The sequence below is a fragment of the Acipenser ruthenus genome, chromosome 28 (genome assembly GCF_902713425.1).
Source record: "Acipenser ruthenus chromosome 28, fAciRut3.2 maternal haplotype, whole genome shotgun sequence".
Classification (NCBI taxonomy): domain Eukaryota; kingdom Metazoa; phylum Chordata; class Actinopteri; order Acipenseriformes; family Acipenseridae; genus Acipenser; species Acipenser ruthenus.
Window position 1 is genome coordinate 3,402,262 of NC_081216.1, and position 69,899 is coordinate 3,472,160.

Genomic DNA, 69,899 nt, shown 5'->3' on the forward strand with positions numbered 1-69,899 from the left:
TTAAGAGCTGAAATAGTATGTGAAATTGTAAATACACAGAGCACAAAAAAGTACTTGCAGACCCCACTGATCTACCCCTCTGATCTCACTGATCACACTGATCTACCCCTCTGATCTCACTGATCACACCGATCTACCCCTCTGATCTCACTGATCTACCCCTCTGATCTCACTGATCACACCGATCTACCCCTCTGATCTCACTGATCACACTGATGTACCCCTCTGATCTCACTCTACACACTGATCTACCCCTCTGATCTCACTGATCACACTGATCACACTGATCTACCCCTCTGATCTCACTGATCACACTTATCTACCCCTCTGATCTCACTGATCCACCCCTCTGATCTCACTGATCTCACTGATTTACAGCAGCCTGGATCAGGCACCAGCTATACCCCGCCACCCCACTGGACTGATGCACTCTGCAAACTTATTATTAGAATACTGCTTTTCTATTCATTTATTGTAATTCTACCATATTTGCTTTATTTATTGTATTTGTCACTTACTGCATAGTAAAACTATAAGTCACCTTGGATAAAGACTTGTGCTGTATGAATAAATAAGAAGAAGAAGAAGAAGAAGATGGAAATCCATCATGATCTTTCCATAGATGTTATCACGAGATTATATGAGGTGATTGAAACAGGTTTTCTAACAGTAAGCTGCAAAGTTATTGGGTGAAGCAGTTTTGCTCGAGATTCTCATTGGTTGCGATTTTAGTACCTGCTCCAATTGGCTAGAAGTGGTTACTCCTTTCTGGCACAGTGCGAGATTGACAGCTGACAATTCATCTTTCAATTCATTCATTCGCAGGTCAATCGTGGAGCAATGGAAGCCCTTCACGCCTTTCGTATGGATGAATTGATGGACGAATTGACAAATTAATTGATGGATTAATTTAAGAATTGATGGATGAATTGATGAATGAATTGAAGAATTGATTAATAGTTTTAGGTAAATGCTGACCTATGTCAGTGCAGATATTCAGTAATACTGGGTTTGTTGCTCCAGCCCATGTGGGAGTTGTTATCAGATGTGTGAAAAAAAAATGAACTGAAAAAAGAGACTGAACTGGTCTTGTTGGTCCTGCAGGTCCAGAGCGAGGACAGCGCAGCTCAGAGTATCAGGGAGCCACGGTAACGCTGTCTGTCAGTCTGTCTGTCTGCACGCATCTGTATCTCTGTGTGTCTGTCTGTCTGTGTCTGTGTGTCTGTCAATATCTGTGACTGTCTATCTGTCTCCCTGTATATCTGTGTCTCTATCGGTCTCTCAGCTTCCCTTTCTCTGTGGACTAACAACATCCTGCTTTTCCTCCCTCCCTCTCTCCACTCCCCTCTCCCCCTCTCTCCACTCCTCTCTCCCCCACTACCCCGCTCTCCCCTTCTCTCCACTCCCCTCTCCCCCTCTCTCCCCCTCTCTCCACTCCTCTCTCCCACTCTCCTCCTCTCTCCCCCGCTCTCTCCCTCTCCCCCTCTCCCTCTCTCCCCCCTCTCTCCACTCCTCTCCCCTGCTCTCTCCCCCTCTCCCCTCTCTCCACTCCCCTCTCCCCCGCTCTCTCCCCCGCTCTCTCCCCCTCTCCCCTTCTCCCCCGCTCTCCCCCTCTCTCCACTCCCCTCTCCCCCTCTCTCCACTCCCCTCTCCCCTTCTCTCCCCCTCTCTCCACTCCCCTCTCCCCCTCTCTCTCCCCTGCTCTCTCCCCCTCTCCCCCTCTCCCCCGCTCTCCCCCTCTCTCCACTCCCCTCTCCCCCTCTCTCCACTCCCCTCTCCCCTTCTCTCCCCCTCTCTCCACTCCCCTCTCCCCCTCTCTCTCCCCTGCTCTCTCCCCCTCTCCCCCTCTCCCCCTCTCTCAGCTGCAGAGCTGGATGTTCTCCTCTGTGTCTGAGATGCGTGGCTCTGCCTCCTTGGTGCCACAGGGCAGTGTTGTGTTCGTGAGGCAGGAGGAAGCCGTCTTCATCCGAGTGCAAAGCGGCTGGAGCCGGCTCAAGGTAACACAGCCAGGCTTCTAGTACTAACTACTGCTACTACACTACAACTACTACCAATACAACCTACTGCTACGACACTACAACTACTACCAATACAACCTAATGCTACTACACTACAACTACTACCAATACAACCTACTAATAGTAATACTAGTGCAGCTGCTGCTGATACTGTAACCACCATAACTGCTACAGCAGCTCCAGCTCACCTCGTCTGTGTCTCTCTGTGTTTTTCAGCAAGAGGATTTCCTGAGCTCATCGGACCCTGCAGACGAGTTGTCAGTGCAGGTGTGAAAAACACACTCCCTCACACCCACACTCACACTCACACTCACACTCACACTCACACGCACAATCACACACACTCCCCCACACTCACACTCACACTCACACTCACACTCACACACTCCCACTCCCTCACACTCACACTCACACACACACTCCCACTCCCTCACACTCACACTCACACTCACACTCACACACTCCCACTCCCTCACACTCACACTCACACACACACACCCACTCCCTCACACTCACAATCACTCACACCCACTCACTCACACTCACACTCACACTCACACTCACACTCACACTCACACTCACTCACACTCACACTCACACACACACTCCCTCACACTCACACACTCCCTCACACTCACAATCACTCACACCCACTCACTCACACTCACACTCACACTCACACTCACACTCACACTCACACTCACTCACACTCACACTCACACTCAGTCACACTCACACACACACTCTCTCACACTCACACTTACATTCACACTCACACTCACACTCCCTCACACTCACAATCACTCACACCCACTCACTCACACTCACACTCACACTCACACTCACACTCACACTCACACTCACAGTCACACTCACACACACACTCTCTCACACTCACACTTACATTCACACTCACACTCACACTCCCTCACACTCACACTCATACTCCCTCGCACTCACACGTAATCACACTCACACAATCAGTCTTTCTGCCTGTGTCTGTCGCACACTCACACTAACACACAACCACACAAACAGACACACACACTCACTCACACTCGGACACACACACTCACTTTCAAACTCACCGCACACACCCACTCACTCTCACTTTACAGTATAGCAATCTAGCAGTACTGCCTCCCCCCGACCCCTCTTCTATTACCTGTGTTCTCATGTGCCAGTGTTTCTGTTGTGTTCTTGTCTCCACTTTGAGGCGCAGAGACCAGTCCCAGCTCCCAGTCTGCCCAATTCCCCCTGCGTTCCTGTTGTTAATGGGGTAAGCAGCACAGTTCAGTGTGATACAGCACAGCTCAGTGCAATGCAGGTTAATTCACCTGAGAACCATGTGGGGTTAGCTCAATCTCACCCTCTCTCTCCACCTCCCCTCTTCTCTCTTCTCCATCCACTCTCCCCCTCTTCTTACTGCTCCCTCTCTCCCTATCTGCTCTCTCCCTCCCCTTCTCATTCCCCCCCTCTCCCTTACCCTCCTCTTTCCCCCATCCCTCTCCGTTCCCCTGCTATTTCCCTTTCTCTTACCCTCCCTCTCCCCTCCCCCTAGCTCCGTTTGGCTGCTCTGAACCAGCCTCTCTCTGGTGCTATGAGTGGCGTGCCGGGGGCGGACCTACTGTGCTTCCGACAGGCCCGGGAGGCGGGGCTCCAGGGAACATTCCGAGCCTTCCTCTCCTCCTCCAATCAGAACCTGGCATCGCTGGTCAAGCGTTCCGATAGCACCGCCTACCCCATCCTCAACCTCGGGGTAAGCAGGGGCAACAGTGTCACACAAACTTTACTCAATCATTACTAAAACGTAACACAGACTTGTTGAATCAGATTTTACTGTAATGTAACTCACGCTTGACTTTAACACGATGTCTTTATTCATAACGTAGACTGTGCTTATGCTTTACTACAATGTGTATAAAGGACTACTAATAATTTACTACGGCGCAACACAGAAGTTTTTTTCAGTATTACTGCAATGCCAGCATAAGACACCACATCAAACAGGAAATGAGTGGTTGCTGGTTAGATTTTAATATTATCTCTCCCCTCACTCTCTCTCTCTCTCTCTTTCACACACAGGGCCAGTACTTGTTCCCGAATTGGCTCTCTCTGTTTTCAGAGTCAACCCCCCCAATGACCCCCCGCCTGCCCCTCTTCTCCTTCGACGGGAGGGACGTGTGGACAGACCCAAACTGGTAACACTCCCCCACTAATTGGGATACTGGGAATAGGACAGCACAGGGGAGCAGGGTACAGCACAGGGGAGCAGGATACAGCACAGAGGAGCATGGTACAGCACAGGGGAGCAGGGTACAGCACAGGGTACAGCACAGGGTACAGCACAGGGGAGCGGGGTACAGCACAGGGGAGCAGGATACAGCACAGAGGAGCATGGTACAGCACAGGGGAGCAGGGTACAGCACAGGGGAGCAGGGTACAGCACAGGGTACAGCACAGGGTACAGCACAGGGGAGCGGGGTACAGCACAGGGGAGCGGGGTACAGCACGGGGGAGCAGGGTACAGCACAGGGGAGCGGGGTACAGCACAGGGGAGCGGGGTACAGCACAGGGTACAGCACAGGGGAGCAGGGTACAGCACAAGGAATCAGGGTACAGCACAGGTAGAATCATTAAGAACTGTCTAAAATCTGTTTCACTGACTCTCTCTCTCACTCTCCCCCCCCCCCCCCTCCCCACTCCACTTAGGCCTTACAAAGCAGTCTGGCATGGCTCCTCCCCCATAGGGGTGAGTGGCCGGGGCCTGCAGTGCGGTGATTGGCGGCAGAGTGATCATGTGACTGGGCTGGCAACGAGGCTGCAGGATGGAGGGAGGCTGCTGAGAGACGGCGGGGAGGAGCGCTGCAGGACCCCCCTGATCGTGCTGTGTGTGGAGAATAGCTACCCCTCGCAGTGAAGCAGAGACCCTCCCCCTATCTCCCCACCCCCTCCCTCTTCCCTCTCTCTCTACCTGCTCCTCCCCTCCCTCTCTCCTCCTCTCACTATTCCTCAATCCCTTTCTCTCTCCCCCTCCCCTCCCTCCCCTTCCCCTGCTCCCCTCTCTCCCCTCTCTGTTTGAATCTTTATAACAGAAAGTGTGAAGATTATTTAGCATTTTTCCTTTGTACAGTATTGTATGAGATTAACAATAAAGAGCCATATTCCTGTAGGAAAAACAAACGAAAAAAGCAAACCAAGCTGAGTGGGTCTGCTTCTTTAAAAAAGTGCTTTCAATACAATTGCTGTCCATTTGCAGTACTGTGGTGTGCACTGCGTGTATCTCTGAATTCTGTACTTTCATTATTTCATTTTTTAGTAAGGGGGCTCTCGGATTTGAACCAGGGACTTATTGATCTCAATGTTTGTTTTCAAACACACTTTGACAAAGGCATGATGTTAAACACACCGAAATGTTGGGAAGTCGTCTCTCTGACCGAATTGAAACTTATTCAAAATCAATCTGACGTGAACCGTTTCAAAGTGCACCAAATCTTAATCCAACACTCAAGAACCCCAAACTGATCTCTTTTTTTTAGTTTTTTTTTTCTTTAATCAGTTTTGCTTTGCCGCATGGTTTCTATTACTGTAAGACAAAAGAGTTGACTTCACTGTGGAGGTGGCATGATCGCGTGCGTACGGACCGGGATGTTGACAGTGTGTGTTTATATGATCTTTATTTTTTATTTGGGGTCCAGGTTCATTATAGCAGAAGGTTCATTAGAATGAAGGGCGTTATAGCGAGGCTGTACTGTGCATGCTTAATGCTATTACTAAATTAATCAAACTCAAAATTACAGCTCCTTTAAACAGATAATCCCACTATGTGTTTTTATACAAAAATTCCCAATTTCCTTGGTGTATAAATTCATCAATTTTGGTGGCATTTATGTATGTGAATATAAAATTCCATCCTTCAAGAATCCAATATCCTAAACCATCTCAATCTTATATTACTTAAAAACAGAAACCAATAACATAAACCAAACTGTAGATTGATCAGAATCATATTCAGGATTACAGTAAATCATTCAAATTCCACATTATTTCCAAAAACTAATGTCCGGAGTAGGTGACAATATTATCCCATTATCAGGAATTAGTTCTTCTGTCAGTAACTAGTTCTTCAGCAGAACATCAGTTTCAATGGTCCTGTCGTCTCCGCCCAAGTCCTGGTATTTGAATTGCCATCAAAATTAGCCTGCAAAATATGAAGTATTAATTATTTTGATAACACCTGATTTCTCCTTGACTTTTTCTTGTTGTATTTATTTGTTCTTTTTTTCTCCCCTGGTCCTGGTAAGATGGAGCAGGAACAGCTGACCATACAGAACACTCTCAGACAGCGGGGCCATTGATGCAGTTTGTAACTTACCCTGACAGCACGATTCAAACGCTCTGCTGCTTTTTATGCAACAAATGCAAAAAAAAACAAGTGAACAAAGTTTTTAAAAAAGTTTTATATATATATATATATATATATAGTCGCTTACTTACTAACATTATGTTTTATAATTTATTTGAGAATTATTTACCAAATCCTTTAAAACTCCGTTTAAAAACCACATCTGTGTGGTTTTAGCGACACCTTGTGGCAAGATCGTGTATAACCCTGATTTAAATTCACTTCTACAGTGCAGTAAACACAAGGGTGAGACACAGCGACTGTGCATGAGGAGAGCGAAGGGGTTATTATTGTTCAGGGGTAGAGTGTTTGCCTGCAGCTCAAGAGGTCCATGGTTCAAATGGGGATGCCCTTTTAAGATAAAAAGTAAATAGCACAGTTTTGATGGATTCTGATAATGGTTCTCAAAAAAATTATAAAACATGTTAAAAAAAATAGTAACTAATTTATATCTGTCGGTATAAACATTGCATACATGATTAATTTACCGTTTTGTCTAGATATTATTGTTCAAATCAATTTTTGAGAATCTTTTATTGTATTGAGATGCACTTCAAAGAATGTTTTAAAAGGAAATAATAAGACACTGGGTTTGTGCCGGTGGGTAGCGCTGCTGCCTCACAGCTCCAGGGTCCTGGGTTTGGTCCTCAGGGGTCTGTCTGTGTGAGTCTGCATGTTCTCCCCGTGTTCGTGTGGGTTTTCTCCGGGTACTCTGGTTTCCTCCCACAGTCCAAAGACATGCTGGTTAGGTGGATTGGCGTCTCTTAATTGACTGGCATCCTGCCCTGTGCCCTGTGTCTGCCAGGTTAGTCTCCGGCTCACCACGACCCTCTATAGGATTAAATGGTTGTAGATAATGGATGGATTTTTGTAGTGCCCCTCAATAGACATGAGTTAGCAATTTCATCTTAATTTAAATTAGTTATTATTTGTTTTATAAATTTTATTTGCAACATCACTTCAGGGGGCATCAGGATATGAACCAGGGAACATCTTGAGCTATACCCCCTCACTCGCAGCCGCTGTCTCACCCTCGTGTTTACTGCACTGAAGTCAGTTTAAAACTGGGTTATACACAATCTTGCCACTAGGTGTCGCTAAAAACACCACAGATGGAGTTCCTGCATTGCCCCTCTTTCTGGGTTAGAAGATGTTGCATTTCCACCAAATCCAAACTATGAACATTTATTAGCTTATCACTTATAGAGTGTGCTAACATTTTAAATTACATCTGATTATAAATAAAATTAAATTAAAAATTAAAAATTAAAAAAAGGGTTCGAGGGGGCACCCGGATTTGAACCGGGGACCTCTTGATCTGCAGTCAAATGCTCTACCACTGAGCTATACCCCCAGACATTCAACATGCAACATCCAAACCGCTGTTGAAATTTAGCTTGAATCTTGAAGTAAGTAAACGTATGAGTGCGGAAAACTCCATATGCCGCAAGTTTGTTCTGGGATTTGATCATTAATCACTGTGGAGACAGATCCTGGACGCCTTACGGAATACAGTTCTTTCGGTTATATATATATATTTAAACGTCATCAGGGCTTAAAAAGGGGGCAGCTGTAATTCGCCTCTGGTACACTAGAGGGCGCGCCGCACTAAGTTAACAAGCCTCGGCGTTGAATCTGATCTTCCCAAAAACGAAACAACACAAAAAAACAACAAAACAACGACAAAGTCCTGAAATATTTTAAGTTAAGGTGTTTTTAAGCCTTCTTTAAAGATTTATCTAATAAACGAGCGTCCAAAAAAAAAAAAAAACTCCTTTTTGTCTAACCGAACCAAGGTTATTGCAGTTATAGTTTTTTTTATCTAATCGGAGTCCGAGCAGACGCCCTTCCAATCGAGTGAATCGAACTGGAACAGTGCACTACATTCTGTTACCATGACACCGCCCCTTTCCGCGCGCACTCACTGCCCTGCTGTAGCGCGCCCCCGCTCGCCCCCGCTCGCTTCTCTCTCCTATCGCCGGCCGTGCCCGCTCAGGCCCCGCCCCCGCCGCGCTCGCCCCCGCTCGCTTCTCTCTCCGGCCGTGCCCGCTCAGGCCCCGCCCCCGCCGCGCTGAGCTGTACTGTGTGAGCGCGCTTGTGCCTCCCCAGTCCTCCCAGTCAGGGATCGTGCGTTTGATCGGAGCGGCCGCGGCGAAAAACAACTAAAAACAAAAAGAAATATACGCACACCTTTTTTTTTTTTTTTTTTTTGCGTGTTTGTTTTTGTTTTTTGGGGTGAAGGGAAAGCCAAATAATACCGACAATATGAATCCGAGCTGCGGCAGGTGCGGAAAAATCGTCTATCCAACGGAGAAAGTGAACTGCCTGGACAAGGTAAATACCGTACACCCCTGCTCCGGGAAACGCAACCATTTTATGACTGTATTTAGCATGCAATGCATGCATGTATGTATGCATGTATGTATGTATGTGGATATTTGAGTGAGCGTGTGAATCTTATAGAAATTTGAGCTGAAACATTTTCTCGAGTCACCTAATTTATATAGATAGATACTAGATAGATAGATTATAATCCAGTAACTCGCATTGTAAATTATCGCTTTATTTGTAGTAGGAAGCTAGTTAGTCTGTCTCTGTCTGTCCGGGGGGGGGGGGGGGGGGAGACAAGTCAATAAAATACCAGGAACCATTTTGAGAACCAAAAAAAAAAAAGGTGTAGAAATATGCATTTTGATGGGGGAGTTTCCTGTCCTAGCAGATTAGCACAGCATCGCCACGCATTCTCACTGTCGATATAAATCCGAGCAGCGTGACTCGACAGGCATACGAGTGAAACGTCTTCAATATATATAAAACAACGCGAAGTCTATCCGTTATATACACCCACTTTGAAACCGAACATACCGAGACGGACTCTTACAGTGTTTAACACAGCAGTGCGGTCGTATGTTATTAATATTATAATATATTTATCAGACGAGCGTTGAAAAAAAAAAAAAAAATCTGATGTTTGTATCCGCCTCGCCTGTTTTTGATTATAACTCCAAATTTCTCTTAAGGTCGTCCCATTTCCGATCTTTCGAAATGAAATGGTCGGTTATTAATGGGGGGGGGGGGGGGCAGGATGTTTAAGTTTGCTTCTTAAAGAGACAGCGTCGCTTTTTCTCTCTCTTTTGAACCCATGAAACAACACGTTTCGGCTCGCTATGTACACGTCGCAGTGCCTGCGTGTTGTTGCGCACAGGGGCGTGTGCATATCCGTTTTTCAAAGCCGAATTTTTTAAATTCTTAGTAGCTGTTGATTTAAGCCGATTTGTATTCGATGCGCTGTGTCAGACTGCGTGGAAATGTACGCGTCGCTTGCCCGAGTGGCACAGCAAGCGGTCATGAGCGGTGTCACCGCTCTCTGTCTGTCTATCCCACGCTGGCTAGCCATGCTTTAGTGTTCATTTTAAAAGGTTTACCAAGGATGACTGTCGGAAACGGCATGGTAATTGGTCTTAAAATGAAAATCCAATTAACGCTAAATTAAGAGACACTCCTAATTGAGTTAGGGCGGTCTCCCGCGAGACGGGGGAGGGGGGGGCATGTTTTTGGGTGTTGGTGCTGTAAGGCGAGTGACCCCGAGGGATAATTAACTATGCATGCGAGAGAGTTTGTATAGATAAAGCCATTGATAGATATCTATATATAGAGATGCAGGAGTGGCAATAAGACTCCCATTGCAGAGCAGTTTGATTCATTTCTGGTTTCACTGAGTTTAATAAGATCATAGTGAAACTGCTGTGCAATAGGAGTCTGATTAGATTCCATGTGAAGAGACACTTTGAGGTATTGAAGGCCGCTGGTTTTATACCAGAGTTAAGCTAACAAACTGAGCGTCAGATCTTTAAACTTGGGGGGGGGGGGGGGGGGGGGGGGAAAGAAGCACAGCAAATAAAACTGGCCTTGTTGACTGTCCGGTTTGTTTTTGAGGCGGTTGTAGCAGCTGAGCGTTTGAAAGTTTTGATTTGACAGTGCTGGTGTGTCTGGCTCTCAGGCTGGGTTTTGCTTTCTGTCTGTGAGCTGCCTCACTTCCTGTTAAGCTGTCTCTCTCTCTCTCTCTCTCTCTCTCTCTCTCTCTCTCTCTCTCTCTCTCTCTCTCTCTCTCTCTCTCTCTCTCTCTCTCTCTCTCTCTCTCTCTCTCTCTCTCTCTCTCTCTCTCTCTCTCTCTCTGTTTCCTCTGTCTCCTCTTTCATTCTCTCTTTCTGTCTCCTCTCTTTCATTCTGTGTGTCTCCTCTCACTTTCTTTCATTCTCTCTGTCTGTCTCTTTCATTCTCTCTCTCTCTCTCTCTCTCTCTCTCTCTCTCTCTCTCATATTTCCAGGAAGCTGCATAAGAGCCCTGAAGTTGTGAATGTTGAGCTGTTACCCTGGTCTCCCCCCCTCCCCCTCCCCCTCTCCAGTCCCCTCTTTGCTGGCTCCGGGTTCCAGATTGCGCAGCATCAGGGAACAGCCTGTGTGCTGCAGCCCCTCCTGCCTGAGAGGAGGGAGGCCAGACAGCATGAATGAGGCAGTGTGCTGTCGATTCTGAGAGAGAGACACACACACAGACAGAGAGATGGGAGTGTCTGCCCGTGTCTGTGTGTCAGTCTATATATTTAAACAGGATTTTTTTTTTTTTTACGACAAAAATAACTTGAGGAAACGGACCCACGTAAGTGCTAAGAATATAAATCTATTCTATCAGATAGCTAGAAAGCAGAAGCAGCTGCTGTTGGCAGTTTTGTTTTCCATGGGTTGATACAGAAACACTGAAACAGACACACACACAAAACCGAACTCTACAAACAAACCGATCTGGTGGTCCAGTGGTTAAAAAAAGGGGGCCTGTTACCAGGAGGTTGCTGATTCAGCCGCTGCGTGTGACCCCGAGTCCCTTAACCTCCTTGTGCTCAGATGAGACGTAAAACAAACGAGCTCCTATAGGAAGTGACTCTGCAGCAGCAGTTGTGATGCAGCGTTCACCCCCTACTCTCTAAGTTGCTTTGGATAAAAGCATTTAGGCTGGATTCACTGTCCCTGCATGTGGAGTAGTGGTTAGGGCTCTGGACTCTTGACCGGAGGGTCGTGGATTCAATCTCTGGTGGGGTACACTGCTGCTATACCCTTGAGCAAGGTACTTTACCTAGATTGCTCCAGTAAAAATCCAACTGTATAAATGGGTAATTGTATGTAAAAATAATGAGTTAAAAATAATGTAATTGTATGTAAAAATAATGCGATATCTTATAACACTTGTAAGTCGCCCTGCTAAGAAATAAATAATAATAATATTAATCAGTAAAGCTGATTAAACATCGAATGCCCCAAAAGTTCGACTGAAATAAATTTATATAGGATAAACGTCGGTATCTTACCTAAAATAATCATTTAGAAATCCTCTCTAGTTGGTGTAGTTTTTATCCTGTCCCGTCTGTGTTCCGCTCTGATTGGCTGGGGGTCGCTGTCAGTCATCTCAGTGGTCTGTTTGTACTGTAGTTTCACCCTGTTCTGACATCGTTGACTGAAGCAGCGCTACAATGCTCTCATTCGCTTAAATGACTGTCAATCATCACGACCTGCACCGACTGTGCACTTTGCATATTTTTACTTGTAATTCTATGCTATAAAAGTCTGTGTATGCTGCGTTTTTTAATTTGTGTAGGATCTTTATCTAAGGTATATCTCTGCTGTAACCAAATGTTATTTCAGAAGGTTGGTAGCCATGGTTTTGTTGCATGTTGAATATGATAAAGGGGTTTCGCTAAATCAGATGTTTCTCAATGGCATAAAATTTCGCCCATTCTCTACTTGAGTGTGTCTTGGTGAACATAGCAAAAACCAGGAATGGATCAGACTGCTATGCAATGGGAGCTTTCTACGTCAATGTTTTTTAATGTAATTCCCCGCTGCTCCCTGCCTTGTCTCCTCTCAGTCCTGGCTGGCAGGCTTGCTCAGCTCTCTGAGCCCTCTCAGTGGCTGTATCTCACAGGGACGCTCTCCTCCTTGATCCATCCGCTGCAGTCAATTGCACAGCTTTTAAAATCCTGGGACTGAAGCGAGGGCGTGGCTGGCTGGCAGCCCTGCCTGCCTGGGTTCTTGTGTCGTTTCACATCAGCGTTTGTGATTTGATTGTTTTGAAGTTCTGGCCAGCACGCTGGACTCTCTCTCCCTCCATCTCTACCCCCTCCCCTCTCTGTGGTGTGTGCTCGCCCCCTCCTCCCTCCCCTCCTCCGTGCCAAGCCCCCTCTCGCTGTTCACTGCCCTCGTTCTCTCTCTCTCTCTCTCTCTCTGTTCACTGCCCTCATTCTCTCTCTCTCTCTGTTCACTGCCCTCGTTCTCTCTCTCTCTGTTCACTGCCCTCGTTCTCTCTCTCTGTTCACTGCCCTCGTTCTCTCTCTCTCTCTGTTCACTGCCCTCATTCTCTCTCTCTTTCTCTGCACCTCTGCGTTTGTGACCTCACCTCTCTCTCGCTGTGTCACTGCTGCAGCCCCTGAAATAACTCTGCGATCTGCACCCAGCTCAGCCCGCTCAGCCCCAGACACAGAAGAGTTTTTTTTCTTTTTTCACGAAGGGCAGAGAGTCGGGTGTGCCGTTACTGACTTTCTGAAACGTATTTTAATAAACATTCCAAGTTCTTTTTTATTTGTTGCTTTGAATAGCACAGCATATCATTTGATATTCATGTTGAAGTGCCTCTGGCTGTGCACACTCCTGTCTCCTCTGATTTTACCTTTGTTCCCCTCTCTTGTTTTGCAGTTCTGGCACAAAGCATGCTTCCACTGCGAGGTGTGTCACATGACTCTCAACATGAAGAACTACAAAGGCTATGAGAAGAAGCCCTACTGCAATGCGTGAGTGAATCTTCAGCTTTGTAAAAAAGTGCTCCTTCGTTAAATGATCATTTGCCTTATCGTGCTTCATACAAGCAAGCAGCCCGACAGGACCGTCGCAAGGACTTTAGGGTATTGCTGCATCCCTAACACACTTAGAACACTTTGCACAATTCCTGGCTGTTTCGCTCGGCCCCGCCCACACTGTCGAGTCGGCCCCACCCACACAGTTTCGATATGGTTTGTGGCAGTTTATTGCAGAACTAAAAATAGGGCTACCTGAGAGTGCAGCAGCAAGTCTGAAATAAAAACACCCCCCACCCCCCACGCACACTCACCAGACACCTCCCAGCTCTGCACAGCTCAGCACACCCAGTTCTATTTATACATTGTGTCATTTCCTGTAGGTTACCATGTTATTTAGTTTGAATATGCTTTAATTACCACCTCTATGTGCTTCACCATGCATTCGCTGGGCTCTATTACACTCTGCTGTGCTTTTAACGTGGGAGACTTTTATAAGGGTTAGTTTATCGTGGTTTTTTAATTTATTTTTTATCTGCTTTACCGTACCTCCCTGTGCTTTCACACACTGCTGTGGTTAGTCAGTGCATCAAAGCTGATGCTGTGTTTAATTGTGCAGCACAGACACACACACGCACGCACATCGTGCAGCACAGACACACACACGCACGCACATCGTGCAGCACAGACACACACACGCACGCACATCGTGCAGCACAGACACACACGCACGCACATCGTGCAGCACAGACACACACGCACGCACATCGTGCAGCACAGACACACACGCACGCACATCGTGCAGCACAGACACACACACGCACGCACATCGTGCAGCACAGACACACACACACACGCACATCGTGCAGCACACACACGCACGCACGCACATCGTGCAGCACAGACACGCACACACGCACATCGTGCAGCACAGACACACACACGCACGCACATCGTGCAGCACAGACACACACACGCACGCACATCGTGCAGCACAGACACACACGCACGCACATCGAGCAGCACAGACACACACACGCACGCACATCGTGCAGCACAGACACACGCACGCACGCACACACATCGTGCAGCACAGACACACACGCACGCACATCGTGCAGCACAGACACACACACGCACATCGTGCAGCACACACACGCACGCACATCGTGCAGCACACACACGCACGCACGCACATCGTGCAGCACAGACACACACGCACGCACATCGTGCAGCACACACACGCACGCACATCGTGCAGCACACACACGCACGCACATCGTGCAGCACACACACGCACGCACATCGTGCAGCACACACACGCACGCACATCGTGCAGCACACACACGCACGCACATCGTGCAGCACACACACGCACGCACATCGTGCAGCACAGACACACACACGCACGCACATCGTGCAGCACAGACACACGCACGCACATCGTGCAGCACAGACACACACACGCACATCGTGCAGCACAGACACACACGCACGCACATCGTGCAGCACAGACACACACGCACATCGTGCAGCACAGACACACACGCACGCACATCGTGCAGCACAGGCACACACACACGCACGCACATCGTGCAGCACAGACACACACACACGCACATCGTGCAGCACAGACACACGCACGCACATCGTGCAGCACAGACACACGCACGCACATCGTGCAGCACAGACACACACACACGCACATCGTGCAGCACAGACACACACACGCACATCGTGCAGCACAGACACACACACACGCACATCGTGCAGCACAGACACACACACACGCACATCGTGCAGCACAGACACACACACACGCACATCGTGCAGCACAGACACACACACACGCACATCGTGCAGCACAGACACACACACACGCACATCGTGCAGCACAGACACACACACACGCACATCGTGCAGCACAGACACACACACACGCACATCGTGCAGCACAGACACACACACACGCACATCGTGCAGCACAGACACACACACGCACATCGTGCAGCACAGACACACACACGCACATCGTGCAGCACAGACACACACACACGCACATTGTGCAGCACAGACACGCACGCACATCGTGCAGCACAGACACACACACACGCACATCGTGCAGCACAGACACACACACGCACATTGTGCAGCACAGCACAGAGACACACATCGTGCAGCACACAGGCAGACAGACACAGGCAGACAGACACATGCACATCGTGCAGCACACACAGATGTCTCTGTCCTGGAGAGCTGTGGTGCTGTTCCTAGCTTCACAGAAAGTTTGTTTCCTTCCACAGAACGATGTTCTGATGCAGCACGCTGCTGATTTGCATAGATCTGAGATAAAATACAAAGGAGTGTGTGTGTTCGTGGCTCTGTGTCTCTCGATGTGCCTCAGTTTACTGTCCGTCCCCTCAGCCCTATACAGTGGCTGCAGCTCAGTGTGCATGTCTGTCTGGGTGTGTCTGTGTCCTCCGTTTATTCTCAGCACACTCACTCCTATCCATTGTGGCTGCAGCTTTATTTTAAACACCATATATGTAATTAGGGAAGACTTCCCTAAAACCAAACTGTCTTTATTTAAGATATCCCACATTCCTGAACACAGCTCTGTGTATCTGAGCGTGTGTGTGTGTGTGTGTGAGCGCCTGTGTGTGTGTGAGCGCGCGTGTGTGAGTGCGTGTGTGTGTGTGTGTGTGTGTGTGTGTGTGTCTGTGTGTGAGTGCGCACGTGTGTGTTTTCGTTTATAGTGCTGATGGGTTCAAACCTACCTCATGAGCACACAAGCTATGTCCCTGAAACACTGTAAACAAGCATGATGGTGTGTGTGTGTGTGTGTGTGTGCTGAGCTTGTTACTGTAATTACTTACTTAATTAATCCATTCATTAAAGCTGTATAGTCCAGCAGTCACAGTGAGCAGGGTTAGCTGTATAGTCCAGCAGTCACAGTGAGCAGGGTTAGCTGTATAGTCCAGTCACAGTGAGCAGGGTTAGCTGTATAGTCCAGTCACAGTGAGCAGGGTTAGCTGTATAGTCCAGCAGTCACAGTGAGCAGGGTTAGCTGTATAGTCCAGTCACAGTGAGCAGGGTTAGCTGTATAGACCAGTCACAGTGAGCAGGGTTAGCTGTATAGTCCAGCAGTCACAGTGAGCAGGGTTAGCTGTATAGTCCAGCAGTCACAGTGAGCAGGGTTAGCTGTATAGTCCAGTCACAGTGAGCAGGGTTAGCTGTATAGTCCAGTCACAGTGAGCAGGGTTAGCTGTATAGTCCAGTCACAGTGAGCAGGGTTAGCTGTATAGTCCAGCAGTCACAGTGAGCAGGGTTAGCTGTATAGTCCAGCAGTCACAGTGAGCAGGGTTAGCTGTATAGTCCAGCAGTCACAGTGAGCAGGGTTAGCTGTATAGTCCAGTCACAGTGAGCAGGGTTAGCTGTATAGTCCAGTCACAGTGAGCAGGGTTAGCTGTATAGTCCAGCAGTCACAGTGAGCAGGGTTAGCTGTATAGTCCAGCAGTCACAGTGAGCAGGGTTAGCTGTATAGTCCAGTCACAGTGAGCAGGGTTAGCTGTATAGTCCAGTCACAGTGAGCAGGGTTAGCTGTATAGTCCAGTCACAGTGAGCAGGGTTAGCTGTATAGTCCAGCAGTCACAGTGAGCAGGGTTAGCTGTATAGTCCAGTCACAGTGAGCAGGGTTAGCTGTATAGTCCAGCAGTCACAGTGAGCAGGGTTAGCTGTATAGTCCAGCAGTCACAGTGAGCAGGGTTAGCTGTATAGTCCAGTCACAGTGAGCAGGGTTAGCTGTATAGTCCAGCAGTCACAGTGAGCAGGGTTAGCTGTATAGTCCAGCAGTCACAGTGAGCAGGGTTAGCTGTATAGTCCAGTCACAGTGAGCAGGGTTAGCTGTATAGTCCAGCAGTCACAGTGAGCAGGGTTAGCTGTATAGTCCAGCAGTCACAGTGAGCAGGGTTAGCTGTATAGTCCAGCAGTCACAGTGAGCAGGGTTAGCTGTATAGTCCAGCAGTCACAGTGAGCAGGGTTAGCTGTATAGTCCAGTCACAGTGAGCAGGGTTAGCTGTATAGTCCAGTCACAGTGAGCAGGGTTAGCTGTATAGTCCAGCAGTCACAGTGAGCAGGGTTAGCTGTATAGTCCAGCAGTCACAGTGAGCAGGGTTAGCTGTATAGTCCAGTCACAGTGAGCAGGGTTAGCTGTATAGTCCAGTCACAGTGAGCAGGGTTAGCTGTATAGTCCAGTCACAGTGAGCAGGGTTAGCTGTATAGTCCAGTCACAGTGAGCAGGGTTAGCTGTATAGTCCAGCAGTCACAGTGAGCAGGCTTAGCTGTATAGTCCAGTCACAGTGAGCAGGGTTAGCTGTATAGTCCAGCAGTCACAGTGAGCAGGGTTAGCTGTATAGTCCAGTCACAGTGAGCAGGGTTAGCTGTATAGTCCAGTCACAGTGAGCAGGGTTAGCTGTATAGTCCAGTCACAGTGAGCAGGGTTAGCTGTATAGTCCAGTCACAGTGAGCAGGGTTAGCTGTATAGTCCAGCAGTCACAGTGAGCAGGGTTAGCTGTATAGTCCAGTCACAGTGAGCAGGGTTAGCTGTATAGTCCAGTCACAGTGAGCAGGGTTAGCTGTATAGTCCAGCAGTCACAGTGAGCAGGGTTAGCTGTATAGTCCAGTCACAGTGAGCAGGGTTAGCTGTATAGTCCAGTCACAGTGAGCAGGGTTAGCTGTATAGTCCAGCAGTCACAGTGAGCAGGGTTAGCTGTATAGTCCAGTCACAGTGAGCAGGGTTAGCTGTATAGTCCAGTCACAGTGAGCAGGGTTAGCTGTATAGTCCAGTCACAGTGAGCAGGGTTAGCTGTATAGTCCAGTCACAGTGAGCAGGGTTAGCTGTATAGTCCAGTCACAGTGAGCAGGGTTAGCTGTATAGTCCAGCAGTCACAGTGAGCAGGGTTAGCTGTATAGTCCAGTCACAGTGAGCAGGGTTAGCTGTATAGTCCAGCAGTCACAGTGAGCAGGGTTAGCTGTATAGTCCAGCAGTCACAGTGAGCAGGGTTAGCTGTATAGTCCAGTCACAGTGAGCAGGGTTAGCTGTATAGTCCAGCAGTCACAGTGAGCAGGGTTAGCTGTATAGTCCAGTCACAGTGAGCAGGGTTAGCTGTATAGTCCAGTCACAGTGAGCAGGGTTAGCTGTATAGTCCAGCAGTCACAGTGAGCAGGGTTAGCTGTATAGTCCAGCAGTCACAGTGAGCAGGGTTAGCTGTATAGTCCAGCAGTCACAGTGAGCAGGGTTAGCTGTATAGTCCAGCAGTCACAGTGAGCAGGGTTAGCTGTATAGTCCTCATGGTCTTATCCTCTAACTGCAGTAACGATTAGTCATTCAGCCCTTCACCTCTCTCAAGCTGAACTGCATTGAGTTCACTGAGCAGTTTTATCAATGCAGAGTTCAGGAGCACACACTTCACACAGTCTGAATGTTGGTTTTGTGAGTGAGTTAAACTCCTAGATCATCTTCTTCAGTGACAGGAGTCTCCCTCTCTCTCCTCTCTCTCTCCTCTCTCTCCCTCTCTCTCCTCTCCTCTCTTGGTCCCCCAAACGCTTGCTTGTTTGACTCAGTTTCTTCTAACACTGATAGAGCCCAAAGGCTTGTCTGCTTGACTTAGTCTCTCCTTGGTAGTTGAGTGCAGCAGTGTGGAGTCTGTGGTTGATCTCTCCTCTGTGTGTGTGTGTCTCTCTCTCTCTATCTCCCTCCCTTTTAGCTTGTTGTGGTTGATCGCTCCTCTCCTCTCCTCTCGGTGTCTCTCTCTCCCTCCCTGTTAGCTCGTTGTGGTTGATCTCTCCTCTCCTCTCTGTGTGTGTCTCTCTCCCTGTTAGCTCATTGTGGTTGATCGCTCCTCTCCTCTCTGTGTGTGTCTCTCTCTCTCTGTTAGCTCATTGTGGTTGATCTCTCCTCTCTGTGTCTGTCTCTCCCTCCCTGTTAGCATGTTATGACTGATCGCTCCTCTCCTCTCTGTGTGTCTCTCTCTCCGTTAGCTCGTTGTGGTTGATCGCTCCTCTCTTCTGTCTCTCTCTCTCTCTCCCTCCCTGTTAGCTTGTTGTGGTTGATCTCTCCTCTCTGTGTCTCTCCCTCCGTTAGCTCGTTGTGGTTGATCGCTCCTCTCCTCTGTGTGTGTCTCTCTCTCCGTTAGCTTGTTGTGGTTGATCACTCCTCCTCTCCTCTCCTCTGTGTGTCTCTCTCTCCGTTTGCTCGTTGTGGTTGGTCGCTCCTCTCTGTCTCTCTCTCCCTCCCTGTTAGCTTGTTGTGGTTGATCTCTCCTCTCTGTGTCTCTCCCTTCCTGTTAGCTCGTTGTGGTTGATTGCTCCTCTCTCTCTCTCCCTGTTAGCTCGTTGTGGTTGATCTCTCCTCTCTCTCTCCCTGCTTGTTTTCAGACACTACCCCAAGACGTCCTTCACCACAGTGGCCGACACTCCGGAGAACCTGCGACTGAAACAGCAGAGCGAGATGCAGAGCCAGGTACAGCAGCACACAGTGGCTGCGCTAGGCATAAGCAGACTAAGCCAGTGCTTAGGGCTCCACGCTGTTCAAGGGGCACCCCCCTCCCACCCCCAATTCAGGGGGATTTGGTTATTAATTTTTTAACCAGAACTTTGAATTTTGTAGTTATTTAAAAATAGGCTTTTTTTTGGATGAAATCGATTGAAAACACAACTTTAGTAACAGAATGGTCTAAGCTGGCACTGCGTGAAACCTCAGATGTAGCCCTGGCTGAGGACAAGTTTATTTCTGAAAAACGTTTGCTAGGATGGCAGGGTCTTCACAGGGCAGGACCGCAGATGCACAGGGTGCAGGGTTTTCTGGCAGAGCTGTGAAGCCACAGATCAGAACGCAGTTGATGTTCCGAGTTGATAGCACTGCCACAGTGAGAGAATGGACCTTCTGTCAATTTCAACGCCACGTTTTAAAATAACGCCTGGGCCGTCAGACTTTGTAGGCAGGCACAGCAACTGTTCTGATAATACAGTAATTACTGTAATTAAAATATCTAGTTTTACACATCGATCTCAGTGTGAATCTTCCCATTGAGTTTTTTCATGTGCTTTTCTGTTGGCTGTGAGTAAACATCTCCAGTTGCTTGACTATTCATACATTAAAATCATGACAATTACATACCCAGACATCACCTGTGTCTTGATGTCTTCTTAATCTTGTCTCAAGATGTCTAAAGACGTGTCTCGATCTCTGGGTGTGTGTTTCATTGCATTGACAACGGAGGTCTGTGTGTAACTGGTGGGTCTGTGGATAACAACTGAACTGGGTGTGTTCAGCCTGTTTGATAGCCTGTCTATTCATGTTGCAAATGTAAGCAAGCAGGATACAGAAAGCAAGTTAGACGTGTCTTTAAATAGGAATCCTCTCCTGTTTGCATGCGAGTAATACATAGTTTTATTCAGTTGTTTCCCAATGTCTGATTTACGCTTCGTAAATCACTGTGTTGCTGTATGAGCTAAATTCATTTCACAATTAACAGGTTTATCAATGTTTTAATGAAGAATCAGCTATATTATTATTATTATTATTATTATTATTATTATTATTATTATTATTATTATTTATTTCTTAGCAGACGCCCTTATCCAGGGCGACTTCCAATTGTTACAAGATATGACATTATTTTTACATACAATTACCCATTTATACAGTTGGGTTTTTACTGGAGCAATCTAGGTAAAGTACCTTGCTCAAGGGTACAGCAGCAGTGTCCCCCACCTGGGATTGAACCCACGACCCTCCGGTCAAGAGTCCAGAGCCCTAACCACTACTCCACACTGCTGCCCACTGTGTGTATACACAACTATATACACAACTACACACACACACGCTGAAACAGCACAGCGAGCTGCAGAGCCAGGTACAGAAACACAACTATACACACTTGTGAAAATCACTCTCCCTCCCTCTCTGTAGAGATTATTGAATTGTGGTTTGTCACACTTGAGAATTATTGTATTTCTCGTTCTTATTGTATGACTTATATTGTAACACTTGAATGTATTTGTATTTGCTTGCGATTGTAAGTCGCCCTGGATAAGGGCGTCTGCTAAGAAATAAATAATAATAATAATAATAATAATAATAACATACACACACACACACACACATACATACCCCCTCGCTGATAAATGGCTGCAGACTCCCAGACATTAAACCAGCATCCCATAGAGATCTCCTCCTGGCAGGCTAGTGGTTGGTGTGATGCTGTGCTTCACATTGAGCAGGGGCTGGGCTGGAGTCTCGCTGTGAGCAGATAGAGACATGGAGAATTCAGCAGCCAGGGCGTGTCTGCAGGATCTGGGAGTTCCATTAACTGGAATGATCTATCGAAGGAGAGGGAGAAGGAGCATTAACTGCTCCCCACCCCTACAGGAAATGTTTCTGCTCTCTCTGACCTGATCACAATCTGCACCGGACGACAATTACACAAAACACTCGTCACACCCCAGAAACATGCAATGCGATTACACAAGAACACAGGCACACACACGCACAGCAGTGTGAATAGAATATATATTTGTAGTGTCTGATTAATGTTGCCAACAACCCTACAGCACACAACCTAATTTTGTAATTTAGGGAACTTCCGGGCTGTGCTTTGGCTGTGTGTGTGTGTGGCTGTGGCTGCGGGTTTGACTGCCTTCCCGCTGAGAATGAGACAGAGACAGGTCCTTATAAGGAGGTGTGTGTCTCGTGTGTGCGCGCCGGAGAGCGAGAGATGGAGGTATCACAGGCTGTGGTTTCAGTAGCTGGCAGGAAGGTGAGCGAGATCCAGAGCTGATCTCCACGTGACTCGCGCAAGCCGGCCGGGCCATCACTAACCACACACACACACACACACACACACAGACAGACGCGCACACACGCTGTGATACACACACACACACACAGAGACACAGACACAGACGCGCACACACGCTGTGATACACACACACACACACACTGTGATACACACACACACAGACACAGACGCGCACACACGCTGTGATACACACACACACACTGTGATACACACACTCACTCATTCACTCACACCCACACACACTGTGATACATACACACACACAGACGCGCACACACACAGATACGCACGCACACTGTGATACACACACACTGATACACACACACACACAAACAGACGCGCACACTCACACACACACACTGTGATACACATACTCACTCACTCACTCTCACACACACTGTGATACACACAGACGCACACACACTGTTATTATTTATTTCTTGGCAGATACCCTTATCCAGGGCGACTTACAATTGACTCTTTGTTCCCTGTAGTGACTCTCTGTTCCCTGTAGTGACTCTTTGTTCTCTATAGTGACTCTGTTCTCTGTAGTGACTGTGTTCTCTGTAGTGACTGTTCTCTATTGGTTCTCTGTATTGACTGTTCTCTGTAGTGACTGTTCTCTATTGGTTCTCTGTAGTGACTCTGTTCTCTATAGTGACTCTCTGTTCTCTGTAGTGACTCTCTGTTCTCTGTAGTGACTCTTTGTTCTCTGTAGTGACTCTGTTCTCTATTGGTTCTCTGTATTGACTGTTCTCTGTAGTGACTGTTCTCTATTGGTTCTCTGTAGTGACTCTTTGTTCTCTATAGTGACTCTTTGTTCTCTGTAGTGACTGTGTTCTCTGTAGTGACTGTGTTCTCTGTAGTGACTCTCTGTTCTCTATTGGTACTCTCTAGTGACTCTCTGTTCTCTATTGGTTCTCTGTATTGACTGTTCTCTGTAGTGACTGTTCTCTATTGGTTCTCTGTAGTGACTCTGTTCTCTGTAGTGACTCTCTGTTCTCTGTAGTGACTCTGTTCTCTGTAGTGACTCTTTGTTCTCTGTAGTGACTCTGTTCTCTATTGGTTCTCTGTATTGACTGTTCTCTGTAGTGACTGTTCTCTATTGGTTCTCTGTAGTGACTCTTTGTTCTCTATAGTGACTCTTTGTTCTCTGTAGTGACTGTGTTCTCTGTAGTGACTGTGTTCTCTGTAGTGACTCTCTGTTCTCTATTGGTACTCTCTAGTGACTCTCTGTTCTCTATTGGTTCTCTGTATTGACTGTTCTCTGTAGTGACTGTTCTCTATTGGTTCTCTGTAGTGACTCTTTGTTCTCTGTAGTGACTCTCTGTTCTCTGTAGTGACTCTGTTCTCTATTGTACTCTCTAGTGACTCTCTGTTCTCTAGTGACTCTTTGTTCTCTAGTGACTGTTCTCTGTAGTGACCTCTCTGTTCTCTGTAGTGACTCTGTTCTCTGTAGTGACTCTGTTCTCTGTAGTGACTCTGTTCTCTGTAGTGACTCTGTTCTCTGTAGTGACTCTCTGTTCTCTGTAGTGACTCTCTGTTCTCTGTAGTGACTCTCTGTGCTGACTCGGTTCTCTGTTTCAGGTGCGCTACAAGGAGGAGTTTGAGAAGAACAAGGGGAAGGGCTTCAGTGTGGTGTCAGACACTCCAGAGCTGCAGAGAATCAGGAAGACACAGGACCAGATCAGCAACGTGCGTCCCCCTAATCAATAACCCGTAACGAATAACCAATAACCACCTTTGCTCTCCTCCCCTCCCTCGCCTCTCCTCAGTCAGTCTGTGTTAAGCTGGTTAATTGCAGTGGCTGTGTGGTAATTGATGCCTGCCTGATTAGTGCTTTCACAAGCACAGTGTAAACACAGTCATCAAAGCCAGACTCCCAGCCCAGCCAGTCAGGAATCATGCAGCACGCACACAGACACACACTAACACTGACACAGACACACACTCTGACACGCGCACACACACTAACACAACCACACACACATACTAACACAGAATAGGGGTGTTTCCAGCACTGCAGATGACTCTTATCTTGATGGTTTCCTCAGTGCTGTTAGCCACTCGTCTTGCAGAATCACATGACTGTGGTGAGAGCCGAGGGATTGAACTGAACATTGTGCAGCATTGCAGATATCTGACACATACAGAGACACACATACAAGGACACAGACACACAGATACAGGGACACAGAGACAAACACACACTCTCAGGCTCAGAAAAAGGGAATATGGAATCTCTCTCTCCCTCTCACTTCTCCTTATCCCTCCCTCTTCTCTTCATCTCCCTGTCTGTGTGGTGTGTGTGTGTCTGTGGCTCTCTCTCGTGTAACTGTTTGTGTCTGTGTCTCTGAGTGCGGTGGTGAAAGAGTTAACCAACGCTGCATTCTCAGTTACCTCAGTGGGGTCACGTGACAGGCGGTGACCTCATTTCCTCTTTGCTTCTACTTCCAAAAACGGCCACAGACTCCTTGAGAGCTCCTGGTCTGGGGCTGGGGATCTGCTGCCACCTGCTGGACACAGGTGGGAAGTGAGTCACCAGTCAGATTTCAATCGTCATCTGATTTAGTTTTCAGTAAAATATTCCATCCCTCAAAAGCACCACGACTCTGAAAGATCCAAAGGAAAACTGGTGCATGAATGCAGTCTGAAATAAATAACTCCACACATTCTACTGTCTTATCTTTAGAGGGATGGAAATAAGACTCCCATTGCATAGCGGTTTGATCCATTCCTGGTTTTAGTAAGATACACCCAAGCTTGTTCCCTAGACACACTGCGTCTAATCAAGCTGGTAGTAAAACCTGGAGTGGCTGAAACTGTTGTGCAACAGGAGTCTTATTACATTCCTGTAATTGTTTCGTGAGTGTGTGTTCACCAGTGTGTGACACTCTGCCCCCCCCCCCCCCCCACAGATCAAGTACCACGAAGACTTTGAGAAGAGCCGGATGGGAGGGCCGCTGGAGGGGGGGGAGGAGAGGAGGAACTCAGAGGATGGCGCCGTCTTCAGGAGACCCCAGGAACCGCAGCACCCTCCTCAGCCCAGCACTCCGGGTAACGGGCGGGGTTTGGAAACTCTTGTTGTGAAACCAAATATTTAGTTTGCAGAACAAAACGTTTATCACTGTCGTGGAGAGGCAGGATCGCTACAGACCGCTTTCCTGTGCGCAGTATCTTGGTTTGGGGGATCTATATATCTCTCTTAATTTGTTTTCAGTTTGGGGACAGTGTTTGATATTGTTCCTTTGTCTCTCTCCGTCTGTCTCTCTCAGCCTATCAGCAGAGCCCCCAGTCCTACAGCTTCACCCAGCCAGCTGCTGCCCCTGCCCCCACTCCCGCCCCAGCCCCGGCCCCGGCCCGTGCTGCAGCTCCCTCCAGTGGGGTAAGTACCTGCACTCTGCATGCGGCACACTCCCCCATCTCTGTCTCTCAAGTTCAAATACTTTATTGGCATGACAAGTTGAACAAGTGTTGCCAAAGATACCATGCATTAGGATGAAGTGGGTCTCTATCTCTCACGGTGGTTGATGCTCTCTCTCTTGCTCGCTCTCTCTCTTTCTCTTGCTCTCGCGCTCGCTCTTTCGCTCGCTCCCTCTTTCTCTCTCTCAGGTGCGCTATCGCGCGGTCTATGACTACAGCGCCGCTGATGAAGACGAGATCTCGTTCCTGGACGGGGACGTCATCCTGAATGTGCAGGTGATCGACGACGGCTGGATGTATGGCACAGTGGAGCGCACAGGAGACACGGGCATGCTACCCGCCAACTACGTGGAAACCATGTGACCTGGGACCATGTGACATGGGGGGGGGGGGGGGGACCATGTGATCTGGGAGAGGGGAGGAGAGAAAGGAGAGGGATCATGTGAACCCCTCACCCTCCCTCCACCCCTTACCATGGGGGTTCACTTTCATCATTCCAGTTCAGTTTAACATTCCAAACATTAATCTCAGTATGAAAAATGATGATGTAAGTTTAGAGAAATTACACAAGACACCGGAAATGTGTGATTATTAATGGTGGATGTTATAATTATTATTGTTATTATTATTATTCATGATTATAATGATGTTGTGATTTGTTTTTATTAACTGTTTTTTTCCCCCATATTTTCTTTTTATTATTAGTTTTGGGGCGGGGAGGGGGGGGGGATTTTAGCTTTTTTTTCATGATTAACAAAAAAAAATTGCTTTTTATAATTTATATATAACAAGCAAGGCCTTTTACCCAGGATTCCTGTAAATATGTGTATATACAGTCTCCCTCATGGAGAACTGATGAGTCCTTGTTTTAGTATTCTCAGCCCAGCTGATAAATACAGATTTAAACACCCTTTTTAGATAGATTGTACTTGCAGGGGTGACACACTCCCTGAATGCACAGGGTTTGTTTCATTGTCGATCATTTAGGGGTACCCTGCTATCTGTATATCTCTGTACTTACCTGCTCTGTGTTTTACAGTGAATTGAGATCTGAGCCTGAAACCAAAGCACTAATGGTGGAGCTGCACTTGCACCTCAGAAACTCTAGGGGTCGCCAGAAACAATAGGTGTTGCTTCAATGACATTTCTTTTGTGTTTTAAAAGCGCAGTCAATTATGCAAATGTACCACCCCTCAGGAACCCTGGGTAAAAAGGTTTCATTTTCTGCGATTTCAATGCTGCACTGTGACCTTAAAAAAAAAAAAAAAAAAAAAAAAAGATAAAACATTTATTTTCATCTATAGAAATCAAACCGTACGGGGGTGGGGGGGGGATTATATATATAAATAAAAAAATATGATAATAAAAAAATCTTGAAAAATATATAAATAAATAAAATGCAAAATGTCGTAGGTAGAATCTTAAAGAAAAAACAAAAGTATTTCACATTTGAAGGGGAATGGAAGCGTGCTTATGTCCTCTGTGGGTCCTCGTCCCCCTGTCTGTCTCCAGTCTGGGAGAATGGACAGCAGGACCGATGCAGTAGTGTTTTGGGGTCTCTCCACAGGGACTCCTTGCTCAGAACATTCCAAGTCTATTCCAGCCGGAAGTGGAGTGGAGAGAGACGCGCGCGCACTCGCTGGGCTTGGCGTGCGAGACTTGGGCACACTCGGTGCTAGGTAATGATCCAGCTCTACCACTTTAAAAACAGTTAGAGGCCAGGTCATCACAAAGAGGCGGCAGATGCTAATTCGAGATCTGAAACTCGACAGCCCCTCTCTCCCCCGTTCTCTCCCTGGTTCTTCACCTCATTCCCACACAGATGAAGTGTTTCTCGGCTTGCTCTGCTCCCACGCTCCCCCCAGCTGTTCAGGGGCTGCTCCGAGTGCTTGCACCCTGGACCCCCACACAGACCCTGCTGGGGATCAGTGGGGTCCATCCACCCAGTAAAGACATTCGGAGAAGTGAAGCTTGGGGAAGATCAGGTTTAGAAACTTAACACGAGTTAGACTAGTGAAGTAGATGGCGTTTACAAACCGTGACTTAAAAGTAATTTGTGTGTGTGTAATATACCTATGCGCACATGCATGCAGGAACTGGAAATATCACAGCTATGGTGCTGGTAATGACAGCGCTGTAGAGCTGAGAGTGCAGTGTGTTTAGACTAGCGCTCATTATTATTAAGGTGCTGGTAATGACAGCAGGGTCTTCGGGTGGAATTTAAAGCACAAAGATATTTGTTTCAAGCGAAGTGTTGCTGCTGCTGCTGCTTTACCTGCCAGTGCATTTCAAAGCTGGTCAGAGCGCCCCCTAGTGTGTCAGTCAGGAACAGACGAGCGATCACCACACAGTGAGCTGACTGCGAACCAACCAGCGTCTTTTTAAATAAATACAAAATAAATAAGTAAATGAGTCCGGTAGCAACAGAGCAGTCGATATCACGTTTCACTTGTGTTAATAATAATAATAGTAATAATACAAATTTGTCTTTTTTTTACTTTCTCAGTATATTTTGATACAAATAAAAAGAACGAAAGTATTCGTCTGCCTTTTCTGTTGTCAATGTTTTTTTTTTTTGGGTGAATTCCAACATTTACTTTTACATTCCTATCATTTTTTCTTTTTTACTATGATTATAATTAGAATTGTTGTTGTTATTATTATCATTATTACTGTATTATTATTATTATTAAACTCTAGACATGTACTGATTCGTCTCATCAGACTCAATAAAATTGTCATTTTTACCCAGAAACCCGACTCTGCTGTTTGTGTGTTTGATCTCATCAGATTGGCTGCTTGGGTCTATTTTAATAATTTAGACCATGGCGCATCTAAGTTACGCCGCCTCATAACCCAGATCAGAGTGACTAGAACCAGTATAACGTACTGGAAACAGCCTGTGTGCAGGTTTATTATCAGTACGGATTCTACTACCAGCCCATCAGAGCTCGTCTGGTTCCGAGCAGCTGATTGATCTCAGAACTTTGTCAAGTCGGGTCTTAAAGGATCCCAGCGATTCAGTAAGAACCCCCCACGAGACTAAAGCAAGAGCGTAACATCAGGGCTGGAGAAAGAAACGGTTCTAGTGTATTGGCCCTGAAGTTGCAGTGTGGCTATAGTGGTTAGAACTGAGGAGGGACTGGGAGGGAGGCAGTGTGGCTCTAGTGGTTAGAGCTGAGGAGGGAGGCAGTGTGGCTCTAGTGGTTAGAGCTGAGGAGGGACTGGGAGGGAGGCAGTGTGGCTCTAGTGGTTAGAGCTGAGGAGGGACTGGGAGGGAGGCAGTGTGGCTCTAGTGGTTAGAGCTGAGGAGGGACTGGGAGGGAGGCAGTGCGGCTCTAGTGGTTAGAGCTGAGGAGGGACTGGGAGGGAGGCAGTGCGGCTCTAGTGGTTAGAGCTGAGGAGGGACTGGGAGGGAGGCAGTGCGGCTCTAGTGGCTAGAGCTGAGGAGGGAGGCAGTGTGGCTCTAGTGGTTAGAGCTGAGGAGGGACTGGGAGGGAGGCAGTGTGGCTCTAGTGGTTAGAGCTGAGGAGGGACTGGGAGGGAGGCAGTGTGGCTCTAGTGGTTAGAGCAGAGGGACTGGGAGGGAGGCAGTGTGGCTCTAGTGGTTAGAGCTGAGGAGGGAGTGGGAGGGAGGCAGTGTGGCTCTAGTGGTTAGAGCAGAGGGACTGAGAGGGAGTCAGTGTGGCTGTAGTGGTTAGAGCTGAGGAGGGACTGGGAGGGAGGCAGTGTGGCTCTAGTGGTTAGAGCTGAGGAGGGACTGGGAGGGAGGCAGTGTGGCTCTAGTGGTTAGAGCTGAGGAGGGACTGGGAGGGAGGCAGGCAGTGTGGCTCTAGTGGTTAGAGCTGAGGAGGGAGTGGGAGGGAGGCAGTGCGGCTCTAGTGGCTAGAGCTGAGGAGGGACTGGGAGGGAGGCAGTGCGGCTCTAGTGGTTAGAGCTGAGGAGGGACTGGGAGGGAGGCAGTGCGGCTCTAGTGGTTAGAGCTGAGGAGGGACTGGGAGGGAGGCAGTGTGGCTCTAGTGGTTAGAGCTGAGGAGGGACTGGGAGGGAGGCAGTGCGGCTCTAGTGGTTAGAGCTGAGGAGGGACTGGGAGGGAGGCAGTGCGGCTCTAGTGGTTAGAGCTGAGGAGGGACTGGGAGGGAGGCAGTGCGGCTCTAGTGGCTAGAGCTGAGGAGGGAGGCAGTGTGGCTCTAGTGGTTAGAGCTGAGGAGGGACTGGGAGGGAGGCAGTGTGGCTCTAGTGGTTAGAGCTGAGGAGGGACTGGGAGGGAGGCAGTGTGGCTCTAGTGGTTAGAGCAGAGGGACTGGGAGGGAGGCAGTGTGGCTCTAGTGGTTAGAGCTGAGGAGGGAGTGGGAGGGAGGCAGTGTGGCTCTAGTGGTTAGAGCAGAGGGACTGAGAGGGAGTCAGTGTGGCTGTAGTGGTTAGAGCTGAGGAGGGACTGGGAGGGAGGCAGTGTGGCTCTAGTGGTTAGAGCTGAGGAGGGACTGGGAGGGAGGCAGTGTGGCTCTAGTGGTTAGAGCTGAGGAGGGACTGGGAGGGAGGCAGGCAGTGTGGCTCTAGTGGTTAGAGCTGAGGAGGGAGTGGGAGGGAGGCAGTGCGGCTCTAGTGGCTAGAGCTGAGGAGGGACTGGGAGGGAGGCAGTGCGGCTCTAGTGGTTAGAGCTGAGGAGGGACTGGGAGGGAGGCAGTGCGGCTCTAGTGGTTAGAGCTGAGGAGGGACTGGGAGGGAGGCAGTGTGGCTCTAGTGGTTACAGCTGAGGAGGGACTGGGAGGGAGGCAGTGCGACTCTAGTGGTTAGAGCTGAGGAGGGACTGGGAGGGAGGCAGTGCGGCTCTAGTGGCTAGAGCTGAGGAGGGACTGGGAGGGAGGCAGTGCGGCTCTAGTGGTTAGAGCTGAGGAGGGACTGGGAGGGAGGCAGTGCGGCTCTAGTGGCTAGAGCTGAGGAGGGACTGGGAGGGAGGCAGTGCGGCTCTAGTGGTTAGAGCTGAGGAGGGACTGGGAGGGAGAAGGGAGCCAGTGCTCTGAAATACAGCAACTTCAGACTTGAGACTGACTGCAGGGCGAGAGTGTAAAGAGGACCATGATGAAATAAACACTGCAGCGGCTCGTTACTGTCGACAGCGGGGAAGCGGTTTACATGCGACGGTGCGACCTTTCAACTCAACCAGGGTGGGGTCGGCAGTGTTGAAAGGTCACCTTCAGAGATCACGGGGTCAGAACAACACTAAGAACGAGATTTGAATGAAACCCGGTGTAGCGTTTGAAAGTGGTACGTCATCAGAATGTGATACGCAAACCACATTTTGGTACAGGTGCAATCAATTGCGATCTGATGGGTGTTTTCCTATTGTCAAACAGAGGTACACTGCCAATTAATTATACATTATTTTTTTTTGCATATTTAAAATGGAAACGGACAATCAATTTCTCTAAAAAGAAAAAAACAATTCACAAAGAACAAGACAAATGGTGGGAAAATATGATAAATTACAGAACAACGATGGAAAAGACTGGAAAATATGATAAGTTAATTTAAAAACATGCAAAAGACCGAATAACGTGCCAGATTTGAATTGGCACTGCATGCTTTCTTAGCGGAAGTTGTTTAGGCATTGCCATATATATATATATATATATATATATATATATATATATATATATATATATATATATATAAATTAGCTCCCCCTTCTCTCCTCTCTCTCCTCCAGTGCCAGCCCCTCTTCTCTCTGCCCACAGCATTAACTCCGTCACACCGCTGAATTATCACAGCCTAGAAATCTCTGTCTCTCCCCTCCGCCGCCCGGCTCTCGAGTCCCAGATCTCTCCCTCTCTCGTCCCTCTAATTCAGAAGCGAGTGAATTCAGAGGAACCGTCACCCCCGGCATCGCGATGCTCGACATTTTCATCCTGATGTTTTTCGCCATTATCGGACTTCTTGTTCTGTCGTATATAATTTACTTGCTGTGAGAGCTGAACCGACCGAGAGAAACGTCATAGACAATGAACCCAGGGCCGGAGGCGCACCTGCGGGCTGCCGAACCGACCTGCACACTGGTGCGTGTCTCTATTATTTACCCTATATATATATATATATCTAGACAGCATTCAGAACTGGGCAGACACATGACAAATTACATTTAATAGAGAAAAGTGTTAGGTACTGCATGCAGGCAATAAAAATGTGCATTATAAATATCATATAGGAGATACTGAAATTGAAGAAGGAATCTATGAAAAAGACCTGGGGGTTTATGTTGACTCAGAAATGTCTTCATCTAGACAATGTGGGGAAGCTATAAAAAAAGGCCAACAAGATGCTCAGATATATTGTGAAAAGTGTTGAATTTAAATCAAGGGAAGTAATGTTAAAACTCTACAATGCATTAGTAAGACCTCATCTAGAATATTGTGTTCAGTTCTGGTCACCTCATTACAAAAAGGATATTGCTGCTCTAGAAAGAGTGCAAAGAAGAGCGACCAGAATTATCCCGGGTTTAAAAGGCAAGTCGTATGCAGACAGGCTAAAAGAATTGAATCTATTCAGTCTTGAACAAAGAAGACAACGCGGTGATCTGATTCAAACATTCAAAATCCTAAAAGGTATAGACAATGTCGACCCAGGGGACTTTTTTGACCTGAAAAAAGAAACAAGGACCAGGGGTCACAAATAAAGATTAGATAAAGGGGCATTCAGAACAGAAAATAGGGGGCACTTTTTGACACAGAGAATTGTGAGGGTCTGGAACCAACTCCCCAGTAATGTTGTTGAAGCTGACACCCTGGGATCCTTCAAGAAGCTCTTTTCTTTACCAGTTTTACCAGCGGTCTGTATTCATGTAACTAATAATCAGAATAATCGGAACTTGGCCTGTGTCTTCCAGATGCTTGACATCTCCGGATGGACTAATGGACAGAAGGACGGAGCGAGAGACTGCTGGGAATGTCCTCTGAGCCTTGAGGGAGAGGGAAAGACAGACCACAGCTCCCTCACTGTCCCGTCTCCACAGTCCTTCCACTCCCTCCTCAGCTCTAACCACTAGAGCCACACTGCCTCCCTCCCAGTCCCTCCTCAGCTCTAACCACTAGAGCCACACTGCCTCCCTCCCAGTCCCTCCTCAGCTCTAACCACTAGAGCCACACTGCCTCCCTCCCAGTCCCTCCTCAGCTCTAACCACTGGAGCCACACTGCCTCCTTCCCAGTCCCTCCTCAGCTCTAACCACTAGAGCCACACTGCCTCCCTCCCAGTCCCTCCTCAGCTCTAACCACTAGAGCCACACTGCCTCCCTCCCAGTCCCTCCTCAGCTCTAACCACTAGAGCCACACTGCCTCCCTCCCAGTCTCTCCTCAGCTCTAACCACTAGAGCCACACTGCCTCCCTCCCAGTCCCTCCTCAGCTCTAACCACTAGAGCCACACTGCCTCCCACCCACTCCCTCCTCAGCTCTAACCACTAGAGCCACACTGCCTCCCTCCCAGTCCCTCCTCAGCTCTAACCACTAGAGCCACACTGCCTCCCTCCCACTCCCTCCTCAGCTCTAACCACTAGAGCCACACTGCCTGCCTCCCTCCCAGTCCCTCCTCAGCTCTAACCACTAGAGCCACACTGCCTCCCTCCCAGTCCCTCCTCAGCTCTAACCACTAGAGCCACACTGCCTCCCTCCCAGTCCCTCCTCAGCTCTAACCACTACAGCCACACTGACTCCCTCTCAGTCCCTCTGCTCTAACCACTAGAGCCACACTGCCTCCCTCCCACTCCCTCCTCAGCTCTAACCACTAGAGCCACACTGCCTCCCTCCCAGTCCCTCTGCTCTAACCACTAGAGCCACACTGCCTCCCTCCCAGTCCCTCCTCAGCTCTAACCATGAGATCCAGACAGCCTCCCTCCCTCCCTCCCAGTCCCTCTGCTCTAACCACTAGAGCCACACTGCCTCCCCCCCAGTCCCTCCTCAGCTCTGACCACTAGAGCCACACTGCCTCCCTCCCTCCCTCCCTTCTCTCCCTCCTCAGCTCTCCACTAGTAGCATGAAGCGTGCAGTGTGTGTATCAGTGTGTTGTTGCACACGCTGCTTGAACAGACCCTGCAGCGAGACACCCCCCCCCCCCCCACTCTGTCTTTGTGCTGTTCACACCCCCTAGTGTGTCATCAGTACAACCATTAAAACTGGTTTATTTGAGCTGGGTTTTCGGTGGTATTGTTATTATTACTATTGGTAGTATTATATTAGAGTCTCACAGAGTAGCCATGCCTTCCTACACCACAGCACAACCTCACTTAAAAAAAACCTTCCAGGAATAACTGCAGTGCAACACCTGTACTCATTGTGAGGATGGACACACTGACTAACACAAGAAGTGCACTTTTCATAGACACTGACACACTGACACACTGACACACTGAAACACACACTGATACTGACACACACACTGACACACGCACACACACACACACACACTGACACACACACTGACACACTGACACACACACTGACACACTGACACACACACTGACACTGACACTGACACACACACTGACACACACACACTGACACACACACACACTGACACACACACTGACATACACACTGACACACGCACACACACTGACACACACACTGACACACACACACTGACACACGCACACACACTGACACACACACACACACACTGACACACGCACACAAACTGACACACGCACTGACACACGCACACACACTGACACACGCACACACACTGACACACACTGACACACATACTGACACACACTGACACACACACACACACACACACACTGACACACACACTGACACATGCACACACACTGACACACGCACACACACTGACACACACACACAATGAGCAATGTGTACGACTCATTACAGGCTATACATTGACTTTGTTAATTGTTGGTTTACGCTTCAAAGCTTTGTTCAAACTACCACAAAAATGAGACTGCTGGATTGCAGTTGTGGTCTTTGTCCAGCTGGTGGCGCCAGAAAGACACTTCAGGTCTGAATTCTCAGTGAGCCTACGCGCCACCTACTGGGTATAACTAATAACTCCAAGCAGCAATTCAATTTAATAATTAGGAGTACAAGTTCTATTAGGTTATCTATGATAATGTTAAAATGACACGCTGTGGGTTTCAACTTATTCAGCTAACCCCATATTGTCCTGGAAGCTGAGAGTGGAGTGTTTACACTAGCGCTCATTATTATTAAGGTGCAGGGTAATGACAGTGCTGGAGAGCTCAGTAGTGCTCACTATTATTAAGCTGCCGGGTAATGGTAGCTGAGAATGGAGTGTTTAGTCCAGTTCTTTATCTTTGCATTGCAGTGGGTGTCATGCTGACTTTCCACCAGCAGGTGTCACTACAGCTTAGCCAGTGACAGAAGCCTGTTTTCATAAACAGCTTGTTGCCATAAATCAGTCAACTGGCTTTCCTCTCCACTGGTTTAATTTCTCAGTTATTCTTTAATTACCACCTTCCTACTGTTTAACTGGTTCCCCTTTAGCTAAACTGTCATTGCTAGTGCCACGAACACTAATAACAAAGTATTTTTGGCTCTAGTGTGCACTGCTTTACCACACTGTGCTGTGCTTTTACGAGAGGGATTTAAAAAGCAGTAAACTTTGATTAGGGGCTGGTTCATCATGTTTTTTTTTCACTGCATTGTGCTGCGCGTTTACCAGGGTGTACCAAAGCAGTAACTTTGAGAAGGGGCTGGTTCATTATCTTCTGTTTGTTACTACACTGCTGGGCTTTCCTACAGTGGCCCAGTTTCTCAGCTCTCTGCCAGCAGACATCACACTGCCTCTTGGGGTCTGGATCTGGAATACATGAGCAGTGAGCTGGCGTGGCCTTGGGAAGGATTTGTGGGCACACACAGGGAACTGGGGGGGCGGGGGGGGGGGGGGGGTTGCTACATACACACACACATACACATTATTTTCTTAGTTTATATTTTTTTTAGTTTATATTGCAGTACACAGTAAAGACATTTGGAAGAATTTTACTAACTCAAGACAACTTTTTATTTGGTCCCAATACAAAATTTGCAGCCACTCCAACATACACAAAGAGACACTCACTCACAGAGACTCACATACGCACAGATACACACAGAGACTCACATGCACACACAGATACACTCAAGAGACTTGCATACATACACTCACAGACTCACATAAACACTCACAGACTCACATACACAGATACACTCACCAGATTCCTCCAGTGCAGTTCATGTTGAGTCACGCACCAAGCTCCATCCAAAACAAACATTATATATCCCAAACAGAGCAGCACAGACACGTCTTCGAGGGTCTCTGGTTGTATTGCACAAGTCCAGTGCAGCTACCTCTAACACACTCAACCGTGGCAAATTTAGAAAGACTGGTAAATTCAGTGACAAACGTTTGTACTTTCGTTTGTGGCTCTTTCTGTGTGTGTGTCTGTGTGTTAAAATATGAAACTGCTCCCACATTCTACTCATGTTAATTTTGCTATGGTCTGTTAATTGTTCCCCAGCAAAACAAATTCATATTCACACAAATACATTTTTTTAAAACATTTTTATTCTGAATAATTAGATTTTCTTAAGTATGATTTCTGTCCAGTAGAATTCATAATATTAGTATAGTTCTTCTGTGCATTTTGTATGCTTGCTTCCATTATTAAGTAGTGCTGATCCAGACCAGTCTTTGGGGTTCCAAGGTAGATTCTGGCTACCCTGAGAGCTGTAGTTCACCACAGCTAGACATGCAGGGCATTCTGAGGGCTGTAGTTCATCTAATATTCTCTGACGATGCAAGCATGGCATCCCCTTGACAATGCACGTAGGGCATTCTAGGAGCTGTAGTCCATCTGATCTCATGGATTACACACACAGTGCAGTCTGGGAGCTGTAGTTCTGATTAAGTGACAGCTAGCACTGTCAGTAGCAGGGGGGGGCATTCTCCTGTTGAGTGTGAGGGCCAGTGTCTGCTTTTATTTATCAATCAGAGGAAGTTGCTGCCCTCTAGCATCGTTCAGGATTAGGCAAGATAAACTACAGTCCCCATAATGCCCAGGGGCCAGCCCAAAGGTACCTACCAAGTGAAAGTTGCAGACAGACAGTCCTTCCTTCTGTTTCAGCGTGCATGTTCCGTTCCTTAGCAGTTTAAACACTATACGCGGGTATGCAGGGCACAGTGCTATATTCAGTGTACGGTCCGTCGAAACCGTCCAAAGTGACCACTGTACTGTACTGTGCTGTGCTGTACTGTGCCCAATATAAACCTTATTCAGGTGCCTGCTTTGAGTTTCAAGTTTTTGGTAAAAAAAATGTAATAAAATAAAATTAAACAAAGTCTTTCCAACTGGCACAAGCCTGGTTCTGCTGAAGGAGCAGAGAGCAGCCCATAGGGACAGTAACAATAACGATAATAATAATGAAACAGAATAAAGCTGGTTGAAGTCAGTGCCACGCTGTCCTCTGTCGACAGTGAGCCCAGCCTCCTCCTCAGCATTGCTCTGCCTCTATGAACCCCTCCTTCTCGTGACCTCCGACCTCCACCTCCGTGTAGCTGGAGTGAACTCCCTGGTTGCGAAACTTCATGACCGGCCAATGGTTCGAGCGCCTCTGTGGAGAGCACAGGCAGACACACAGACAGGCAGACAGACAGACAGCACAGTGTTCAGTTGCAGTTCCAGTTATAAATCACATATCAATGTTTTAAGAATTTGTCCAGGTCTCATCCCATGCACAGAACATACAGACAGCACAAGTCTAAGGTTTAAAAAACAGTGTCTGAGTGCAATCCTCATTTCTGTGATTTATATTAATCTAGTATGTGGCATCATGTGTAGCGTGTCTCCTGTTAGAAGAGACATAATTTCGCACAATTTAATTCCCACATTTTCAATGCGAATCCTTAAAAAAAGCCTTGAAGGGTTTGGTATCAGTTAATGCACAGAAACATCAACAATATCAAACATAACAATGTGAACACGGCAGGGGGCTCGCTCCTTCTTTCACTCTGTTTCATTCTCTCTCCCCTCCCCTCGAATCCTCCCGCTCCCTCTCTCATTGTCCCCTCTATCTCCTCTCTCTTGCTGAAGGTTACCCCGATTCTCAGTCTCATAATTTTCTTCTTGCTCTGAAATGTCCTCAGCTAAATTACCGTTGCTGTGCTCTTTCTATTTTTGAAGAAGATGGACGTTTATTACCCAGATGAATGAAACCTGTCACATTCAATCTCCAGCCTGTCAGGTCAGCACAGCAGAGCTATAATTCCATCCTCATTACAATTACAAATGAGAGGCGAGAGATGTGACTGGAATATACCTTTCTCTCCCTCCTTTCTCTACTATCCATACCCACCTTTCTCTCTCTCCTCTATCCCCTTGTCTCTCTCTCACTCTCTATCCTCCCCTCCTCACACTCTCTTCTATCCCCCCTCCCTCTCTGTTTGAAATCTTAACAGTAAATCAAGATGTAGGTCTGTAAGAGAACTGAGAGATGGACACAGAGAGACAGACATACTCACCTGTATCAGGTACAGTGCAGATGCGCAGGTGGGGTTGTTGATGTAGAGACAGACAGACAGACTCACAGACAGGTAGACTCACCTGTATCAGGCACAGTGCAGATGCGCAGGTGGGGTTGTTGATGTAGAGACAGACAGACAGACTCACAGACAGGTAGACTCACCTGCATCAGGCACAGTGCAGATGCGCAGGTGGGGTTGTTGATGTAGAGACAGATAGACAGACAGACAGACTCACAGACAGGTAGACTCACCTGAATGAGGTACAGTGCAGGTGCGCAGGTGGGTTTGTTGATGTAGAGACAGACAGACAGACAGACAGACTCACAGACAGGTAGACTCACCTGAATGAGGCACAGTGCAGGTGCGCAGTTGGGGTTGTTGATGTAGAGACAGATAGACAGACAGACAGACTCACAGACAGGTAGACTCACCTGAATGAGGTACAGTGCAGGTGCGCAGGTGGGGTTGTTGATGTAGAGACAGACAGACAGACAGACAGACTCACAGACAGGTAGACTCACCTGAATGAGGTAAAGTGCAGGTGCGCAGTTGGGGTTGTTGATGTAGAGACAGATAGACAGACAGACAGACTCACAGACAGGTAGACTCACCTGAATGAGGTACAGTGCAGGTGCGCAGGTGGGGTTGTTGATGTAGAGACAGACAGACAGACAGACAGACTCACAGACAGGTAGACTCACCTGAATAAGGTACAGTGCAGGTGCGCAGGTGGGGTGGGTGTTGATGTAGAAAGCCAGCAGTCCCAAAGCCAGCAGCAGCAGCACAGCTGCCACCACCCCAGCAATGAGACCGCTGTGCACCGACAGACCCTGCTGGCTGGGAGGGGAATCGCCATCATGTAGCTCTGAGGAAAACAGAACAATAACAATAATAATAATGACAATCAATACTACTACTACTACTACTGCTACTAATAATAATAATAATATAAATAATAACTCACCGTTGCCATTGTAGTGGATGAGTAGCTTTGTATCATCTGGAACAGAGACAGACAGTTATTCTACTATCTCTACTGGCAGTGCTGACAACTTCAAGCAGAAACATTTGTCAAAGTATTTAGACTACAAGTCTTGTAAGACATTTCTTCCAGTCATCTTTATATGTTAAGGTGTACATTTATTTATTTATTTTTTTATAAATTTAGTAGTCACCAATTGTTTTCATCATTTTCTCCCTAATTTGGAATTGCCAATTATTTTTAGGCTCAGCTCATCGCTACCACCCCCGCGCTGACTCGGGAGTGGCGAAGACGAACACACGCTGTCCTCCGAAGCATGTGCCGTCAGCCGACCGCTTCTTTACACACTGCAGGCCCATCATGCATCCACCTCAGAGCTACAGCATTGGAGGACAACACAGTTCTGGGCAGCTTACAGGCAAGCCCGCAGGCACCCCGCCAGACCACAGGGGTCGCTGGTGCGCGGTAAGCCGAGGACACCCTGGCTGACCTAACCCTCCCTCCCCCTGGGCGACGCTCGGCCAATTGTGCGCCGCCCCCTGGGAGCTCCCGTCCACAGTCGGCAGTGGAATAGCCTGGACTCGAACCGGTGACGTCCAGGCTATAGGGTGCATCCTGCACTCCACGTGGAGCACCTTTACCGGATGCGCCACTCGGGAGCCCCCAAGGTGTACATTTATAAACTGATTATAGTTTGCGACTGTCAGAGTTGAAAGGTCAAGCTCACCTTCTGTGACAGGACTGTCCAGCAGCTGGCCGGGGTCAGGGGTTGTCTCGGAGCCAGAGGGGTCGAATGAGACTGAGGCGACCACTTCCTGTTCTGAGTAATCTTCGCAGGTCTGGCCTCTCGACTGAAACAGAAAGCAGGTGTCAGGTGACAGGAAGAGCATGATAAAACAGACGGACAGACAGACAAGGGGGCTTGATTGAAGTCTTTAAAATCTTAAAAAGAGTTTACCAAGTTAACTTGAACCCAGAACAGAACAGAAAACAGTTGGAGTTGGATATTTAGTGGACACACTTCTTCACACAGAGAGTGGGTGGGGGGGAGGGTGGAATGGGTTACCAAGGGTTACCTAGCCATGTTGAGTCTGAATCACTGAGGTCCTTTAAGACCCGTCTTGACAAAGTTCTGAGATCAATCAGCTGCTCGGAACCGGACGAGCTCTGATGGGCTGAACGGCGTCCCTCTCACTCATATATTTTCTCATGTTCTTAAGTCTGAGCCTGTGCCTCAGCAGTGCTATTGGATTTAGTACTGACCTCATCTGCGCAGCCATAGTTCAGCCATTCCTGTCTATGCCGGTCAAAGCCATCCGAACACCTGAAACACAAACACAGGCACTGTACTTGGAGCAGTGGTCTGTACTGGGAGCGCTGGTCTGTACTGGGAGCCCTGTCTGTACTGGGAGCGCAGGTCTGTACTGGGAGCCCTGTCTGTATTGGGAGCCCGGTCTGTACTGGGAGCGCTGGTCTGTACTGGGAGCACTGGTCTGTACTGGGAGCACTGGTCTGTACTGGGAGCCCTGTCTGTACTGAGAGCCCAGTCTGTACTGGGAGTGTTGTTCTGTACTGGGAGCCCTGTCTGTACTGAGAGCCCAGTCTGTACTGGGAGTGTTGGTCTGTACTGGGAGCGCTAGTCTGTACTGGGAGTGCTGGTCTGTAATGGGAGCGCTGGTCTATACTGGGAGCTGTGGTAATTTGGGTCCTTTTGTTTTTAAGAATTGAAACACAACACTGATTCTTCATAATGTTGCTGGCTGGAGTTTAAACCTAATTTGAGTTGCTGAGAGAGAAGGAGAAGGACAGAGCGAGTGAGAGTGAGAGTGAGAGAGTTTTTTTTTAGCACATGCTAAGTTCTTGATAACTTGTTTTGACTGTAATGGTTTTGGCAAAACCTGAATTTTCTTGTCATGCCATTAAACTTAGAGAGAGAGGAAATTAGAATAGAGGGAGAAGGAAAGGGAGAGGGACCTTTAAAAGTGTGCAGCGCTTGGTGTCAGCTGCATGATGGATTAGAGTGTGATCCCTCTCGACCCACCACACATTGTAATAATTATTGGATTTAATAAACTGTTTAGTTAGATGGAAAGAAAAAAACACATGACATGAAATCTATTAGACTCTGGGCCGGGAGGGGATATATATCAAAAGAGAAAAGGGAAGGAGGGCTGGAAAAAAAAAGCAAGAAGGAAAAAAAGAGAGGTGAAATCAATGTTCCTGCCCTTGAAGGAGTGCTAACCCTTTCCTGGAAGATGTTTTCTCATCTTGTTCTGTTTGATATTCTTTAAATACAACACTGTGTAGATATTGCTGTTGTTTCCTAATCACTGCAAATGAACTAACTTCAGTCAGAACCCTAACCCTAACCTTAACCCTAACCCTAACCCTAACCCTAACCTTAACCCTAACCCTAACCCTAACCCTAACCCTAACCCTAACCCTAACCTCTAACTCTTAACCTGCAGCACAGGTTTCAATGATGTAGCAAGTTATCCACAGCATGTTTGAGCACCTCTGTCTCCCTGCCTTCTTGCCTCTCTCCCTGCCTCTCTGTCTCTCTCCCTGCCTCTCTGCCCCCCTCCCTGCCTCTCTGTCTCTCTCCCTGTCTCTGTCTCTCTCCCTGCCTCTCTGTCTCTCTCCCTGCCTCTGTCTCTCTCCCTGTCTCTGTCTCTCTCCCTGCCTCTCTGCCTCTGTCTCTATCCTGCCTCTGTCTCTCTCCCTGCCTCTCTGTCTCTCTCCCTGCCTCTCTGTCTCTCTCCCTGCCTCTCTGCCTATCTGTCTCTCCCTGCCTCCCTGCTTCTCTGCCATCCTGCTACCTTCCATCCCTGTCTCTGGCTCTGTGTTCATCCCAGTGCACTGCTTCCTGACTTCCTGCCATTGTTTTGCTTGTTCTGGACGCAGACATGAAAACAGTCTTGCTGCCAGTTTCCTAACACCAGCACCCACCCCCCACCCCCAGCTCTCAGCTGCATTCAGCCCACTCTCTCCCTCTCCTCTCCTCTCTCTAAAACAACTTGGCAAAGGCCTTCCTCAGTGTTCTGCGTGGGTCTGCTTTACATTCTGTCTCTTATCCCAACATTCGAGACACACCCAGCCTCTCCTCTCCCCCTTCTCCCCCAGCCTCTCAACCCTCTCCCTCAGCCTCTCCCTTCTCCCCTTGCCTCACCCCTCTCCCCGGTTCTCCCCTCACCTCTGGATGATGTTGCACCAGCTGCAACTGGTGCTGGTGTTGGCGGAGAGGCAGGACTCACAGCTCTCGTGCTGCAGGCAGGCTGGGGAGAGAAGAGAAGGGGTGAGTGTGTGTGTGAGTGTGATTGTGTGAGTGTGTGTGTGAGTGTGATTGTGTGATTGTGTGAGTGTAATTGTATGAGTGTGATTGTGTGAGTGTGATTGTTTGAGTGTGATTGTGATTGTGTGAGTGTGATTGTTTGAGTGTGATTGTGATTGTGTGAGTGTGATTGTTTGAGTGTGATTGTGATTGTGTGAGTGTGATTGTGTGAGTGTAATTGTGTGAGTGTAATTGTTTGAGTGTGATTGTGATTGTGTGAGTGTGATTGTGAGAGTGTGTCTGGGAGGCTGTGTGCAGCAGGGCACTCACTGGGGAGGGGGGTGAACACGAAGGCTGACATGTTGGTGATGCTGTCAGTGTCGACTTCCACGCGATGGTACTCATAGATAGTGCGTCTGCGTGCCTCTGTGGAGATAACACAGCACAGTCACTGACGAGTGAGAGAGAGAGGGGGAGAGAGGGAGAGACAGAGAGAGAGGGAGAGGGAGTGAGAGGGAGAGGGAGAGAGAAAGTTAGGGGAGAGAGAGCTAGACATTATTCAACATTACTATATTATTGATATGACTTTCCGGGAACAGGATAATAAAATGAGTTTGTGAAATCTACAATGTAATCTGGCGGTTACTGATAGCGATCCTGCCTAGTTTTTGAGCTGTGCCGTGCTGGGAATGCTAACACTGTCTGGTCTGCAGCAGCTTCCCTTAAGAAAAGCTTCCCATAGTAAAAGCTTAGAAAAGTGTGATAAAGCACTGTGAAAAGGAGGCTGGAAATGTTCCCTGCAGTTCCCCAGAGGAATTAAAATCCACTTTGACAAGAACAAACACTTCACTGTTACATCTTTCCAAGAAAAACAACAATTGAAAAAAAATAACTTTCCTGGTTCATTATCTTCTCTGTGCTTCACTATACTGTGCTATGCTTTTACCAGGGCAGGTTAAATTAAATTGAATGAATCAGGTGTCTGGGTGAATCTGACCTGGCACGTGCGGGGAGTTTTGGATCACCATGAAGGCATCAGAGAGACCGGCCTTCACTGGGTGCTGAGCGGAGCTGATCTCACTCACTGGCACTGGCACCTGAGAGGGGAGAGAGTGTGTCAGTGAGTGTATGAGTGTGTGAGTGTGTGTGAGTATATGTGAGTGTGTCAGTGTGTGTGAGTGTGTGTGAGTGAGTGTGTGTGTGTGTGTGCGTGTCAGTGAGTGTGTGTGAGTGAGTGTGTGTGAGTGTGTGAGTGTGTGTGAGTATATGTGAGTGTGTCAGTGTGTGTGTGTGTGTGTCAGTGTGTGTGAGTGTGTGTCAGTGAGTGTGTGTGTGTGTGTGTCAGTGTGTGTGAGTGTGTGTCAGTGAGTGTGTGTGTGTGCGTGTCAGTGAGTGTGTGTGAGTGAGTGTGTGTGTGTGTGTCACTCACGTCTCGGTAGCTGAAGGTAATGCTGCCCTCCTTGTGCAGCACTGCCTGGAAGGTGAAGCCTCCTCTCTGCTCCCGGCCCTTCAGCCTCACCTTGTCCCACTGCACCACGAACACTGTGCCTGCGGACAGAGGGAGAGGGAGAGGGAGAGGGAGGAAGAGAGAAAGCGAGAGGAAGGAAGAGAGGGAGTAAGGGAGAGGGAGAGTTAATCGCATGACAGGCGACATCACAGGTGCCTAATTCAATCACAACCATAAAACACTCAATAGAACTGAAATTTTGACTTTATTGCTTGTCTACCTGATCCGCTGTAACTATTCACAGCTCTGCAAGGGTAATGCCTAATACAGGCAGGATCAGCACAGGACCATTGCTCTTAATGGCACCGTTGAGAGATCCCTCACACTTACCACCTATCACACAGTCATATACATACATGAAACAAAACTCATTTTTGCACTGAAGACACTGAGAAAGACATCTAGTGGAAATGTTTCTCATTGACTCTATTAGATCCCTAATTCCTCGCAGGTGTGTGCCTTGCTTACCATTGTCGTGGTAGTGGACGGTGGAGTTTTTGGAGTAGCTGGGGTCAAAGTTCGCCATGAGGGGCGCGATGTACTGCGTGGCCGTCAGCATGCGGTGCGTGACCTCTCCCGTGAAGATGAACCCTGGAGGCGGGAGGTCAGAGGTCAGTGAGGTTGATATCCAGGTAGCTGTTGAGGCTGTTGTTTTTGTAGTTTAGTTTGACAACTCTATCAAAACACTCTTTTTAATATATCACAAGCTTGGTGAACAGCTGCCAATGCTGGCATTTCTGTTCTGGTTACAATGGGGGGTGTGACTGGAATACTAGGGTCTTGGTTCGAACTGCTTTCTGTTAAAAATGATCAGAACTGGCAATATTATCACAACACAGCACTTTTCTTTTGTTAAATTTATTTGTTATGCACATATTTTATAATTATAGTTTGTAAAGCAATGCAGAAATCCTCACAGGCAATGTTTGAGATGAAACATCGCTGCTTCCTGGTACCTGATCACTTCCTGTTGTGCTGTAGGTCACAGTCCGAGAGCAGCTAGGCTGCTGGAGGGAGTTTGACCTACAGCACAACAGGAAGTGATCAGGTACCAGGAAGCAGCAGTTTTCTACAGCGTGATGTCTGAATTGCCCTGAACAACCAAAAGATTCCCGGCACAATAAAATGCCATTGTCAGTAATCATGGTAAGAAATTGATTTTGCATTGGTTGAAGATATAGAATAATTTCAAAGCCGGGACTAGGAGACCATCTCAACAATTATTAAGAAGAAAAAATAATAACCAAAACAATGTTTGGGAGTAAGGAATGTGCAGCCTAAAGGGGTAAAACACTGATTCTCTATAATTAGAAGAAACATTTTAATAATAAATAACCCATAATGAGCTTGTTCAAAGGGAGCCTGTGGAATTTGTGACACACAGGCAGGCAGGGAGGAAGGGTGCAAACAATTAATTACTCAAACGAGCCAAAACCAAAAACACAACAGAACATCTTCAAAGTGCTGACTGTGCTCCGGAGCTCGCGAACCACAGACAGGGTGTAAACTATTAATTTAATAATAACTTAAAATGACCCATAAAATAAAATAAAAACACAATCAGAAACAAACTGTTCTCAAAGCTGGTAGTGCACTTTGGTTTTTACAACATGCATGAACAATTATTATGTCAAGCAATTAAAAAACCATAAAAATTATTTCAAAGCAAAAGAAACTCTATTCAACTTTTTTTTTTACATGGGATGTTAGCAATTATTAGACATAATCAGCAAAAAAATATTGAAAATGAAATCATAATGTAAGAAAACTTTTTTTCCACATTTTAACAAGCTCAGATTTCCATGTAAGGTGTTGAAGGCACATTATGAATCACTCTCCTACAGTATTTTAAGAAGCATTTTTCACACTGAACACACATAATAGGATTTGCAAACAGAGGAATCAGGGAGATGAAGGTCGTTTAAAGTCTCTCTTCAACTAAAAATAGATGTAATTAGACAGAAATGGGAATGTCAGTTTGGTAATTTTACAGTAATTATTTGATTATTAGAGCCTCGTGCCAGTTAGACTGGCTAGTGGTGGCCGTCTCCCTGTATTCTTAGCATCAGCGCAGTCGAAACTGCTTTCAAAGCCGTGGCGGGTCCACTTACCTCCCGTCGCTACGGTGATCTGCCTCAGATAGTGGCCGTAGAAGGGGAAGTCAAACGAGAGGGCTACCCGCTGAGATAGGGAGGGGGAGAGGGAAGGAGGAGAGAGAGGAGGTGAGAGCAATACAGGAACTTGTTTTAATGTGTGTCTCTGTGTCAGTCTCTCAGAGTGTTGCTGTCGGTGTGTATGTATCTGTGTGTGTGGGTCTCTCAGTGTCAGTCTCTCAATGTGTGTGTGTCAGTGTGTGCCTGTCTCTCAGTGTGTGTGTGTGTCAGTGAGTGCATCTCTATCAGTACTCTCTTGTGTCTTGCTCTCAGGAAGTGTGTGTGTTTGTGTCAATGTGTGTCAGTGTCAGTGTGTGTCTCTGTCTCTCAGTGTGTGTCTCTGTCTCTCAGTGTGTGTCTCTGTCTCTCAGTGTGTGTGTGTTCCTCACCGAGGCCTGTCGGTGTGTGTTGGACAGGATCCCGTGTACTCTGACCTCACTGCGTTCCAGGGCGGTCATGTCGATCCAGAGCTGCTCTGTGCGCGGGTCCGACGGGCCGAGACTGCGCCACAAGTAATATCTGTGCTCGTCCTCCTAGGGGGGAGAGGAGAGAACAGTGAAGCACCGTCCATAGCATGTACTGCAGCAAACTGCAGTGTTTTTATGTGGATCGACACCCCCCTTGGGGAGGAATTGAAGGCTAGGCCAGGTAAGATGACACTGATGAATGGCCAGTCTTACTAACTCAGCTCTCAGTGATTGCAGTTTAAGTGCAGGTATTTTCTGTCTTGCTGGCACAGTTTGATCTGCTGGAGTTTGATTCGTCTCCCAGATTGCGTTATGGTTTGAAAGCAGGTCAGGGAGGAGGGTGTGGCTCGGCATGTTAGCTTTAAAGAGATTCCTAATGGAGTCACAGGAAGGGGGGGCACCCTCAACATATAGGGATGGAGGGAGAGAGGGAGGCAGTGTGCATCTAGTGGTTAGTGCTGAGGGACTGGGAGGGAGGCAGTGGGGCTCTAGCTTTAGAGCTGAGTAAATGGGAGGGAGGCAGTGGGGCTTTGGTGGTTAGAGCTGAGTAACCTCCCTCCTGTATGAATGTAGAAGTTGTTTCACTGTCTCTGTGATGTGAAGCAACTGGCCCACTTGCTGAGAAATCTGTGACTCACAGCCCACCCCCCCCCCACACACACACTCCTGCAGTTTAACAAGTTCAACCCCATACCCTGCTGTTTAATAGGATCACACTGCTCTGCTCAGTAACTGACTGTGCTTGTTAATTTATAAAACCCTGCGAATCATAATGCCCTGGCCTGGACATTACACATCTGTGACTGGTTACTGCAGTGTGGGTGGAAAGAAAGAAAGAAAGAAAGAAAGAAAGAAAGAAAGAAAGAAAGAAAGAAAGAAAGAAAGAAGCCACCATTTCTCTTAAGGAGGGTGCCTCAAGCCTGCCCTTTACTCTCTATTCAGGTTTTAGTTTGGGTTTTTTTAACCTCCCCCTCTCTCCTCACCACGATGCGTGTCATGTTGTCAAGCAGCGTGTCGATGGCCAGGTTTCCTCCGATTGGCTCTCGGTTGAGCCTGGTCTTGTCTGTCTCAGCCAATCGCAGCTCTCTCCTGCCTCGGCTGGGCTCGGGGGCTCCCTCGGAGACGCTGTACCCCAAACCTGCTGGAAACAGCAACCACTGACACACCCTGCACACCAAACCCTAAACAAATCCCAGTGAAAAATTCAGGAAACTTTATTTAGCCGAGAACAAAGAGGAATCAGGGGGGAGGTTTTGATTGTAATCTTTAAAATCTTAAAAGTAGTTGGCATAGTGAAGCAGCACCATGCTTTCGAACTCCCTAACCACCTCCCCTCTCATTTACACAGCCCCCCTGCCACCCCCTCTTCACACAGCCCCCTGCCCCCCCCCCCCCTCCCCTCAATCACACAGCCTCACACACAGACACACATGCACACAGACACGCACACACATACACACACACACACTCCATAACATGATTCTGTGTTTCTTTTTCATTTTTTCATTTTTTTTTTTAAAGATTTAATGGAGCCGTGATCAGGTTACATTAGACCAAGCTGAACATGAGAGAGAGTGACAACAGTTGCTGAGAGAGACTGAGAGATAGAGGGAGAGATAGAGGGAGAGGAGCAGACAGGGAAATTACAGGGGGCAGAGGGAGAGGGTGAAGGAGAGAGAGACCTGGGCAGCCCACATAAGTTACACATATCATAAAATAAGGAATTACTCTGCTTGTGAATTCTGGTAGGTTTCTTTGTTTTGGTCTTGTTTTGGATGCAAGTCACCAAATATCAACACTGAAGCTGGTCATGAGACCAAACCCAGAGCATTAACATTAACCCACTGCACCACCTAGCCCCCCAGACTGGAAAGATGAAAGGCTTTAACCCACTGCACCACCTAGCCATGCAATTGTTTGAAAGGGAGAGTAACTGGTTGACTTGCACAGTTGCAGATGCAACGCAAAACATGTAATTGAGGTTAATTTATAAACCTTTGGAAGGAATGTGAAAGCTTGTGATGTTTTAAAAATAAAAAAAACGCCCAGTCGGACGGTTTCTCTTGGAATTTGTTTATTTGCTGGGCCTGGGAAGCACAGACACAAACACACACACTGCCACAAACACACACACTGACACAGACACACACACTGACACAAACACACACACTGACACACACACACACACACACTGACACAAACACACACACTGACACAAACACACACACTGACACAAACACACACACACACTGCCACAAACACACACACACACACACTGCCACAAACACACACACTGCCACAAACACACACACACACTGCCACAAACACACACACACACAAACACTGCCACAAACACACACACTGCCACAAACACACACACACACTGCCACAAACACACACACACACAAACACTGCCACAAACACACACACTGCCACAAACACACACACTGACACAAACACACACACACACACTGCCACAAACACACACACACACACACTGCCACAAACACACACACTGCCACAAACACACACACTGACACAGACACACACACTGACACACACACACTGACACAAACACACACTGACACAAACACACACACTGCCACAAACACACACACACACAAACACTGCCACAAACACACACACTGCCACAAACACACACACACACACTGCCACAAACACACACACACACACACTGCCACAAACACACACACTGGCACAGACACACACACTGACACAGACACACACACAGACACAAACACACACACTGACACAAACACACACTGACACAAACACACACACTGGTATGAACACACACACTGACACGAACACTCACTCTCTGATAGACTGACTGTCAGAGAGTAATGGTGCTGTTCTCAGAACTAACTGTATCTTCATTTATCTCTCTGGCACCCAGCAGGGCTAATTCTGTATCGATATAGTTACAAGAGCTTAACAGGATTAATTGAGTTACATCTCCTGGGAGGGAAAACACTGCACTTTCTGCTATCTGTGTCACATCTTTCTGCATGTACTGAATGTGCTGAGTTCTCTATATTAGACTGTATTGAATTAGCTGGCTCTCAGATCCCCAGTACAGCACTGAGTTCTCTATACTAGACTGTATTGAATTAGCTGGCTCTCAGATCCCCAGTACTGTACTGAGTTCTCTACACTAGACTGTGTTGAATTAGCTGGCTCTCAGATCCGCAGTACAGCACTGAGTTCTCTACACTAGACTGTATTGAATTAGCTGGCTCTCAGATCCCCAGTACAGCACTGAGTTCTCTATACTAGACTGTGTTGAATTAGCTGGCTCTCAGATCCCCAGTACAGCACTGAGTTCTCTATACTAGACTGTATTGAATTAGCTGGTTCTCAGATCCCCAGTACAGCACTGAGTTCTCTATACTAGACTGTATTGAATTAGCTGGCTCTCAGATCCCCAGTACAGCACTGAGTTCTCTACAATAGACTGTATTGAATTACCTGGCTCTCAGATCCCCAGTACAGCACTGAGTTGAATTAGCTGGCTCTCAGATCCCCAGTACAGCACTGAGTTCTCTATACTAGACTGTATTGAATTAGCTGGTTCTCAGATCCCCAGTACAGCACTGAGTTCTCTATACTAGACTGTATTGAATTAGCTGGCTCTCAGATCCCCAGTACAGCACTGAGTTCTCTACAATAGACTGTATTGAATTACCTGGCTCTCAGATCCCCAGTACAGCACTGAGTTCTCTATACTAGACTGTATTGAATTAGCTGGCTCTCAGATCCCCAGTACAGCACTGAGTTCTCTACACTAGACTGTATTGAATTAGCTGGTTCTCAGATCCCCAGTACAGCACTGAGTTCTCTATACTAGACTGTATTGAATTAGCTGGCTCTCAGATCCCCAGTACAGCACTGAGTTCTCTACACTAGGCTGTACTGAAGAAGCTGGCTCTCAGATCCCCTGTACAGTACTGAATTCCCTAGACTAATTAGCTTGGGCAATGTTCAATAAATTTGTTGGAGTGTATTTCATATTTTCAGATTGAATTGAATAATTTTCCTCCCCTCAGGTACACAATGTGATGACGAGAGAACACAGGGAGAAGGAGAGAAGGGGAAAGGGTGAGGAGGTGAAAGAGGTAAAGACAGAGGAGAAAGGAGAGAGGGAGAGGGAATGGGGGTGTTTGAGGGGGTGGTGAGGGTACAGAGAGGGAGAGGGAATGGGGAGATACTGGCAGCAGGGAGGGGGGAGAGGGGTGTAGTTTCGCCCTGTTTATAAACAGACAGAAGGTAATGAGGGACCAGGCCACAAATTAGAGGGCAGAGGTGGAGGCGTGTTGGCACTGCTGCCTGCAAACTGGCTGCTTGAATTGCCCTCCTTTTATAAACAGAAGTCTAGTCTGCTTGGGCAGGGCTGGGCAGGAGAAAGGTCTCCACCCAGAGGTCTGTATTTTAGGAACTCTCCCTACCTCCTACAGACCACCTACTAGTCTCTGATTTACTCTTTTTAACTCAAAAAAAGCACTAGTCTCCTTGACTCTGTTTCTTTTAGTTTCATCTAAATAAAAACACTGATGAAGACAAGTTTCGTCTAGTTTCAGTTTACTGAATTTCTTTCGTCTGTGATTTATGAGTGTTTGGTGAGATACACGTTCCTCGTATCTGGGTCACATTTCCGAGACGCTCCACACACAAACACTTCTCCTTGAAATTATTTTCTAACTTTTTTCTGAACCTTTACCCCGCTGGGAATAGCCCCAGCTGGATTTTATTAGAGCATTGCACTGCACTGGAGAATCTCAATGGACTGCATCTGTGGCTATCCCAGAATTATTATTATTATTTTATTATTATTATTATTATTATTATTTATTTCTTAGCAGACGCCCTTATCCAGGGCGACTTACAATTGTTACAACATATCACATTATTTCACATTTTACAGATATCACATTATTTTTACATACAATTACCCATTTATACAGTTGGGTTATTACTGGAGCAATCTAGGTAAAGTACCTTGCTCAAGGGTACAGTAGCAGTGTCCCCCACTGGGGACTGAACCCACAACCCTCCGGTCAAGAGTCCAGAGCCCTAACCACTACTCCACACTGCTGCCCTCTGGATAGCAACTGGTGGTTGCTATCCAGAGCTGTAAAATGCTCAAATAAATCCTACTGTGGCTTGTCAGGGTCTAGGCTGATCAAATCAACCCCCTCAAGGTTAAATACTTGAGTGTGCTGAACGCTGGGTGTAAGAGTGAAACTAGGTCTCTAGTAGCCTGGGATCCCTTCTGAGTGGGAAAAGGTTAATTACACCCAGTGTAAACCTATTCCAAGCAGTGCTTTAATGAATCGTTGCAGAGAGAGAGAGAGAACTTAAAAAAAGAGCAAGAAGCTCTGGCATTGCTAAGGTAGGAGTGGATGCCAGCTTGTATCAAACAGCTCCCTGTGCAATCCTCTCTATATAGTGCCTGGGTTTCTAATTGGTTTAGTGTTATTGGTTTTTTTTTCATATCTGATTATGATAATCATTTTTGCCTCCCTGTTTCCCAGTATGTCGCCATCGCAGGGTTAAACTCTATTTTTAGCTAATTATATTTAGGTCACCCAGCTGCTGCAGAAAAATCACATTTCTGCACATTCTACAAGACTCACAACCCTAACACAGAAGGGGTTCGGAAAGGGAGGTTTGTAGTGCAAAGATTAAACCTGTTAAGAGTTTGAAAGTGTTGAACACTTTGGATATTTTTTTTATATCAGAAATAGTATGCTCATTTTATTTATGTTTGTTTGCACTTTATAATCTTGTTCATCTTCTACCTGTTGTTAAATGTATAGGTTTCATCAATCAAACAATGAGTCTGTCTCGAACATGTCAGTGTGCACATACATTGAGACTTTAAAAAACATGTATGTTAGCCTTACAGTAGTACGTGCAGTAAGAAGTAGGCACCCTTTCAAGATTTTTTTTAATTTTTCTTTCACATACACACACTGTTAATGTTGTACACATGTCTTTCGGAACTGTCTTCAATCTAAAAGAAGCAACACTCTCTTTGATTGGTTATATATGTTAAAGTTAACACAGATGTAGAGAGAGACAGAGAGAGATAGATAAGCTTGCTTACCAGTGTGTCCATGCATCCAGACTCCCATCAACTCACCTTGTGAGAGGCAGACCAGTAGCAGAGCGCATAAACTCATCATTGTGTAACCAGCTGGAAACCCTTGTAGCTCTCTCCTCACTTTCTTTCTGTCCTCTCTTTCTCTCTCTCTATCTCGCTCTGACTTTAAGAAGGTCCTGTCCAGTTCTCTCTCTCTCTCTCTCTCTCTCTCTCTCTCTCTCTCTCTCTCTCTCTCCTCTCTTTCTCTCCGTCAGGGCTGTCCTGCTGTTGCCATGACAATGTTAGGACACTGCAAGCGACAGATGAGTGTGCTGTCAAAGACCAAAATGTCCTCTCCTCTCCTCTCTCTCGATCCCTCCCTCTCTCCTGTAATCAGAGCAGGGCAGGGACAAAGATATTATTTCTCTCTCCCTTTTTTTTTGGTTTCTTTTCTAGGAAAGAAAGACAAAGACAGTGAGAGAGAGATAGATGGTGCCAAGTCGGAACTATGAGAAGAGGACTGCCTCCCCCTTGTGGTCAACAGTGAGAACAGCTGGTGAGTTTCCAAATTATACATGATTGGTTTGGAAACAGATAAGGAAATATAAATTGTACAATGCAAGGGTTCTGTATTATACTGAGGGGCAGACTGGCAGACAGACAGTGGCATTACAATGGCAATGCAACAATGGGACGAGGCTGATATTGGTAGAATGGGACCACAGAGGTACCTTATCAGTACAAGTAAGACAGTCATTGTGAAATTGCCTTTGCTAGCAATGCTGTGGTCTGCTAATGGTTCTGCTAGCCTGGGTTTCCTCAGGGTAAAGGTGTGGGTTTAAATGTGTGTGTGTGACGGCCCGGTCTGCTAGCACAGAGCAGCAGCTACAAGGAGACAGGAATTCACTTCCCTGTGGGACTGACGCTGAAGAGCTGCACAGCTGGTGCGTGTGTTTAATAAAAACAAAAACATTGATCTGTTACTCTGAATCTGTGTTGCTTTTATTATTCATTTATTACTGCCCATTACTCTGCTTTACTCTGATTACTCTGCACTACTCAGTGTTACTCTACATTACTCTGCTTTACTCTGAGTTACTCTGAGTCACTCTGCGGTCCCAAGCGCACACCAGCCTGGCAGATGCACAGCAGAGGGAGCTGGTTCTCATTAAATGCTGTCAGCACATTCCCAATAATGGGGCTTCATGAGTCAATCCTTCCAGTTGAAAACATGTTTATAAGCGCTGGTGCTAAATCTGTAAGATAGAAATCTGCAAACTAGCAAACAAAAGTACTAAAGAAGATAACTGAGTCAAGCAGACAAGCGTTTGGGCTAGTGCATTCATCAGTGCTATTATTAAGGAGTAACTAGAAGAAACTGAAAACTTCCGAGCGGCGCATCCGGTAAAGGCGCTCCGCGTGGAGTGCAGGATGTGCCCTATAGTCTGGACGTCGCCGGTTCGAGTCCAGGCTATTCCATTGTCAACCGTGGACGGGAGCTCCCGGGGGGCGGTGCACAATTGGCCGAGCGCCATCTGTTGTGGGGGGGGGTTTAGGTCGGCCAGGATGTCCTCGGCTCACCACGCACCAGCGACCCTTGTAGTCTGGCCGGGCACCTGCAGGCTTGCCTGTAAGCTTCAGAGGACAGCGTGTGTTCGTCTTCACCGCTCCTGAGTCAGCGCAGGGGTGGTAGTGGTGAGCCAAGCTTAAATAATAATTGGATATTCTAAATTTGGAGAAAATAAAAAAAATAATTGGCGACTACTAAGATTAAAAATACTTGTTTTAAAACACAAAGAAGAATGAAAACCATTTTAAAATCACTGGGGACAACACAGTCAGTTTGTGTTGTATGTACCTCAAAAGCACTCACTGACAAGAGTACACTTGTCACATAAAGACACAGAGCTTGTGTTCCAGAGCAGTTCTATCACTGCTACTCTCTGTGACAAACTGTCCATTGTATGGCTTGACCCTTAGCATTATTAAAGCCATGTGGAATGCACTGAGCTGAGCCAAAATAATAATAATAGAAAAAGAAAATGATTAAGAGCTGTTTAAAAGAAGGTCGAAAGGAACATCTGGGGGCTTTACAACACAAGAGGCAAAACCATTCTCAATCAGCACCCCTCGATACTGTAACAGAGCCCCCAACTCTCCCTCAATCAGCACCCCTCGATACTGTAACAGAGCCCCTAACTCTCCCTCAATCTGTACACCTCTATACTGTAACAAAGCCCCCAACTCTCCCTCAATCTGTACCCCTCTATTCTGTAACAAAGCCCCTAACTCTCCCTCAATCTGTACCCCTCAATACTGTAACAGAGCCCCCAACTCTCCCTCAATCTGTACCCCTCAATACTGTAACAAAGCCCCCAACTCTCCCTCAATCTGTACCCCTCTATACTGTAACAGAGCCCCTAACTCTCCCTCAATCTGTACCCCTCTATACTGTAACAGAGCCCCCAGCTCTCCCTCAATCAGCACCCCTCAATACTGTAACAAAGCCCCTAACTCTCTCTCAATCTGTACCCCTCAATACTGTAACAAAGCCCCTAACTCTCCCTCAATCTGTACCCCTCGATACTGTAACAAAGCCCCCAACTCTCCCTCAATCTGTACCCCTCTATACTGTAACAGAGCCCCTAACTCTCCCTCAATCTGTACCCCTCTATACTGTAACAGAGCCCCCAACTTTCCCTCAATCAGCACCCCTCGATACTGTAACAGAGCCCCTAACTCTCTCTCAATCTGTACCCCTCAATACTGTAACAGAGCCCCTAACTCTCCCTCAATCTGTACCCCTCTATACTGTAACAGAGCCCCCAGCTCTCCCTCAATCAGCACCCCTCAATACTGTAACAAAGCCCCTAACTCTCCCTCAATCAGCACCCCTCAATACTGTAACAAAGCCCCCAACTCTCCCTCAATCAGCACCCCTCAATACTGTAACAAAGCCCCCAACTCTCCCTCTATCTGTACCCCTCAATACTGTAACAAAGCCCCCAACTCTCCCTCAATCTGTACCCCTCAATACTGTAACAAAGCCCCCAACTCTCCCTCAATCAGCACCCCTCGATACTGTAACAAAGCCCCCAACTCTCCCTCAATCAGCACCCCTCGATACTGTAACAAAGCCCCTAACTCTCCCTCAATCTGTACCCCTCAATACTGTAACAGAGCCCCCAACTCTCCCTCAATCTGTACCCCTCAATACTGTAACAAAGCCCCCAACTCTCCCTCAATCTGTACCCCTCTATACTGTAACAGAGCCCCTAACTCTCCCTCAATCTGTACCCCTCTATACTGTAACAGAGCCCCCAGCTCTCCCTCAATCAGCACCCCTCAATACTGTAACAAAGCCCCTAACTCTCTCTCAATCTGTACCCCTCAATACTGTAACAAAGCCCCTAACTCTCCCTCAATCTGTACCCCTCGATACTGTAACAAAGCCCCCAACTCTCCCTCAATCTGTACCCCTCTATACTGTAACAGAGCCCCTAACTCTCCCTCAATCTGTACCCCTCTATACTGTAACAGAGCCCCCAACTTTCCCTCAATCAGCACCCCTCGATACTGTAACAGAGCCCCTAACTCTCTCTCAATCTGTACCCCTCAATACTGTAACAGAGCCCCTAACTCTCCCTCAATCTGTACCCCTCTATACTGTAACAGAGCCCCCAGCTCTCCCTCAATCAGCACCCCTCAATACTGTAACAAAGCCCCTAACTCTCCCTCAATCAGCACCCCTCAATACTGTAACAAAGCCCCCAACTCTCCCTCAATCAGCACCCCTCAATACTGTAACAAAGCCCCCAACTCTCCCTCTATCTGTACCCCTCAATACTGTAACAAAGCCCCCAACTCTCCCTCAATCTGTACCCCTCAATACTGTAACAAAGCCCCCAACTCTCCCTCAATCAGCACCCCTCGATACTGTAACAAAGCCCCCAACTCTCCCTCAATCAGCACCCCTCGATACTGTAACAAAGCCCCTAACTCTCCCTCAATCTGTACCCCTCGATACTGTAACAAAGCCCCTAATTCTAACTCAGCCTCTGTACTCTAACTCTCGGTATACTGCAGCAGAATGTTAGCAATAGATCCCAGGCATCCAGGCTTGTGTGATTTACCGTGATTCTTACAAGTAGGAAATTAGTTCTCTCCTGATTCACTTTCTAAAACTGCTGGGTTGATGTATTACTGCACTGGACACTGGCAGCCCCCCACTCCCCACTGACACGCACACACACAGCCTCACCCCTCTCGACTCTGAACTGGAAAGCCACCTGCCCTGGCTTTGCATCCACGTCCTTCTGGCGTTGCAGAGCAGAAAGACACGCAAGCTTTCCAAATGTTTTACCGAACAAGCACAGCTGGATAAATATTGACTTAGGGCCAGACTGACTAAACCTCCATTACAAAGGTTTTACAAGACTTTTATTTTTGTTTTATTTTATTTGTAAAAGAGAGTAAGTGTAGTTGGAAAAAGAAAATGCTTGAGGTTTTACTTTACTGTGAAGTTTCCTTCCATCACAGTGCTTCTGGCAGTAAAAGGATTACATGCTGTGCTTTTTTGACCTCAGTTCTTCCGTCTCCTCTGGGCCTGGTTCCATCCTCCTCTCCCAGGGCAGGGCAGCCATTAAGAGCTGAAAAAACAAACAGAACTAGGAAATAAGAACAGTGTCATGTCAGGGGGTAGAACTCAGTGCTAGAGTGTTTGATTGCAGATCAAGAGGTCCCTGGTTAAAATCTTTACTTTTCCAAAAAAAATAAAAATCATTTTATTTAATAAAAAAAAAAAAAATTAAATTGCATATTAATAACAGATGTTGTACTTTTTTAGTGATTTTCAGTTGTAATGTAAATTTGAAATTGATTAGATGTTCCAAACGCACAAATTCATGTGTACTTGCTGTGACACCTGACCAGGTGAACACGACTGTGACTACAGCAGAGCAGAGGGGGTATAGCACAGGGGTTCGAGTCCCCCGGTTCAAATGTGAGTGCCCACTTTTTATTATTGTTATTTTTGGATTTATATCTTTTACAAAGGTTTAAATACTGTTTGTATTCATATAATTTGTGGCTCAGAGCCTTCCTTTTACTTAAAATGCCATTACATGCAAGCTGGGTCTGCCATGACCAGTTGGAGCCACTTGGGACAGTTTTGTGAAAGCGTTTACTCCAGTCTGTAATAAGAACCAAAAATAAATAAATAAAATACATTCAGAAGTAATACAATTCCAGTGTCTTGCTAGTCTGACACATAACTTTATAATGGTTTTATTCAAATTTGCTTTGGCCTTTGCCCTTGATTTCATAGTAAGGTCCGAAGTCTTTTCAGCAGCCTTGTTGTTTGTCTCCCAGGCCCCTGAACAGTTCGGTATGCTCTGGACTTTTACAATCAGAGAACTTTCACTGTGCATTACTGCATGTTGCAATGCATTTACCAGCAAACTTTTGGAATGGTGCTTCTATTAAAGGGTTCCGGCTCATTAGGGGAATTTACGAGGCTGACTGCACAGCAGCCCCCGTCATCTCGCTGAACACAGAGCTGCTGGATAAAAGTAAAAGCTGCTGAGAAACAGGTTGTAATTCCATTGTGAGAGAGATTGTGTGATTGTGTGTGTGCTCAGTCTGCAGCCTGATAACATCAACTTGTCTACAAACAATCCACTCACAGCTCATTAGACACAGTAAACCCCTGGTTGGCAAGCATGACAAATCCCAGTCATATGGTAAACAAAATATAATAATAATAACAAGCATGTGGTTAAGCGTGGTAATAAATGCATGGTTGAACAATGGAACAACAGCAAAATTATTGTGCAGATTTTACTGGGGTAAACCTGTATAAGGACCATGCTTATGAACTGCTCTTGAATCTTCATAGTCTCTCTCTGGGGTGATGTGCTCAGCACAGAGCCTGATAGCATCAGTGAGAACTTGTCTGCAAACAATTCATTCCCAGCTCATTAAGCACTTGGCCAGGGAGCCACCGGGACAGACAGCCTGGGTGAGCACTGCCTGCCCTCACAGCAAGCAGGAGGGGGGGGGGGGGGGGGGCAGCATCTACTGGGAAACACACACAGGCACCCCTGAAGGGCTTGAAACCTAATTGAATGAGGAAATGCAGGTAAAGTCATTGCCATTGTCCCACAACTTTCACAGGCATTGAAATCCAAATATATCCAAATACTGTAAAGCCATAAATATTTGAGACCAAAATATCTGGCGAATCAAAACCATAAAACGTATTTTGCTTCAGAAATGTTGGCAACCTGTTGCAATAAACGAAGTATGCATTGTTAGTGCAATTTGATATTCGTGCTAAAAATGTTTGCAAAAAGTTTTTTTTTTCATATGCGAAAAATGAATAATAAAAGGCTTGCAAATATTCATGGCTTTAATTAATTATATCTTTTAATGTATTAATTGTTTATTTTGTAGCTAAAATGCATAACTTCAGGAATGCACAAATGCAGGCAGACACACACATTGCTATCTTCATTATGACAGGGTGGCAGTCATGCTGCAAGGTAGGAGCCGCTCCTGGCCTCCACTGCAGCTGAAAGGATCTGCAGCCTGTGAGCTGCAGCCAGTGCCACTGCCCCTCACCCTGCATCAACCCTAAATCCACCAGCACCGACATTTAATTAAAAAGGGGATAAAAAATGATGGTAGTAAACTTTTATAAGGATCTTTTTATTCTTTCTTTCTTGTAACTGTTTTATCGAATCTCGCTTTAATAAATGTCACTAGCTATCTGTCTGACCAGTAATTTCAATTTGAAGTCAGGTCCCAAAACACCTTTATCTGAGGCAGTGTTGTAATGGAAATTGACACAGGAGTCAATGGGAAGTACGGCGTGCCTGGCCCGTCACATTAACTCTCATTCTCTCTCACTTTCTCTATTTGGTCTTGCTTTATTTTGAGAGTCATTTTTTTTTTGGTGAGGGGGGTTATTAACTGTTAACAGCTAGTTTGTGTCAATATTAAGTTAAATATAGTAACCAATGTATAAACTAATAAAAAAAAGTATAATAATAATATAAAACCTGATCATATTTGCAAAATATTTACTGCAGGAATATCTTCAGAATTGCCTTTAAATCACACTGGCAGAAAATTTCTTTATGACCTTTTTTATTAGTTTACAAATAGGTTTACTACAGATCAAGTAACTATTAACAAAATAAAAACAAACTTGTGTTAGTAAGCTAGTTGTTAAGAGTTAATAAACTCAAAATGAAGCATGCCCTCTCTCTCTCTCTCTCTCTCTCTCTCTCTCTCTCTCTCTCTCTCTCTCGTTATCTGCAATGAGATCTTAATTGATAAAGCTCTAATTAAATCTCTGGTGGAGTTGTTTCGGCCTCTCTTTCTCTCTCTCTCTCTCTCTCTCTCTCTCTCTCTCTCTCTCTCTCTCTCTCTCTCTCTCTCGTTATCTGCAGTGAGATCTTAATTGATAAAGCTCTAATTAAATCTCTGGTGGAGTTGTTTCGGCCTCTCTTTCTCTCTCTCTCTCTCTCTCTCTCTCTCTCTCTCTCTCTCTCTCTCTCTCTCTCTCTCTCTCTCGTTATCTGCAGTGAGATCTTAATTGATAAAGCTCTAATTAAATCTCTGGTGGAGTTGTTTCAGCGTCCAAGACAGTGTGAGAGACACAGCACCCAGACAATGCTAACATAATATTGTTGTCTGAGAGCAATATTCTGCAGACTTGTGACAGAGACAGATCTGCTGAAAAACACACGCAGGGTGGGGTTTGCAGGCCTGATCCACTCAAGTTTAATTGCAACGGGTTTAATTTACACACACACACACACACACAGGGATGTATAGCTATTATTATGCAGACACGGCACTGACTCATTATTAACTGCGGTTTAGTACTCTAAACTCCACATGGTCATGGGTCACAATTTCAAGGAAAGTTCGGGGAAAACGAAATATTCCTGTATTAAAAAGTTTTTCTAAAAACAGCTTTTGAGTTGATAAAAAAAGTAGCTTAGACTTCAGCAGTGACCTAAAGCTACACAAGTCAAGTGCACAACACACCATACTCCTTCACTTGGCACTGAGCCCCATATGGATTTATTTATCTAAACTGGAGCCAGATGGCGATCAAGACAATCATTTCTGATGACATTTTTAAACATTACAAGGACTTGGCCTATACCGTGATAAAGTAGGTACAGTATGTCAGGTTTTCCTGCCTTTTTATGGACCCCCTAAGCATTATAAACATGCCCACACACAAACACACACAGAATGACAGAATACGTGAGAAGTTGTAAGTGTTTTACTGCTCCTGCAAGATGTACTTTTGCTTTAACAGGTTCCCTGTTTGCACAGAATGAAACTGCTCCTTCAGCTACTCATGCATGTCTTCTTTCGGATAAATCTGGTGATATCACTGGACAACACTGTACTGCAAAACATCTAAATAAAGTTAAGTTAGACCTTTGTAAATAGGGAATAGTGGGCCCTTTTCTCCCATTGAGCAATAGTAATATTCTATTTAGGAAGGTCAAAAAATGATACTATTATTATTATCACCACACATTCTGTAATTAAGTCTGTTTCATATTTTCTTTTTACGATTGTTATTTTATATACATTGCACATTTCTTAAATTTGTTATTTCACTTTGTTTAATTAACATTAAAGGCATTTTTATGCAAGTGGAAATTAAAAAAAAGAAGTGTTTTTGATGGAGTTTAATAAACTTTTAAATTTCGATTCTGCATATTCCACCGAGGGGGCACCAGACTGCCCTGTGTGTGTTTGCACAGCGCTGGGACCACTTGTTACCAATCATGCCAAACAAGAAGTGATTAGGAGAACAATGGGGATCAGTGATGAGGTGCTAACAGTCTGCACACAGCCAGCTAGACTGCACAGCCCTCCAGGGCAGGCAGGCAGACTGACAGCACACACACAAGCACTGCTGCTTCATTCATTGTAATTGTTTGCTTTTAACATGTATTTATTTTTTACACCAGGGCAGGCCCTCAAGATGTATTGCACCTCATTAACAAGGATGTTCGGCACAATTACTCAGAACACAAAACACACTGTAATCTAACAAGGAGAAAAAGTGTCTACTCAAATCAAATCAGGTGTGATGAGCAGTTTGCATACCAACAGCCTTAAATGTTTGAGAAGCATAATAGCAAAAATTACAGCAATGTTGTTAATAGCAATAATAGTCAGTTATAAAATTGGTCAAGCTGATATACCAGCGACACAAGCTTTTAGTAACTAATATTCATTATAGCAATAATACAGTAAGATACTAAACTGACTGAGTTGTTAAAACAGCAACTGCAATTGAAGATTTGGGGTGCTTTACAGTACAGTACAGAATAAATTCAAGTGTCTGGTTTGGTTATTATTATTTTTTTGTTCTTTTTTTGTTTTTTCTTCTTTATTTAAAGAGTAAGTAGCGGGGTTCTGAAAAATATAGCGTTACACGTCCCCACGTGTTGCTACAACTGTTTAAATAACATACCTGTATGTTTTCTTTTCATTGTTAACATCCTGACAACTTTGATAACTTTAAAGTCTGTTTCAAAGCTCTTTTCAAAATGTCCGCTCTTGTACACTGATAGTGTCAGGATTGTTACCCACATTGTTAAACAGGTAACAAATCAATAATGATCCATGATGTGGTACGGAACAGAAAAGCCAGAGCACTTGTTGTGATTTTTTCCCCCACTCTATTAGAAGACAGATCTCAAACCCCAGTGCACTAGAGCAGACATTTTGAAAAGAGCTTTGAAACAGACTTATAAGTGTAAAAAGGTTGTCGGGATGTTAACAAGGAAAATAATAATTATTATATAAACAGCTGTAGCAACACGTGGGGACGTGTAACACTGTGTTTTGGAGCACTGCTACTTACTCTTCAATGTTAATTAAAATAAATATATATTATTTTAATCATGGTGCCGCTGTCCTTTTAAAAAAGTACCAAATACCAAAAACTGCTGAAACGTTTACGCAATAATTTATTGAGAAAGCTGCATAGAATACAAAAAAAAAAATAATAATCACAATAACAACAGCTTGTTTCTTGGTCTGTTGTGAAATAGGAAATGCAGAGCTCTATCATGAAAAAGTATGTGTGTGTAAAAAAAGCAGGTGTGATAAATATTATTTATTTACACTAGCTTTTTGCCTGCAGAAGGACAGTAATACCAGACAATGAAGCAACGTCCAGAAAGTGCGATTCTGGAGTTTAATCACTTATTTTATTATTATTATTATTATTACACATGAAGTTCTAAATATCCAGATGCAATCTCTCTCTCTCTCTCTCTCTCTCTCTCTCTCTCTCTCTCTCTCTCTCTCTCTCTCTCTCTCTCTGCAACAGGGGACATTGCTCTTAACTGTTATTTTTATTAAAAGGCAATAGTCAAGGTTTTTTTTTTTTTTTTTTTAAATGAAGTGTCAGAAACTCACCTCAGGCCCTCGTCAGTCAAGCCATTCACTCACAGGAAGCTAATTACTATACATTGATAATTGCAGTAAATGAGAATCTAGTCCGACCACAAGCACTTCTGCAAATTAGTCACAGCTTGACTCCTGTGGCTATTTGTTTCTACAGAGAGGGGACCGGAGTGCTAGTGATTTTTATTTTGGACCCAGGGACAGCACAGCCAGACATTGGGAGGTAGACACATGTCTGCTGTGTCCAAACTACTACTTAACCCTGCGTTTGTTTAGCCAGCGAGCCCCATTAAGCTAAGCCCCAATGGCACACATGGCTGCTGCCCCATTGTGCATTCAGTTATCCACACGCTGACAGCCTCACCTCGCTCGGCACCACGCTGATCATTTTACCTCATCACTTCCCAGATGTGGTGCACGCAATTAAGCTAATCCATTAACTACTAATTGTCTCCTCCTACCCCACAGCTTGGGCAAACACTGGTAACGGGGCAGAGGGTGGGAGAGGGCTGTCTATATAAACCCAGGGGTCCCCTACTTTGCCAGTCAATTAGCTTCTGCTGCCCTTGCTGTGTGTAACAGACAGACACACAGAGAGAGAAAAAGAGGAGCTTGAACCTGACACAACCACCTGACACCACACCCTGACCTGAAGGAAGGAACCAGCATTCTCTCACTCTGAAGGATCTCTCTGCCCTGGTTTTCACAATGCGTCTTGGCCTTGCTGCTCTCTGCCTCCTCTCCCTCCTGCCACTTGTGAGCGGACACATCTGGGCCTGGATGCTCTCGATCCCCTACAGCCCCCCAGGAGAGGGGGCCCCTGTTCGGGAGGCACACCCCTCCTCCAGTACTGGCAAGTCTGCGGTGAGTCTACCTGTCTGTTTCTCCTATATTCTGTTACAGTTTTTTTTGCACTGCTGAAAATAAGGGTGCAGTATAATCATACTGGGCACAGTTCGCCGCTGTGAATTTGCACAGTAATTTTAATTCACCATGATTTCCATGTCTTTATACTATGCATTTACCATGCACCTTTACTCTCTTTACCATGGTGTGATCTTTATAAGGTATCAGGGAGGGTTTAGTTTTGCAGTGATGTCTACAGTCTGCAGTGGTGCTGGCTATGTGGGTATCCTGCAGTGTTGCTGGTGGCCTGGGGATTAGCTGGACTATTTGCTCAGTGTTTTAAAAATCGAAAGTCACATGTAGTCACAGGAGATAAACACTGTTTTTGTGTGCAAAAGGAAGTTGTGTATTCATCTCTCTGGTCTGAAATACAGCTCAAGATTAATTTAATGTTCTCTATTGTCTAAAAAAACAAACAAAAAAAAAACCCAACAATAAAAACCACTACTAACTGCTAATTACTATTCTGAGTGCAATATTAATTAAAAGAAACAGTACTTTCAGGTGTGGGGGAGTTGGGTTTGTATGATTAACAATGTGTTATCTTAAAGGAATACACGTGGGGAATTTATAGAAAGTATTGCAATACAATATTTCAGCTGGGTGTTGCTTTAACTGGTTCTCAAAACGTTGTATTATTATTATTATTATTATTATTAGAGCTGTTGAGTGACGCTTGCGATGTTTTTCTGCCCTGTGCAGGTGTTGTGTGATCAGGACCGCAGCTGCGGGAGAGGGTTTTCGTGTGACCGGCACTTCGGGCTGTGTGTCCCGCTGAAACAGGCGGGTCAATACTGCAGGAGGGACGCGCAGTGCGTCCGGGGCCTGAGCTGCATGTTCGGCAAGTGCCATCGCAGCGTACCAGAAGGCGAAGAAGGTAATGGGGGGGGAAAAAATACATCATATGTATAAACAGAATAAGGGAAAACTATATTTAAAAAAAGTCGAACAATGTAACTTGGAATTAGGTGAAATAGTTCATTGTTTTTAACTGTTACAGTTCCTCTCAATGTTTTTTTTTCCAATTGAATTAAATTACATTAATTCAAATTTAAATTATTTTTTCTCACACATATATTTATTAACGTGCATTACTGATAAACGTGACAATAATAATAATACTGTATTTTCAGTTAAGCGGATTAAAATAGTAACTGTAGTTGAACACCGTAGCTGGTGTTGTGTGGGCGGGAGAAATCTCGAGCGATTCAAATTCTCTGGACTAACGGCTCTCCCGCGTTCCCCGTGCAGGCGCGCGCTGTAAACTGGATCGGGACTGCGGAGGCTCCATGTGCTGCGCGCGGCACCACGGCGAGATGATCTGCAAGCGGCGTTTGGCGCTCAGCGAGAGCTGCTTCGTACCGGACGGCGGACTGGCTTTCAGCATCAACCAGATCTGCCCGTGTGAAGAGGGGCTGCTGTGCCGCAACAGCGCCGTGATACCCAACAGAGAGTGAGTACAACCCTCTTTAAACTGGTATTATCATTGTATGTGCCAGTTCCAATACATATAAAGTACTGTACCTGTTCAGTAATACAAAAAAAAAAAAAAAATCTAAAATACAATTTTCAGTTTACACAATGTAATGAAAATTTTAAGAACTGTACTGTCGCTCTCCAAACCTTTCAATAACAAAATCTATCTTTCTCTCATTTTTAACAGGAAAGAATTTGTTTACCGACCGGAGTCTGACAGTTGGAAATGTCAAATTCCCTCAGCGAAATAAAAGCCCCGCCTCCGACCGCGGTCACTCGGTGTTTATTATGTAAATAACCTGTAAATATCTGTATAATAGTGCAAAAAAAAAGAGATATCCTATGTTTAAACATACGCCGTCTGGAAAGAGGCCTGTGTTTGTGCTGTCTGTATAGAACGTTTATGTGAAAAATAAAAATGTATATTGATAAAATACAGTGACTCACGATTGGGTCTTAATTTTCTTCCAGAAATCACTCGACAAGGGTTTGTTAAAATCTAGAATTGCTCTGCCTTTTGCATTTATTTGAGGATGTTTTTTTGTTAAATAATGCCCTTAAAGCAAAATATTTTACAGTTAAAATCCAAATGGCGTGTTACGTGGCATTTAAGGGGTATAAAATAATTTATATTCACTCAGTTAGTAATATGATCGCGAACTTCGTGCCTTGAGGGTGTATAGTTCAGTGGTACAGCATTTGACTGCAGGTCAAGTTCCCGGTTCAAATCCGATTGCCACCTCAAATGTTCCTTTCTTTTTCCAAATCAGGTTAATTTAAAGACACAGGCTAAATGATAAATTAACAAACGCCGTGTCTTCTAATCCAGACAGCGGGCCAATGCAGGAACTCCATTTGTATGGTTTTGTCGACACCTAGTGGGAAGATCGTGTATTACCCTGGCTTAAATTGATTTAGAAAACGACCTTTTAATTTCCTGGCATCTCATTGGCTGACCAGGAAATAAAAAATACAGGCATAAGTGCCTTTTCACCTGGATAGATATTCTTGAGCCACCTAATGTTCAAGTTTTAAACCACAAAACTTGTTTCTGTCTTTTTTGTCATAACAGCTGCCCATTTTCTAAGCGCAATAAGAACTCCAAGGATGAGCGGTATTGGGAAATATCAGACCTCCAGGGGCTATAAGGCCTCATTAAGCACTTGGGCGGCCCGGTATTGGGTCTTATTCAGGCCCGGTGTCCGCTACAAGGTTGGGGGGACATTATTATTAAGTCAAATAACTCGCATTCACCACTATTACCTGTTACACTTCACCGTGACCACAAATATACCTTTACCACACTGTGCAATAACCACACAGCACTAATTACTCGAAGTGCCACACTATAGTGAAGGGAGTGTTTGTTTCTCGAATCTTTTTTCTTCTTAACGTACTGTTGTAGCAACTCTTCTGAGCTACAATTTGAAATGAACACAATACATACAGTGATATCGACGCACCAAACTAATGTAAAGTAACAAACAGACACAATGCTTAAAGCATTTCCTGTGGTTTTTGTTATCTGTATTGAACAGAGTGAGTTATTGACTGTTTCCCTTTTTTTATGGAAGGCTAGTGTGTGCACATTCATTTCATGTACGGTATGACATGTACCTGTAACAGGGTTATAGCCACAAATCTAACAACAGTAAAAATAGCTCGGACCCTCAAGTAACTACAGTGTAAAAATATACAGCCTGTAGTATTTTAATTGACCCACGAAATGTGCTTGATGCCAGGAGATAGGTTCAGATCCGGACTATTTAAAGCACTCTTTGAAAACAACAGTGGAAGAAATCAATGGGATGTACAGCGCTGACGTAATCGACACTAGCTAGAAAACCCCGGATGTAGTAGAAACGTATTGCGCTGCGGTTCGATCTATAGCACGAGGGGGTATAGCTCAGTGGTAGAGCATTTGACTGCAGATCAAGAGGTCCCCGGTTCAAATCCGGATGCCCCCTTAATTTTAATATTCATATATAGATATATTACATTTGGGTTAATCCTAATTTTAACGATTAATGATCACATTTTACTCGAAATGCCACAATTCATGAACTAAAATATTTATACATGCTATTTAAAAGCTGTAAGTAACGCACACTAATACTATTTTACATTTAGTGGATATTTGTGACTATATTGCCCGCCTGTCTGCCACACAAACCGATAAAAAAAAAAAAAAATACTATTATGTTCATTATTTAGAATAAATAAATTTAAAAAATGAAACCTGAAAGCGGAATAAATCGGGAAAAAACAACCCGTGGTGATTTAGCGTGTGGGTTTGTAATCGGTGTTAATTTCTTCTGGCTGATGTAAATATAGTAGGTAAGGCAGTAGCCAGCTAGGGCGCCCGAGTTAAAATAATACTAATAGTTAACATCGAATGCATGTCATTCCTCGTGTAAAAAGTTGGAGATTTCAACTTACCTACAAAATGTTAGAAATAACTTGAAATCTGCACCTTTTTAGGTGCCGAGAACAATGAAAAAGTTCGTTTGACTTCTGTATTTGAAGTGGGTTGAGGTTTATTTCAGACACTAGTAATCGAGTTGAAGGGTGAGTAATCGACACGATTACATCGAGTTCATAGAGCTGCGGTTTGCAAAGAGCCTCGCAGCTGGCCAATCACATTAACAGAAGTAAAATGCATATTCATGCAGGTACGTCAGGTCACGGCGAAACAGCCAATCAAATCGACTGGTTAGCCAAAAAACTCGAGTCGCAACCCTGTGATCATTGGTTAGGATATGCTGACAAGTCACGCTGCTGAGCTCTCTTCGTCTTGTCAAGAAACTAAAGCTAATTTCATCGCTGAATGTGAATTTTTAATTAATATCACACAACACTTTATGTATGCAAGCACACCACTGTTAAAATTCACGTTTGATAGATTAGGATTTTAAACTATAGCGTCTACAACAGATATTCTGGCATTGCTACATCTCTTGTTGTCTTTTAGATTGAATTTGAACGTTGCAAAGAAAACGGTGCTTGTTCGCACTGTGCAAAACCAGCAGGTTTGCAAATTCAGAACCTCAGCTACTCAGAATTCCATAATAGTATCTGATTCAGAAAAAAAAAACTGTTAGCTAAACTTTTCTATTTAAATAACCAGCAAATAACCTGGTTTTAATATCTGAACCAAGATGATGTTGGGTTTATTATTCTTCAGTACAGAAATACAGGTCAGGTTTATTTACAAGACATTCAGCAAACACACAATCACACATGCAAACTGAAATATTATTTTTATTACCGGTATTTAAAAATGCAAATGTATTTATTTAACCAGGATAGAATCATTGAGATATACATCTCATTGTCAAGGGGGTCCCAGCGAGAGAATAGGGAGTAAGAAAGCAACAAATCATTCAAAACAAGACAAAAACAATCCAAGTAAAATAATACAAATCATGCCCACTCCCCCACTGCCCCACTCAGGCACGTCCAGTTTCAAGTAAAAGCTTATTGGTTTCTTTGATCATTAAAAAAATAAAATGAATTGATGACAATTTAAAACCATCGTAAATACCGAACAGCAGCTTCTGAACTCCGTTGAACTGTCTCCCCCAATACTAAAGAAATCAGGGGCCTCATCGCTGGTGCTTCTGTCTCTGCTGATACAGACAGACTCCCACACCACACCAGCTCGAACACACATCCCCCAGTCCAGTCCAGTCCAGTCCGGGTCCTGAGAGCAGCCTTGCGGCCCCGCCCCGCCCCGCAGTGTAGGAAAGTAGTTCCGGTTGTGCGTTTTCTGGGACGGCCTGGCTCTTTACACTATCTGTGATTCCGTAGCACAACATCAGCTCAAGAAAGTAGTTCCTCGTTTCTTGTCTCTAGTTAGCGGTGACTCGAGAACGCATCCAGTCCAGACCGGCTGGCAATCTGAGAGAGAGAGAGAGAGAGAGAGATTCAGACAGAGTATATAAACAATAGCTTTTTTACTGGGAGATAAACATTTTAGGAAAATATCAATATGTGCAGTGATTTATTACTTCGCTTAAAACGCATCAAGGGTGAAGCAATTCATTCCTCACTTCCACCCTGACCTCTCCTCCCTTCTCCCCAGCCCCGCCCCGCCCCGCCCCTCCCCTCCCCTCCCCCAGCCAAGCCCCTCCCTTCCCTTCTCCCCTGCCCCTCCCCTCTCTCACCCCTCCCCGGTGAGGGCACAGCAGCCCTGTATGTGCCAAGGATGGTCTCGGATGGCGCCGAGTGTGAGGAAGCTGGAGATCTCGTCGGCGCTCATTGAGTTCTTGGCGTCCTGCTTGTTGGCGAAGACGAGGACGGCCGCCCCGCGCAGCTCCTCCTGCGCCAGCATGCGATGCAGCTCCTCACGCGACACGGACAGACGCTCCCGGTCAGTGCTGTCCACCACCAGGACCACGATCTGAGGGGGGAGGCAGTGCAGTGTCAGTACTACAGTGGTGTAGAGAAATGCAGAACACTATGTTCAACAACTGGACTGTATAATAGAGTGTCTCTGTGAA

General features: G+C 46.1%; 5 protein-coding genes, 1 long non-coding RNA gene and 2 other non-coding genes across 16 annotated transcripts in view; 5 read left to right on the forward strand and 3 right to left on the reverse strand.

Annotated features, from left to right (window-relative positions):
- The window catches only part of LOC117434476 (collagen alpha-1(XVIII) chain-like), a 14,357-nt gene extending 9,181 nt beyond the window's left edge, over positions 1-5,176 (forward strand). For 2 of the 5 annotated variants that reach the window (XM_059003320.1, XM_059003325.1), the window contains 7 exons: positions 1,105-1,148; positions 1,863-1,997; positions 2,235-2,285; positions 3,235-3,297; positions 3,580-3,777; positions 4,104-4,219; positions 4,731-5,176. In XM_059003320.1, coding sequence (XP_058859303.1) covers positions 1,105-1,148; positions 1,863-1,997; positions 2,235-2,285; positions 3,235-3,297; positions 3,580-3,777; positions 4,104-4,219; positions 4,731-4,938 — 815 coding nt within the window. In that variant the 3' untranslated portion in view covers positions 4,939-5,176. The remainder of the gene's footprint in view (positions 1-1,104; positions 1,149-1,862; positions 1,998-2,234; positions 2,286-3,234; positions 3,298-3,579; positions 3,778-4,103; positions 4,220-4,730) is intronic. The other 3 variants (XM_059003321.1, XM_059003322.1, XM_059003324.1) reach the window with 3 other exon arrangements.
- A 2,529-nt stretch (positions 5,177-7,705) lies between these two features.
- Positions 7,706-7,777, reverse strand: trnac-gca (transfer RNA cysteine (anticodon GCA)). Its single transcript has one exon. It is a non-coding gene; the product is annotated as a tRNA-Cys (tRNA).
- A 729-nt stretch (positions 7,778-8,506) lies between these two features.
- On the forward strand, positions 8,507-28,299 carry LOC117435104 (LIM and SH3 domain protein 1-like). The gene is made up of 7 exons (XM_034058052.3): positions 8,507-8,757; positions 13,164-13,258; positions 19,697-19,781; positions 23,709-23,816; positions 25,040-25,178; positions 25,397-25,506; positions 25,734-28,299. The coding sequence occupies exons 1-7, from the start codon at positions 8,689-8,691 to the stop codon at positions 25,905-25,907; spliced, it is 780 nt and encodes a 259-aa protein (XP_033913943.2). The 5' UTR covers positions 8,507-8,688; the 3' UTR covers positions 25,908-28,299.
- Positions 28,300-31,271: 2,972 nt separating this feature from the next.
- On the forward strand, positions 31,272-33,033 carry LOC117434586 (uncharacterized). The gene is made up of 2 exons (XR_004549075.2): positions 31,272-31,600; positions 32,428-33,033. It is a non-coding gene; the product is annotated as an uncharacterized LOC117434586 (long non-coding RNA).
- A 3,070-nt stretch (positions 33,034-36,103) lies between these two features.
- Positions 36,104-53,004, reverse strand: plxdc1 (plexin domain containing 1). Of its 5 annotated transcripts, none has more exons than XM_059003251.1 (14): positions 52,585-53,004; positions 47,441-47,598; positions 46,425-46,523; positions 45,949-46,018; positions 44,306-44,428; positions 43,760-43,878; positions 43,328-43,427; positions 42,661-42,756; positions 42,253-42,334; positions 40,323-40,383; positions 39,787-39,910; positions 39,042-39,077; positions 38,779-38,942; positions 36,104-37,167 (listed from the first exon to the last, which is right to left on the reverse strand). In XM_059003251.1, the coding sequence occupies exons 1-14, from the start codon at positions 52,661-52,663 to the stop codon at positions 37,048-37,050; spliced, it is 1,431 nt and encodes a 476-aa protein (XP_058859234.1). In that variant the 5' UTR covers positions 52,664-53,004; the 3' UTR covers positions 36,104-37,047. The 5 variants fall into 5 exon arrangements, with proteins under 5 accessions (XP_058859234.1, XP_033913249.1, XP_033913248.1 ...); XM_034057358.3 differs by having other exon boundaries at positions 36,105-37,167; positions 46,380-46,523; positions 52,621-53,002; XM_034057357.3 differs by having other exon boundaries at positions 36,105-37,167; positions 46,380-46,523; positions 47,441-47,595; positions 52,585-53,002.
- A 10,506-nt stretch (positions 53,005-63,510) lies between these two features.
- LOC117434478 (dickkopf-related protein 3-like) lies at positions 63,511-65,833 on the forward strand. The gene is made up of 4 exons (XM_034906746.2): positions 63,511-63,879; positions 64,624-64,798; positions 65,173-65,374; positions 65,585-65,833. Exons 1-4 carry the CDS (start codon positions 63,724-63,726, stop codon positions 65,646-65,648), a joined length of 597 nt encoding a protein of 198 aa, XP_034762637.1. The 5' UTR covers positions 63,511-63,723; the 3' UTR covers positions 65,649-65,833.
- Positions 65,834-67,292: 1,459 nt separating this feature from the next.
- Positions 67,293-67,364, forward strand: trnac-gca (transfer RNA cysteine (anticodon GCA)). Its single transcript has one exon. It is a non-coding gene; the product is annotated as a tRNA-Cys (tRNA).
- Positions 67,365-68,640: 1,276 nt separating this feature from the next.
- The window catches only part of LOC117434708 (ADP-ribosylation factor-like protein 5B), a 3,613-nt gene continuing 2,354 nt past the window's right edge, over positions 68,641-69,899 (reverse strand). The window contains exons 4-5 of the mRNA XM_034057326.3: positions 69,564-69,799; positions 68,641-69,297 (exon numbers count right to left, since the gene is read on the reverse strand). Of these exons, the coding sequence (XP_033913217.3) occupies positions 69,249-69,297; positions 69,564-69,799 (285 nt within the window). The 3' untranslated portion in view covers positions 68,641-69,248. The remainder of the gene's footprint in view (positions 69,298-69,563; positions 69,800-69,899) is intronic.

Bases quoted from the DNA above. Each gene is read 5' to 3' on its own strand.
- LOC117435104 (XM_034058052.3), top strand. From the start codon at position 8,689: ATGAATCCGAGCTGCGGCAGGTGCGGAAAAATCGTCTATCCAACGGAG. The intron at 23,817-25,039 runs GTGCGTCCCCCT...CCCCCCCCACAG, and splicing joins CACAGGACCAGATCAGCAAC to ATCAAGTACCACGAAGACTT. The intron at 25,179-25,396 runs GTAACGGGCGGG...TGTCTCTCTCAG, and splicing joins TCCTCAGCCCAGCACTCCGG to CCTATCAGCAGAGCCCCCAG.
- plxdc1 (XM_034057356.3), bottom strand. From the start codon at position 52,663: ATGATGAGTTTATGCGCTCTGCTACTGGTCTGCCTCTCACAAGGTGAG. The intron at 44,429-45,948 runs GTAAGTGGACCC...TCCCGCCTCCAG, and splicing joins GATCACCGTAGCGACGGGAG to GGTTCATCTTCACGGGAGAG. The intron at 43,428-43,759 runs GTGAGTGACACA...CTCCCCTCTCAG, and splicing joins TTACCTTCAGCTACCGAGAC to GTGCCAGTGCCAGTGAGTGA.
- LOC117434478 (XM_034906746.2), top strand. From the start codon at position 63,724: ATGCGTCTTGGCCTTGCTGCTCTCTGCCTCCTCTCCCTCCTGCCACTT. The intron at 63,880-64,623 runs GTGAGTCTACCT...TGCCCTGTGCAG, and splicing joins CCAGTACTGGCAAGTCTGCG to GTGTTGTGTGATCAGGACCG. The intron at 64,799-65,172 runs GTAATGGGGGGG...TTCCCCGTGCAG, and splicing joins CGTACCAGAAGGCGAAGAAG to GCGCGCGCTGTAAACTGGAT.